The 72,089-nt window shown below is 39.6% G+C and overlaps 1 protein-coding gene across 3 annotated transcripts; it reads left to right on the forward strand.

The window, feature by feature from the left end:
• Nucleotides 1-25,510: 25,510 nt before the first annotated feature.
• SLC38A4 (solute carrier family 38 member 4) lies at nt 25,511-45,841 on the forward strand. 3 transcript variants are annotated; one of them, XM_027664962.1, is made up of 16 exons: nt 25,511-25,623; nt 28,869-29,096; nt 29,867-29,945; nt 30,819-30,934; nt 33,947-34,020; nt 34,145-34,237; nt 35,650-35,731; nt 35,823-35,905; nt 36,017-36,075; nt 36,460-36,738; nt 36,863-36,942; nt 38,043-38,143; nt 39,113-39,237; nt 41,813-41,957; nt 42,777-42,874; nt 44,227-45,841. In XM_027664962.1, exons 2-16 carry the CDS (start codon nt 28,978-28,980, stop codon nt 44,326-44,328), a joined length of 1,635 nt encoding a protein of 544 aa, XP_027520763.1. In that variant the 5' UTR covers nt 25,511-25,623; nt 28,869-28,977; the 3' UTR covers nt 44,329-45,841. The 3 variants fall into 3 exon arrangements, with proteins under 3 accessions (XP_027520763.1, XP_027520782.1, XP_027520772.1); XM_027664981.1 differs by having other exon boundaries at nt 29,872-29,945; XM_027664971.1 differs by having other exon boundaries at nt 28,874-29,096.
• Nucleotides 45,842-72,089: the final 26,248 nt, after the last annotated feature.

A 72,089-nucleotide genomic window follows, 5' to 3' on the forward strand; every position in this document is an offset into this window, starting at 1 on the left:
CAGGCTTGATTTTATTTTGTGATTTATTTCTAAGTTTCTGCCTGTTTTCGTTGCCTAATTTAAATACATATATATATGTGTATACACGCATGTAATAAGGCATTGTAGATGGTGAGATAAGTAGCTGAGATAGATGAGAAAAGCAGACATATCTTTGGTTCTAAATTCTTGCCAGAACATTTGCAATTTATTTTCAAAATCTGCATAATGTTACAGTGTTGGGATGGGGGCTTGGTGGTTGAGCTTGGGGTTCCGGACATTTTAAAATGTTGGCCACCAGAATTTTTTTTAGGTGACATTGCCTAATTTTCCTCTGATTTGTTTCCCATGCTCATACAGAAAGTAAGAACTGCTTCATTCTCTTCAGATTGATATTTTTTGGATTGTCACTATAATTGTCCTCCCTTGATTTGTAACACCAATAACCTTGTGACATCAATAACCTTGTCCACCTTCCAATTGAGGCAAATGTTAGTAATTATGGTAGAGATTTTAGCATAGGTGCAGTAGACCTGACTCCCTATACCAGGGTCCCCTCAGCAGCATCTTGCTCACTGGCTGGAACATCTCCCATGAACACACCAGTGTATTGCAAGGACCAAAAAATCTGCTTTTAAATGGTAAGAAAACACCACAGGCTGCAGCTCAGACCACTTTAGGTGCTTGAGCCAGTCTCCTGGTAGTGCGTGAAGGGAATTTTGCCATCTATAGACCTTTGGCAAGGGCTGCCTGAGACATTCAGGGGTCTGAGTGTTGACACAGTGGTGGGATTTTTGCTATCCAATGTCCGTCCTTTAATAATGTTTTATATTACTTCTCAATGAATCTGGGGTTCAGAACAGGTCACATTTTGTTTAACGAGCACTGAAACTAGAATAAATTAACAAAGATACTTCTTACTCTATTCTAGACTAAGATCTCCCACTCTTAAATTACGGTCATCAGTCTTTTGATATGATACTTTCAAGACCATTTAGTACGCATAGTTCCTTCAGAAAGCAATATTTCTCAGTGCTTAACAAAACATTCCTGAAACAAGAAGTCATTCTGCATTTCACCCTTCCAGCCTCAGCAATCAACTGTGCTTGTTGCACATGGGTTTTATTTTATTTGGCTCAGTTTTTCTCTTAGTTTAGAGATCAAAAAAGTGCTGTACTGTAAAAATAAGGCCTCTATGGGTTGAAAGGAAAAAAAGAAAGGGAAGAGAATGGGGAACATTTCTTTCCATATGGGTTGCATCTAACATCTGAATTAAAGGTATGCTTCAGATACTTTGCATTAAAACTTAATATAAAGAATGCTGAATGAGTACCAAAATCAAGGGCATTGTTGGATAAATGCTATCACTGTGCCCAAGTTCTGATTTATTTTGACATAAAATTGCTTACCTGCAATTAAAGGTTTATTATTCAACCCTAAGACATAAGTAAATACTGGTAATAAGGATTTAAATTATCATAACGGTTTGTATAAATTTTATCCATTTTTATTATCTTAGTTTTATGCTTTTAACAGCCATTATATAGTCATATTAATATTGATAATTGCCACAGGCACACATGAAATACTCTGGTTTAGTTTCATCCCAGTGTCAGCCTGTACAGGTTGACTGTCTTACACAATTGGATCAACCATTTTCTTATTGTACATTTTTTCTTTTTGTTCTAGACACCTGTCTCTCTTACTTTTCCTCTTAAGTCATGCTACACTCTCACTTATCATATAGCTAACATATATTCTTACAGGGTAAAACACTAGTGGGCTGAAAGGAAGGGCTGAGGAAGCAAATAAGAGGGAGCTAAGAGACTCCTGGAGAAAAAGGCACTCTGATTTCCCAAGTGCAAGGATGGTAATGTAGCTGCTGGAATACATTGGCTTAGAACATTTTGACAGTGCCTTATCTAATTTTGCTGTAACACATCAGTAACCTCAAAAGTTTTTCATCTTTCTAAAAATTTCCATTTTGTCTCTGGCTGAAGGTAAAATGCCCTGGAAGGTCTGAGCTAAAGAAAGTGGTAGCTTTTTATGCAGACTACGTGTAATGAAGCCAGGCTTTCCCAAAAACTAATTAAAGTGCCAAAAGAATTAGAGTCTTGTTATTTTTGTGATTTTATATTTTAAAGAGAGAAACAATCACAAAAGTAAACCTGGAAATACTATTTAATCAAATGAGCAAAGTATAATAGCTATTTATCCAATCAAGAGGCTGAGAATGCCAAAGGTTGCATAACCTTAATTCAGTGAATATTTTTCTAGCCATAGCTATTAGTTGTTTGGTGAAAATAAGTGATGCTATTCCCTACCCCATGTTTACTGAGCTACCTGTGCAGCTCAAGCAGAAGCCATATGGAACTGCTATTCCACTCCCAGTGAGCTGCCTGGAGCAATAGCCCAGCCCTCTCCATGAGACAGGTTAACATTTTGTGTACCAAAATGCCAGTCTCTTACTGAAACAACATAATATAGGATTTTATGGATTTTAATATGTCTATATGTATAAAATTTAGAGTTGAATATATACTATAGGATTTTACCTGGTCTTTGTTAACTATTAATCATCACAATGTGATTGCTAGTAGGGATTGTCACAACATTCGTTCTTGTAGGTGCAATCCTTGCTAAAAATGTTCTTCAGTGGGGACACATCAGCATTTGTTTGATGCAGTTTTCTACACACAATATATATTCATACAAACAAAAAATACTTATCTCCAATCAATTATATATCCATAAAATACAGAGCAGTAATTGAGTGTATATTGCCTGTCTTCCCAAAGTGTATTTCTCTTGTGTGATGGACTTAGTGTTTCAATTGCCAGCTCAAGAGTTAAGAAGACAAGAAGTTCCATAATCAGTTTGTCTATGTGCCCTTTAATCCATTGTTCTGCATATTCTCATGTATGTAATAGCATGCGTTGTTTATTAAATGAGCACAAACATATTTGTCCTCAGAAAAAGTTTAAATTGCAAATAATTTTTCAGTTTTGCTCTGCCGTACTTATCAGATTCTCCAGAAGGATTGCTTCAGCACTGCATAATGAGTCAGTGCTCTCAGTGAGGCTGGTGTCATGTGGGCTTGTGGGGGACTGCCACTGGGACTGGTAGATAGTACTGGGCATCTGACAATCCAGACGTCAGCAGGTCACCATGAACTTTACATGGTCATTTCCCTAAGAACCAACTGAACCTTAGCCAATTATTTCCCAGAGTTTGAATCTGGGATTTTGTGGTCCACAGCCTGAAAGAGTTCCAGGGGCAGCCATCTTTGTTGTCTATCATTACCTTTTCTCTATCCTCTATAATAAATAAGAAATAAAACACAGTTAATTACAAGATTAGGCAGCTGAACTCTGTTCTGCTGAGAGTACTAAGACCCACTGCAGATGTGGAAGGGGGTTTCACATGTGCCTTTGGAAACAATCCTGTCTTTGCCTGGCTTCACCTGTTGCCATTTTCCTAAGAGAGTATTTCTAACCCATCATGTGCCCCAGTACTCCTGCTCGGTAGCAGGAATAATCATAGCTCTAAAAAATCACTGGAGCAATCCCTGTTGGAATTTTTCTTGACTGCTGTGAGGCCCTGCACCCTCTCTGCTAGGCCCATATTTCTCTGTCCTGTGTAAACTCCTATCCTTGCAAGGAGTGAACCCTTATCCCATGTCAGGAGTGGGCTTGATCCCTATGTTTGAGTGCATGTGGGTGCCTGAGCTCCACAGAGAAACACAGTTCCCAAAAGAAGTTGGTCATCTCAAAGTTAAGTCTTCATGATCTATTCAAAAGGATTTTACATCCATCAGACTCTCACTGTAAGGATATATTTGCCAACTATTTTATGGAATATTGACTTCCAAAAAATTATGGAAGATTTTATAGCTAAGTGCAAAGGCCTGGCTAAATGTCCATCTTTAACCAGCATTGGAAAAAAAATAATTAGGAAACTGACTTCCTAGATTTCATCTGATACCCCAAAAATATAGACACAGAAGGGTGAGCATATATCTGTGACAGCCCAACTGTTTGCAGAGTTGTATTGGGACCTGACTCCAAAGAGATAAACATGGGACCTCCTCAGAAGTCCACGCTGTTCAATGCACTGAGCAGTCCCAGTATCAACACAAGCATAGGGGCACAAACAATTAGAAGAGGGCAGAAACACCTGAGTCCAGCACTGCTGACAGGAAAAAGGCTGTACAACCACAGCCACAAGCACCTCAGGTTGGCCAATCTACGGGCTGAACTGGAAAGATCAAAGGAAAAAGGTTGCACAGGAACATCGAGTAATGAGATGTCCCACCCCACTACTATGAGCATTCGTTTCAAAGGACAGCTGTTTTCTATAAAGCTGACTTGGAAATTGGTATCTTCCTTCTTCTGAGAGAATTCTTTCACTTCATCTTTTTACTGGCAAAAGTACTGTTATTGCTTTACATTCCTGCCAGCCCTGCAGAGCCAGCTCAGCGCTAAGGAGGTGAACCGGAGTCTATTTTGGCATAAAGCAGAAAGGACACAGCTTGATCTCAGATCCCAGGGTGGATTTTCAGTGCTGGCAGTCAAGAAAGTCAAGGTTTTATTTGTAAATTAAAAGAGAGGTCATCAGGAAAGTCATTGGAGAAAAAAAAGAAAAAAGAGAGTATGGAACCCTGCCATGTCATTTATAGTCTCTTTATACATGAGAGCATAGTTTATGGAATGTAATGTGAGTTATAAATAATATTATTGTTTATTTCAGCCAAAAAACTGTAGTTCATTCAATTAATAGAACGGATGTGTTTCTGTTGTGTTGCTCATTACTTTATTGTAAAATATACCTGTAACAACAATCTATGGAAAAAGTACTGCAGTGGTGGGGAAAAGAATAGTAAAAGAACTTACACAGAATATTTCCAGTAAGCAAAATACCACAAGATTATTTAATCTCTTTGTTCTCTTAAATCGAATAACTGGGAAAAAAAAAATCCAACCGCAAACTAAAAACAATACCAAAAACCCCAAACAACAAATAAATTTTAAACATAAATAAGGGAAGAAAGGTGAATTGGTAGATTTGACTTGTAATTCAATGTTAAAAAAGGAAATGGGTAGTGCTGGAATCTGCTTAGGGCTTTGATATGTTGGCATCCCACATCAACCAGGTGAAAATAAGTTTTAGCCATGTATGATATTGAAGTTATATTTCTTGATATTGTGGATTTTTGTCCCGTATTAAGACCTTAAACCATCTTGTTCTAGAAAAAGCAGCAATCACAAGTATTGAGGCCATGTTGCTGAGAACACTGCTGTGTTGGGCAGGACACGTCTCCAGGATGAAGGACCACCGCCTCCCTAAGATCCTGCTTTATGGTGAACTTGCCACTGGCTGCCGCATGAGAGGAGCCCCGAAGAGAAGATACAAGGACTCCCTGAAACAACATCTCAGCCTTGGCTATATTGACCAACATAACTGGTCTACTCTGGCCTCCAGTTGGGAGGTCTGGAGACACACCATCTATAACGCTGCTGATGCTTTTGAGAAAGCATGCAGGATCACTCTGGAGGAGAAAAGACAAGGCAGGAAGATTCGTGCCTTGCAGAATATATCACCTAAGGAGTCTTTCTGCTGTGCCTTTTGCAACCAAACATGCCTGTCTCATATTAGCCTTTTTAGCCACCAGCGCGCTTGTAACAAACGTGGGTAGAACCCTTTCCCAAATCTTTGTTAGCAAAGCCCAGTCATGATGATGATGATGATGATGGATTTTTGTTCTCAAAATTCAGCCAGGTAGGTCTGTAAATTCACAGAAGTCTGTACATTTTCAGGGTTGAAAGAACATCACTTTTTGTGAATCAAAAAAGAAATGGCATTATTTAAGCAAAAAAGTCAATGTACATCTGAAGACAGAAATTTCAACAATTTGAGGATGGTACTATTTTAATCCTCATCTGTCTGTTGGGAGTACATCTTATTCCTGTTAATTTGTTCCACCTCACCTCTGACAAACCAGAAGCCATAGAGAATAATTTGTCTGAGCCTGTTCCAAACAAATCTTTTCATGTCTTCTCTACTTTTGAAAATCCTGAGTTCTTTAAAGCACATCTATATGTTTTGAAGATATTACAAAAAATAAGTTATACTACTTACTAGAATTCATTTTAATAATCATCAGCATAGAAAATAGATATTTTTGCATTTTAATAACTGCATTAATTCTTCTGATATTTCTTTTTTTAGATATATGCTATTAGTTGTTGTAAGCACAGTAGTTGCTTGATTTCACATTCTTCATCTGGAAAAAACACAGGCATTTTTACAATTCTCAGTTATATTTTAGCATATTAATTTGTTTTCATATAGGTCAGGATTTTTCACTCTTCGTACCTAAGATGTATAATATTTCTAACACATAATTCAGAATACTGAATTGAAGGATATCAATATGAAATACAACTGAACAACAACTTTTGGATCTTGTTTCTCCTTCTCTGCTGGGTTTCAGCATTTCAGAGGCATTTCATACATTGGCGATACCTAAATGTTTTGCAGTAGCATCTTCTTTTCTCTCCTTACTAGTCCCAAGAACATGGATTTCCTTCCTTAATTGTTTTGTTCAGTTGTTTGCATTCTCCATGCCATTTATTCTACTGAAGCTTGGAGGGCTTGAAATATGATTAAAATGCAAATTCAAATGGTAGGTGAACCCCAAGGGTTCCCCTTTGATTAAAAATAATGCTTTTCATTATTTTCCAAAAAATATATCAATATTAAATTATTTGAACATAGCTGTGAGCATAGGTCTTTTGGGCTATCCAAGATTCAGTGTCTATTCTCTCATAAAAACGGATAGGAGTGAGAGGATAACAAAGTCTTCTTGAGGGAAACATCTCCCGGCTGGCCTGACATTAATGTTGTGGGGGAGGCGATGCTGAGGTGTAAAAGAATGACCAAGTGTTGCTCATGTTTCCTGCAAAATCCAGAGCTTTCTGCTGTGAAGTGTAGAAAGTAATTGCAATGGATGATTAAACTGGACAACACTTCACAGGTTTTGCAGGCAATTATAGGATAAACACATAATGACATTAAGTTTTATCGTTTTTGTGATATTCTGTATAAGAAATCTGAAGGTCTAAAGCCTCACTGTTTCCATAGACATTGAGTATAAGGATGCATTGAGGCCCATTGTAGTATACCAGCTCTATACAATCACAAATGTATATCAGTTTGCATCCACGTGAGTCTCTATATTGCACACCCAGTGCAATCTCTTCCTTTCTTCAGAAAATAGTGGAGAACTTAAAACATAGAGTTCACTGATGAATCAGGTAGTTGCTCAGTCCAAGCAGGCTAAAGTAGACTGGGAAGAAAGAGCAAGAAGTCAACCCTATTGCATACTAGCAATTTAGTAGAGCTAGCAACCTCCGTGTTTTCATCTCCCACATAGTCCCAATGGACTAAATATGGAGAGGAGGGAAGCTTGTAGCCTGGAGTTGTGAGCAGTTCCTGAGTTGCTCACATGATGCTTCTACACTCAAGTTACAGCACGTAACAAGTAGATAAAAGATTTTTGACGTATGTCTCCCAAGGAAGCTGGTGAACAATGATGAAAGAATGTATGGAGACAACTTTATATGGCAAAACAGAATACTTGTTCTCTATCAGTCTTCTCAGGTAATGTGAGAAAATGGGGCTTCCCCCTCTACAAGTGACATCTGGGAAGAGACAATATGGTTGCTTAATATCAAGAAAAAAACAAAGCAATGTGACCACTTAGTTCTCCTTCCAGGAGTAAATTCTGCCTTTAATTTTTGGGTAAAGTATAAGAAATATATAGCAGCAAAAACTTCACTGCTGGAGGTATAGCAACCCACTGGATATTGTCAGGAACTCACTCTAGGCACTGCATAAAGAGATTTGAAGTTGAAAGTGAAAACAGTTACGAAAAAAAAATCAGTAACTTTGTAAATACACTGATGTTTTCTTCATGCAAAAGAAGAAAAGCTTATCTGAATAAAGATAAATTGAAGGGACACATTTACTTGATAAAATTCAAGATGCAGAGGGATAATGAAGAAGAAACTGTAAAATGTCTAAAAGTGGGATAAAAGAACTGTTTAGAAGAAAACCTACTTTCAACCTTAACTGTATTCACATAACTCTACTGAATATCTTACGGTGAAATGTAGTAATTTTTGCCAGATCTTAGACCATTAGGCCCAAAAAGGACAGGTGAGTTTCCTGGCTTAATAGGGAATGTAAGGATTCAGAGTGTCATTTAGGAGGAGTTCAATAGTGGGTTTGTCACTATTTTTGCTATAGTGAATCGGGGAGTTAATCAAACTTACATTTTGAGGCAATAATCATAACACAATGAAAACACCTTCCAGTAATACATTAATGTACATAACATCAAGTTATGCTGCTTTTTGTCATACTGTATGACAGATTTTTGAAATACAATTTGGAATGGATAGATGTTTACCTAATATTCATGTGTATTTCTTCAGAAACATTTACCGTATCTTAGAAGCAGCATATCTCAATGTGGTGCAGGGGTTGCTATGGTGAGTTCACACCTCTTATTTAATCCTGTACCTGAGTAAATACACATTGTAACAATCTCCATTAAAGATGTTATTAGTAAAGTTAGGTCAGCATTTCTATGAAAAATACTTGTTTTCCTGTTATGATTTGGTAAAAAAAATCAAAGAAAACTATTCTAAACCCAAGCCAGAGAAGCCTTTGTACTCTTCTAGTGTATTTTTATTGCAGCATCAATAACTTTCTGAAGTCTTTTGTCATAAAAATCAAACTAAAAAAATCAGTACATTTGTTTCTATTCTTTAGTAGTTAATGACTTTGATTACTTATGAGACTTTTAATTTAGAAAACTCTTTAGGAAAATTTGTGTGTTAGTTTTCATTTCACTGTTCCAGTTGGTGCCAGGGGGCATTCAGTCATGCATTAATTGCAGTACTTGTTTTACAGCCTTTCTGTACAGCCCTTCTGTACTGCCGGAGTCACATAAAGCCACTTCTGTACAAAAGAGAACCAGGTCCTTAGTACTGGTATTTAATGATTCAATTTCACTAAATGGCATCAGAAAGGTAACTTGAAGACTCCAGTGCATTCTTTTTGAGGAATTATTTGAGTTGAAAGTAGTTGATACTTTTATCTTTTTGACATCTATTTAGTTTTCTAATCATTTACTTTGGAAAAGATTGAGCAACTTTCTGAGTATGTTTTTCTCTATAAGCTCTCCTGGGTATATCAGGATAATTCTTGCATTGTGAATTTGTAAAAATTTGTAGATTTACCTGATGAAATATTTTGCTTTCATCGGCCTTTTTTAACAAATTTTGTGGGAAACATCTATATTTGACAAAATCCCTTACAACAGATAATAGTATTTCTGAAGCAAAACTGCTGCAAAAGTATTTGTAAATACATATATGTTTACTCAAACTCTAAGTTTTAAGGACCTGGGTGGAAAAGTCAGAATATACCGCAAAAAAAAAATTAAGTTTATCCAACTTTCCCGCAAGGTCTGATTATTACACTCGGACTTACTGGGGCTTGCATGTATGCTTACATGTTGACCTTGTGAAGACTTTCTTCTGTGCTTCATGTCACCCAGTAAGAGTGGATGGTCATTACTGAATTGTCTGAACAATGTGGCTGAACAAACATATCTTCTCATAAGTTTGATGGTTGGGTGGAGAAATTCAAACAAATTATAAACGTACATCAGTAGCTGGTAATGAGAAGGGAAGGCTATTTTTTAAGAATTTACTCCAGTAGTCAGAAAGAGAGAAATGTGATATGTTTCATATATTGCCCTGACATAAAACATTGAAACTGGGTTTTTTACGAAAAGGCCTTTAAACCAAGGCCCTTCATGTTGAATGGAATCATAGAGATCCTTGAAACAATTTTGATGATGTTTTGGGGATGTCTCCAAGTTTTAAGTGCTACAGTATTTGGATGTTACTGTCCAAACTGTTGCTCTACAAAATTGAGCATTACAGCACTAGAAGATGTGAAATGCCCTTTCAATCTTCTGCTTTATGGCCTCCATTCCAAATACAAGCAATATCTGACATTGCACTATTAGGGTCAAATGCTGCAATACTAAAAATTTTAGAAAATACCATCCAGTAACATAAAGAAGGAATAGTAGAACATATTGAATTTTACTTGTCTTCTGGCACTTTCCTGTGAGTAGAACATGCCTAAAGTACTAGCCTACCCACTTTTCAAAAGAATTACCAGTATTAAGACTAGTAGTTAATCTTTTTTCTTCTATTAGGATCCTGTATTCATATTTTCCCTACCAGTTATCTTCAATTGTACTAATCAATGTGCACAGAAATCCTACTAAGACAGCAAGTCAGCATAGTCTTTCTTTCTCCTTCTATTTCCTTCATTTCTGCATAAAAGAACTGGAGCAAGGACAACTGGAAGGAAAGGTCTAAGTTCAACATTTAAGGATCTTCACTGGAAAATTTTTCAGACCCCAAGGCTGAATACCCATGTAATATCAGCAGGGTAAAGCATGGCATCTCATGCATGATAAGACACAAATGAGTTTTTCAAATAAATGGAACCCAGAAAACAGTATCTGAGCTGTCTTGAAAAAAAACCAAAACAACAGAAAATAATGTGACACACCAGAGCAACATGCTAAGAGCAACTACTCACCATCCCTAAGAAGTCAGTGTGTACATGTTGAAACAGTTGACACATCTCTAGTTTCCTTACTGGCGTTACCACCAGAGTGCATGCAAATTACTCCCTTGAGATGGCAAATGTATAGAATAAAATACCTAGAAGAGATTGAAAAAGCCTTGGTCCATGCCTAAAAATTTGTACCAGCATGATGCCATTTATCGTATGTATCACTTTTCTGAGGCACAATAGCTTGTTTTGAAGTTATTTATATATATATATCGCTTTTGGTTTATGGTAAATCCAACATTTCTTAGTGAAACTCATTGGTGGCTAAGACTTCATGATGTTACCTTCTCTATTCTTATAATAGAAAATTTATCAGGAAAAGCTAGAAATGTGATCTTGTGTGTTACATCTTTACCAAAAGTCTTATGGACCACCAGTGAACCACAGATTCTAGGTCTTGAAAGGCGTGTAAAAGACACCCTTGGTGCATAATTTTACACGATTTTAATCTACTCCTATAAACTACTAGTATCAGAAAGCAAAAATGCAGAACCATAGTATGATAATTTTCATCATTATCCAAGTGTGTAAAGTTCAGAAAAGGGAAAAATTCACCATCTTGTCAATATTTTGAATTTCACTTTCAAATCATGGAAAGCGCAACCTTGTGTAAAATATCATAGACTATCATACTAAAGAGTTCAGAGTTTGAAGGAAGCAATAAATTTTAAGAATTATGTTATTAAGGAACACAGAAAGAATGTTTAAAAATATTGCTTTAAGGTCAGATGACCAAGTAAAAGATGAAAGCTCATGCAGTATATTAGCCAATCAAAAAATTCTATGAAAACTAACTGATATTCATAAAATCATTTTGAAATAAGGTGGAAATTATTATCATACTTTCCTTCTCTTCAGAACTGAATATTACGGCTTGAAAAACCTGTCACATATTACTACCACTGATGAGTTTTGCAAGTAGTAGTAGTAGTAGTCAAGATTACCACCTGGCCTTGGTGATTCATTTGATGATTCAGATTTCATAACCAGCATGGACAGTTTCTCTATATACAACTAAACCACCATTTTGCTTCAAGGCAATTTTTTTTTCAAAATAAATAGAAAATTGCAAAACATCGCAAAAATAAGAAAAGTATAACATCTTCTTTTTCTTGCTATCTAGAAATTACCTTAATTTACAAAGCACCTGTGATTCTTAGTATGCTCATTTTCTCCTTTTTCCCTCTAATTTATCTCGCAATTAGATCTGGAAATTGATAAGTATTTTTCAGACATTAGTGTTAAAATCATTGCAGAGGACAAAAAAAGACAGAATAAGTTAACAAGAATCAGAAAATTCCACTATGAAGCCAAAAGCTGAAATTTAAGGAGTAAACCTTTGCTCCTCAAGTTCATCACAGGTCTTGTTAGGAGGCACAGTTTTACTCTTCTACTTTTAAATCAGATTAGTGGTAAATGTTCTGATTATTGAAACTGAAAGAAGCAAACTTACTGGATGCTGAATGTATATGATTTTTTAGTATTTTTCCTTTTTACGCTGAAAAAATTAGGGGGTGACAAGGCTACTCAGACAGATCTTCCTTTGCCAGTAATAAGACCTTAGTCTGAATAAGTATCTCAGGATTCAGCCCATGTTTCAACTTTATGGTTTATTGCCTACAAACTCCAAAGCAAGTGAAAACATGGTCATTCCTGATTCCTTTGGTTTTGGAGCTATAATGGTTGCAGAAACAGCTCCAAGAGAGAAGGAGCACTATAGAAATTTCTTCAGCTAATTAAAGTTAGATGTTGACAGGCTGAAGTGATTCCCATCCAGATACTGGCAGAAGAAAAGCTAAAACAGAGTCCAGAAAGAAAGTGTAAAGTGTGATTGGCTCAGGAGATACAAACTGTTCCCTCTGGGTCAAAGCCTCAAACTTAGCCCAGAATGGAGGCAACTGAAAAATCTCTGTTATCACTGTTGGAGTTCAGAATGTTGCATGAAATTTAGTGGTAGCTAGTCCAGCTGCACACATCATAAAACCCTTGCCATCATTCTCAGTTGTTTATGGTTTAGCATAAATCAGAACCAGATCTGAAACACATCATACAGGTTGAATTGGAGTCACAGTCTTAATACAAGTAATACTTGTTTCCTCTTGCCAAAGTGGTGAAGGCAGAGTAGCAGATCTTTAACGTCAAGCCAAATATGGACAAGAAGCCGCTTTACACACAAACACTTCTAGAAATAGAAGTATATTCATTTCCAAATAGAAATATCACTGAGCAGTACACATAGATATTGCATCTGTACAGGAAATGGATGTTTTCCACTTTCAGAATTAAATAGGACTATAGAAAGTAAATTTCTCACTTACCACATAGCACTACTTGCAATAACAAAACAAGCTTTATCTTCTGAGTCTCCTTGTTTTGCTGGAATGGAGGTAGGGAAAAAATCCAGCTCTGTTCATCAACATGTTTAAATACTCTCTTTGAGAAAAGATTCAGAAGCAAATATGTACCATTGCACTGGGCAGCTGCTCTTGTGGATTTCCAGTTAAACAAACATCTATTGCAAGGTATGTCTCGTAATGAGGTTGTTTTCTCTAGGCTTTTTCTCGGGTCATGGTCATCACCTGGGAATTGTGGTTTTCAGATTTACGAAATTACTAGTCGATATTTGTGCAAATTTACATAGTAGTATAATAAACAATAGTGGTGTATGAATGTGAAGCAGATAAAAGTAGAACACTAATTTCCTGTGAGAGTCAATGTATTCCAGATTTCACTTCAAACTACACTTAACAGAGTCAAGCAGAGTAAGCAATGAAACTTATACCATGTTGAAAAACTTTTAATATTTGAGGGGGAAAAAAGACATGTAAACTAATGGTGACAAAATAAATATATAAATCCAGCTCTGTTTTAACAATATCTGTATAGGTAATTTCTGATTACTTTGAACAGGTAAGAGCACTTATAGTACTTAGGATATGAAAAGATTCTTTATGCTATTTTCTGATAAACAGTTACTTTTTTATCCCTGGTTTTGATACTAACTGTTATTGTTCCTGAATAGACACAGCTGCAATTTTTTTTAAATTAAACAAATACTAGGTGCTTGTGGCTGGCATGATGCCTTAGCGTCCAGTAAAGTTACTTCTTGGATTTGCTTATTTTGATGAAGTTTTAGCAAAGGTAAAATACAAAATCAAATTTTCTCCAAGAATTCTACTGAGAAAGGACTCTGATAAACTCTGTTAATTTAGGATTAAAGAGAGAATGAAAATCCAGGAATAAAGGCCCTTTGATAGCAGCGGGGGATGAGAAATGGAAAATGTTCTTGCTGCAGACTAATCAGAGTGCAATTGCTAAAGGAACCAATCTTTCATTAATTGCAAAGGCAGTAAACTCAATCAGCTACAGTGCCAAAATATTGCAGTTCAGCCGAAGAATTTTATTGAACTAATTGATTTCATTGTTTTAAGTAATGCTGTTATAAGTCATTATTAAGAAACATTATTCTCAATATAATTTTCTGAAACATAAAAACTTTTTATGAGGCAAGTGATTTTCTTTTCCAAAAAAGATGAGACAATGGTTTTGATTTAAAAGGGCATCTTTACTAGGTTATGTTTCATTAGAAATTGCGAGTACTTGATTTCGGATGTCATCATGGATAATGTGAAGCACTTTGTAAGTAAAAGGTACTTTAGCTATGTCTAGACTAGCTTAAACATTTTTCATGGCATTTTCTCTGGGTCAAAAAGTTGGTTTCATCCAATCTACCTAATCTGGATATAAAGGACCAGGGAAGTCTGCCTCCTGCCTTTGCACACTCTCCCTCCACTCCTCTTTAGCTCTGAGGGATCATTGTATAAGTGCTGTAGGTTACTTGCTACTTCCAGAATTTACTTAAACTGTAATAAACAGTCCTGGCTTACCTTCCAGTCCTCTGCCTGATTATTGTCATTTGCATTTCTCTCTCCTTTCTGCCAGATGTTCATGCAGTCACATGGTGAGTGGGAACAGGACAACACTCTGGGATAAATTCTTTTTTTTCCCCTCCCATATGTATTTATGACTAGTTGCAATCACTGGGGAAGCAAGGAGGGTGAAAACAGTGATTTGGTCAGTGTGAAGTTGGCACTGCCTCTTTTAGCATCAGCATTTGCTTATGTTGACTTAAGGGAGTTGCGGGAGTACAGAGTTAATATTGCTCCTATGGGGCTCAAACCCAGCCAGGGTCTGTGGAGCAAGAAGCAGGAATCCAGATACATCAGCCACTGGTTCCCTTCCTTCCCTAACAGTGTTTGGGCTGAATGAAAAATTCTTTTCATTGACACCAGTTGTGATGCAATGTCTCTTAAATTCAAAACCAGAGGAAAAGTACTGTATGTAACGCTATATAAACTGCAAGTGCAGCATCCTGGCCATGACCATGTGATCTTTCTGCGTCTGTGACAGAGACAATAAACATTGACATCACTGCAACATCAAGCAAACTGTTTGGGAGGTTTTTGTGCCACCTATATTTCTAGTAATATCCCATTAGTTACTGAATCACAGACAATCTGATAATGTAAGGTTTGTAGGGAAAGGTAATTCATTAGATCCAACTGCAGAATTCAGGAGGGAACAATCACATTTCCAGATGTCAAGAGGTAAAGCTTGTTAGTCTTTCAGATATGGTACACAATCAAGGAGATAGTGACAGTGACTGAGTTCCCATAAGATGACTTTCTCTGAATGCTATTTGTGTTCAGAAAGTCACTTGACTTCCTACCATCAAGCTGCGGAGTCAGTGTGGCTCAAGGGTCTAAAAGGCCGAATGGCCAAAATGCCTCGAAAGCCTCTTGGACAATGTTATGCTGAAACTCATTGCAGCTGCAACATGAGAATAGGTTTGCCATCACTGTTACTGTTATTTTTAGCTATTACATATATATATACACATTACATATATATCTTGTGTGGCTTTTCCTCTCAATCAAACACCGTTACACTAGCAACCATACAGGCAGGCAGTACATGGCGTTTTCTAACGCACATTTTTCAGGAAGGAATAGAGCTTAAAATTCAGGAAATCTCATGAATTAGGACTGAAATTCATGAAGGTATCCTCTCCATGGAAGGTCTCTCAAGATTAGGTGTGGTACTGAGAGGTGAAGGACAAACTGCTGGGTCAGATACAGGCTACCATCACATGAGGCTGCTAAACTTGCTGGATCAATGGCTTGATCAGAAAGAGCAAAGTCTTGCAGAATTTTCAGTTTGGTCAGTGCAAAAGTATGTTTTGCACATGGTAGCAGGAGGGATATAAAAACATGCCAGTGTAATAAACATGTTTCAGCTAGTATAATAAACAGAACTTGGAGTCTTCAGAGCTGAGCCAGATTTCTCTTTCAAAAGGGTAAAAATGCAAAGCCAGGCATTGTCTCATATGACAAATGATAATAATGAGTAATAACGATAACATGAACCATTGTTATAAGTCATCTGGTGATTTTAAAAATTTTTTTTAGAAACTGTAAAGCATTACAGAAAGTCACTCCCATGGGGTAAGGAACAGTATCAAGCAAATTACATGAAACTGATAGAGACAAAGCTTTTCAACAGAAAAAAAAGTAAGAACAACAATGTGTCACATAGAGTATGTCTTCAATAATTTTAACCCTTTTTGCATTTTGTCTTTTGTTTTATGTGGCTTTTCTATATTAATCAATCATTAAATAGATGATAAATGGCAGCCAACTTTCCTTGAGGAACTTTGCTAGTTAGCCTTGAATGTACTTATCCCTGTGATGTCCAAGTGAAATAGGGATGAACTACATTCTCAGTTTTGCAGGTTAAAGACCGGGGGAGCAAAGATTCACTAAGGACATTGCAACATTTTATTCTGAACTGTCGTGAGTTTGTCTACAAGGTATGTTCTGGGTAGGCATGCACTGGCACTGCCCATGCTCAAAGTCAGTCCAGCCCACGGAACCTTTAGGAGTGCAACAGAGGAGAATTGAAGCTTTGTTAGGCTGTCACATTTCATATCAGTAGTTGTATGCCTGGTATATTTTGAATAGATGAGGCAGATTGTACAGTGAAGAAACTTTGACTTTATAGACCCTGAGTTGCCCAGGTCCTGAGACGCTTAGCTCAGGTAGTAACCATACCAGACAGGACCCTTTCTCCCCAGGGAAAGTGTCAGTGCCTAACACACTGGTGTCTGAGCACTGATAGCCACTCTAGCGCCTAAGCTCTCCATAAATGTTGCCTTAGAGGTGTGTTCAATAAGGAGGAAAAGTCTGCAACAGAACCAGGAATTAATTTTTCTGCCCTGGACTAACAGCAGAGCATCTGGGTAGAGCCTGGCTAGGTGTATGGGATCTGCCCCTCACTGCCAGAAGAGTGTAATGGGCTCAGACTCTACTGAGCCAGAAACGTATCAATTTCACCTTTATTTCATTGATTTTAATAATTGGGAAATTTTTGTAAGATGCATGCTTTTACTCTTGTGTGAAGATAAACCTTTTGAAGAATGGTACCTCATCATGATTCCTTCTAAAGAGATGACTCTGCTCTTAGGGTCTAAGAAACATTGTTAAGTGGTGCAAAGTATTATACGCTGCTCAGACAGCACAAATAGCAGTATCGGTCTCCCACAGAGTCTGATAATGAAGGGGAATCTAATTATTTTCTCAGGTTGATTTTAATCACATCTAGTTTATATGAACATCTTGTTACTTTTATAAACTGAAAGGCAGCCATGGGGCCCTAAAGATTACTGTTGAAATGAAGTTATCGGCGGCTTTCCTTGCTTATTTCATAAAAACTTGTGCCTCTCTGCCTCCAAGGAGAATCTGTTTCTCTCTTCTCGTATTCCCATTAGGTTGCTGAAGACAGTAATCATATCTCTACTTATCCTTGTTTTCTGCAGACTAACCAAGCCTAGCTCCCTCAGTCTCTCCTTGTATGCCTTGTACTCCACCACCATCTTGTTGTACTCCTTTCTGGGGGAACAAAACTCAAAAGTGCCCGATGGAGGAGAATAATCTTTTCCGCACCTTTGACCCACTGACTACACTCCAGATAATGCAATCCAGATGGTTTCATGAGAACTCTTCGATGCCTTCACTCTGTGAACCTCGGGTGAGGAACAGTGATGGTACGCCTTCTATCCCAGAACATCATGCCGGCACATATGAAGGCATTTGAGAATTGTACACTACTAAACAAATATAGGCTCATCTGTTTTACTAAAAGTGAACAAAAATGTGTGTATGTGTCCCATGTGTTCCCTATTACATTATGAATGGTGAGCTCTCCTCAGCCTGTGTGACTGGAAGTGTGTTTATCTCACAGTAGATAACTGCAGATACGTGCTGTAGTGAACATATGTCTGTTCATGCAATGGGACAGGCATTGTGACCCAGGGAAGGGGGATCCATAAGCAGGGTAGCCCAGCCTAATCCTGCTGGAAATCCTGCTATAATCCTGCTGGAAACCTTTCCTTATCTACAGCTGAAGGACCTCCATGAGAAGTGGCTGCAGAGATGCAAACCACCTGAATTAAATGTTTCAGCAGATTGGATCTGAGTTGGTCTGCTTCTGATGGATTTCTCAGGATGCAAGGGGTCATTGCAGCTTCTACAAAAATTAGCCTCCTGAAATGAGGATGGGGATCAAAATATCAAACTAAGTTTAACTTCTTTTCTTCCTGGACCTGTAGATTTTCCAGAACTTAAAAGACACAGAGGTTCTAGACACATGCCTCATATGCAGCTCTGGATGCTCCCATTGCCCCTGAGTTTCAGCACCACTCACTGCCCAAGTCAGGGGTGTCAAAGCAGTGGTAAATTTGAGAGCCTGAGTCATATGGGCAGAACATAGCAGCAGGTGTGAGGAAACCCCAAGCACTCTGTTAGTCACCTGAAAGGGCAGCTGTCTACCCTTAGCAAAAGGCACAATGAAAAGAGACTGGATGAATTGCAATACATAGTTCCATACAATCAGGGGTGTTAAGACTTCTCATATATATCAGTACAGAAAGGGACTAGGCTAAAGGGATATAATAGCTCAATATTCTTCAGTGAGCTATTACATTTAAAAACATATAAGATCATGGTATTATATTCCATGTTATCCAGCTGTGGCTATTCATGACCTAGTGAATTCATCATTCCTTTGCCACACAGCTTTGTTTGCTCAGCCTCATTCCACATAGAGCATGGACAATACGTTCTTTCTAGCACACGTGGGCTTTTTCAGAGCAAACAACAGATACAGGCTTGCAGTGAAAATCTCCAGATAGCCCCTGCCTTTGCTCAGACAAAGCTTGAAGCCAGGAATAATTGTCCTGATGGTGCAAGACATTCCCAAATGTGTTCAGAAAATAACAGAAAATAACAGAAGGAGAAATGGTACCAAAACTCAGCTGTCATCAGGAAGAAGATTGATGGGCTTAAGCAGCAAGCCTTGAACAAGAGGGGCTGAGGGAAATTCCATCATCTAAGGACCAGACAAGACCCACTGATATTCAGCCATGTGGATTGTCCTATCTCCTGCAGCAGGATATGGAAAGACTTTGTGATGATGCTATCAGTCTTTGCAGAAGCCCCTCTGTTTTCTCTCCTCCCTTGTAATCCTTGTTTCAGGAAATGTTAACCATCCTCCCTCCAGTGTAATCCTGGTTACTGGAAATATTAATCCTCTTCCCCCCACGTGTAATCCTGGATACAGGAAATATTAGCCATTTTCCCCCCATATGTAATCCTTGTTACTGGAAATGCTAATCAATTGGGTAGTCCCCTAGTTGGCATAACCCAGCCTCCTCATTAGCATGTTCTGCCCTGAGGCCCTTAAATAACATTTCACATGTTCAATAAAGATTCCAGTTTCTACCTCCAAAATTGAGATTGTTTAGTTTTTGGACCTTTACAGGTACCACTGAAGTATTTTTTTTTATGTGAGGGTTTAGAACAACAGAAGGCATGGGGTAAAAATCTAGAGGATGTTTTTGTCCGCTCCTGGCATTGTTCAGATGTAAAGAAGGCAAAAAAATTTTCATGGTATGTCCTTCTTCAAAATAGTATAAGTAGTACTGTTATACCTTACACCATTCCCAAAGCCTAAACTCATACCATAAGCCTTTAAGCAGCAGACTGAAGTGTATTAAACAAACTGGCTGGTGACCATAAGCCCCTTCTAGGTGGCTTGAATAATTTTCAGAAATGTTCTTTTCTCTCTCTATTGAGATTATACAGACACCGAGGCACGTTTTCTCCATTCTTAGTCATTGCAGTGAAGTGTCTTTTTTCAGGTGTTACAAACCTCAAGTTTTCCTTTTTATTTAAAAATATTGGGCAGCAATAAATACTTACATTCTGCAATGCAGGAATCATTACAACAGGGAGATATTGTAACGTCACAAAGGAAATACCCTGTGCCATCCATAGTCGTACTTAATGTTATAAGCACACTAAGTCAAAAAGCACAGTAGTAAAGCAGTTAATATATTGTAAATTATAGTCATGATTCTGAAACTTGTGTTAATTATAAGGAATTCTGTTTCATAAAATTAATCACACAAGTTTTATTTAATACTTTCTTTTAGCTCTTCCTCAGTTCACTGTAGCAAATTGCAAATGAAGCTTTTCATGCTTGCCCTGTGAAGCTCATTATTGCCAGAGAGACTGGAATAAACCTGGGGATGAGAAAAAATTCTGGTTTTGGAAAGGAAACACAGGATATTGCAGCCTTTTTAAGAACATACAAGTTATTCTGCTGCACAGAATTTAATACATTTACCAACTGTCATCAGTTTTGTTTTGCAAAACTTGTGAATATTAATATTGTAAAAGAACACTCTGAGCTCTTTTGTGGGTAGTTATGTATTTACAGTGTATGTGTGAAGACGGAAAGGTTTTTAAAGCCAAAACCTTCTCCACTTTCTGCAGCAAATCTCTTCAAGAAATCAATGGACTATTGAATTCCTCCCTAAGTCCTTTTTTTGACTTGTTTCTAATGCATGGAGTGTTGTTTGCCTAATGTCTGGCCATGTCTCACCTAATTGCATATCTGTCATCAGTATTTTTGAGAGCATCTTTAATATCACAGAATCACAGAATCACAGAATATGACAAGTTGGAAGGGACCCACAAGGATCATCAAGTCCAGCTCATGGCCCTGCACATGACCATCTGCAAGAGTCATACCATAGGCATAAGAATATTGTCCAAAAGCTTCTTGAACTTCTGTCAGGGTTGGTGACCACTTATCTGGGCAGCCTGCTTCAGTGCTCAAACCCCCTCTGGGTGAAGAACCTTTTCCTAGTATCCACCCTAAACCTCCCCTAACACAAATTCAGGCCATTCCTTCAGGTCCTGTCATTGGTCATCACAGAAAAGAGATCAGTGTCCGCCCCTCCTCTTCCCCTCATAAGGAAGCTGTAGACTGCAATGAGGTATCCTTGTATTCCTGTCTGTGTCACTAAGCAGTTTCACAAACTCAACAAAACACTGGTTGGAAGAGACCAGTGGAGGGCAGCTGGTCCAGCATCCTCCACAAAGAGGGGCTGACACAAACATCAGGTCATCTCAGACATGACTTTGGCTTACAAAGTCTCAGAAACCTTCAAGAGCAGTGACTCTGTAGCCTCTGCTCCCTTAGTAACCTGTTCCTGAATTGTACTACCATTCTTCTCATGTCCAATGTGAACCTTTCACACTCTGGTGGCTCCCACCTCATGTCTGTGCGGTCTGGCCCTACTGAGAAGAGTCTGCCCCTGTCATTTTTGTAAATACCTTTCCAGTAGCTATAGCTTGCTCTCTACCCTCACTTTAGCTTCCCCTTCCCCAGCTTAAACAAACCCTGCTTTCCCAAACTTTTCTATTTTGAAAAATTCAAGTGATTTTTTCCAGTTGAAATCATGCAGCACCTTACATTTGCAGGATCTGGGTGAGAATTCAGGCAAGTTGTTTGAGATGCAAGAGTTGACATTGCCCATCTTGGTCTTAAACTTTAAAAAAATGTGAAATAAAAAATTATTTTTAACGGGTATTTCTGAGGGTAAAACATAGTAAGAGTCTGATAATACTGAAATGATGCCCACAAAAATCTTCCTAACCCTTTTAAAGTGTGGATTTGGACCTGTGTATAGATGTACGTGTAAGGTCAGGTGCTTTGAATGCAGTTCATTTATCATCACCAGGACTCCTTTGACTTCTAGTGTACTGGTGTAGAGCAGGCAACCAAAAAAAAAATTGCAAAATACACTTTACTTTGCTCTACAGACTGTCTCGGTGACAGTGACAATGAGTACAGAGAGAAAACTAAACTAAGAGCTCCAAAAAAATCTCCTTCAACTTCAGAAGATAGTATTTGAGCAAGAAGCAAACACAGAGAGACATGAGGCTCTTGTATCAGGAGGAAGGTAGTATGAGAGCAGCAATTACCACAAAACAGGTATATTCCCTTTTTTTCTTTTTTTAGCTTATAGGTGAGAATGGTATTTCCTTTGTATAAAACAGGAAAATGTTAATGGAACATTTAACATTACCTCACATTCAAAAAAACAAGGACAAAATGCAGGAAAAAAAGTGCACTTAGCGTTTTGGTAAAAGATCACCAGTATTTTCAGTGTGCTCTATGCATAGCAATGTAAGCAGCTACAGGGACAGCAGCACAGCCCTGACTTGCCTTGCCCAAGCCCAGATCCCAGAGGGTGACCACCAGCTCAAGTGTGGGGGACAGCAGCTGTGACAGAGGCAGGTAGCAGAACATGCTGGACTTCGCCTAACAGTGCCCCAGTGATCCCCATGTTTGGGGAACCTGAAGTACCAATCTCTGGACCAGCACCTCCAGTTCACACAAGCAGACCAGCCCTTTATTGCTCTTTGCCTCAGACAAGGGCTCTGAGCAATGGCTGGTAGATTTTGCTCACTAAAGAGCATTATAGCATTCAGAAAACAGGACCTGTTCATGTAGCAAATGTAGAAGGTGGTACCTGGAATGCAAGGATCACTGAGCCCTTTCTGATGGCACTGCCACCACTGACAGCTTCAGGTTTTGCCAAAAAACATCTTCTCTGAAAACACTCTTCCAACTTTAGAAGACTGGAAACACACTTATAGCTACAGAAGATGGTTTCTGCCTTCTCTGTGCGGGAAACGTGACCTAAGTCCTCAGGTGCACCACATCTGGAAATTTCTCCTGTAAACGGTGGCACGTATTACTGCAACAGGTGTTGCCTCTATAGAATGATAGGTAGCCAAAAGGCACCAGATGAGAAATGGTAGATAATATGATATCTACTAAATACCATAGTTCTAACTGCAATTGACTTGGCTTCCCCAGAGAAGGGGTAAACAGGTTCTAAGCTGAGAAAACATTCCTTGGTGAGCTTCAGGTTGTTCCATAGGCACTGAGAGTGAGTATTGTAGCTTATAGCATGATCCCACAAACTAACACAGAAGAGCCCTATTTAGTAGCTTTAGGGGGAAAGGTGGCCAAGAGCACACTTGGCCATTCTTTGAATGTAAGAGAAGCTATTCTGACTGCAGTGTGTCTGTGGCAGAGATATGTTACACAGAAAGCTAGTTCCAGCTACAAAGAGGCATGGATGTGATGGATATCACAACGTTGTGTTTTCTTTTGTTCACTGTTTCCAACATTCTAATCAAGAATTTAATTCTGTTCTTTTCAGAAAACAAAGAAATTTATTTTTTTTCTGTGAACTCTGACATGATTTCAAGCAATCCTAGTATATACAAAGTTTTCTTTACAAATAGTGAAATCAAACACAGGCAAGCTGAAGACAAGACAGAAAGGACTGCAGTCCTAAGGTTACCATGTACGAAGATTGGACACTGACATTTGCTCTGCTGAAAGAAGTCTTTCTTGATGAAAATTAAGAGGTGCTTTTCTAGTTAGGGATAGACAGAAAGAACTGTCAGTGTCAAGAAACTCCATGTTAATACAGCTGGTTCCTCTGCAGTAAAAATTGCCTACCACCACGTGGATGATTCCTGCCAGCCCCATCTGCCTGTACACCTTATGGTGCCTGGCATCTTTGGGGCAACAAGTGCTGGTAAAGGGGAACTGCTGAGCATCATTGACCCTGATGACTCCATCTCCCCATGCAGTGAGGAAAGACCCACCTAAGTATCCTGATGTGGCTGCAGAGATAATTGTGCCACACTGCTGAGGTTTGATGGGTATCAGACATAGACATTGATATCTGTGGTATTTGAGAAGGAAATTAACTATAATCTTGATTATTATTTATTTAATCAGGTTAAAAAAATGCATGAGAAGTAATTTTCACAGCTGTTGCTGATTTGTTAGTACATCTGTCCCCAACTCTCCCTGCTGTTTTCTTTATAGTTTGCAATCTTATTTTCCTTTGTTTAAAGAAATGTTTTTCTGTCCCCTGTTGTTACATGAAACATCCTCATGAGCAACAGTGCAATAAGGAGGCTGTCCATACCCACAGCACTCTCAAGTGTGCAAAGTAAACAGGTTCAAGCAGGGCGGGGCTACCTCCCCCAGCCCCTGCCGTAGCTCTGCTCCCTCACCCTAGCAATGGTATAGGACAATTTGGGGCTAAACTGCTGCTGAGAACTACTTTAATACCTTAAGGATGCCTATTCTTTGTCATATGCCTTAGAAGGAAAGCCTGTTTCTCTCATTAAACTGGGTGATGCACTGGAAAACAGGGAGCTTTCAGATTCAAAGTGCCTTCAACCAATCCAAGCCCAAAATTTATTCATTTTTCCAGCTATATGCTAGGTTTAAAGCAAGATAGGGCCTCTGGCTCCAAACCTTACACCTCTTAATCTTTGGACTGTACTACTTTTGGCATCATATGGCATGATGGATCTTACAATGTCATCTTTCCATGGGAATGCAGAATTGAGGGAGTCAGAGCTTATTTTTGTTAAACAATTTGTCTGAGTCTATCTTGGAACTCAGATTTTTTTGGAAGGGGGGAACTCTGAAACTGGCACACCACAACCAGCAAGCAAGCAAAAGCCCTGGTCACAGTGGATCAGGGTTGAGTTCACACAGGTTGTCATTCAACCCGAGCTAAAGCAGTCTGAGTGCTCCACAGGAAACTCTAAGAATTAAAAATCACATCCCCTCACTTGCCCTCTAGCCTTCACAGTCAAGCCAGTCTGAGGACTTTAATCACAAAGACTACATGCGAGGGAGGGCTGGAGGGTTTGTTGTGGTTTTTAATTATGGTCATTAAGCAACTGGATAAAAGGTGGTAAATTCTACAGTATTACAGGCATGTCATAGGTAATGAAATACTTCTCCACAGCCCTATATTGCCATTAAATGAATAACATTTGTTACTCGACATATACCTCTATAATTCCAATTACAGTAAATATTTCAACTGACAAACTAAGACACAGGTCAGTTAGCCCATTTGAAAGCACACGTTTCTGATCAAACCCAGACAGACGGTGCAATGTGTATCTCTGTAGTCAAAGAGGTAGAGCTGTGTGGAGCCCATAGGTATTTTTCCCAGATCTTATTTTCCAAGCTTATTACTATTGTGCTACTGCAAGTTTAATGCATGTGCATTATTCAAAAATCAAGACTGTGAAATGAAAGTGTGATCAAGTCTGGGTGAAGCACTCTGTGGACAAGAGTTTTGTAATAGTGCTACACTCAGAGAGCAAATAGCTCCGGTAACCGAGATGTTTGCCCTCAGTGTGCTCCAATAAACTGATTTACCTTTCTTCTTTTTTTTTCTCCCCTCTTTTTTAAAAAGAGCTGACGCAAGTTTGTCAAAGGGAGTTGTTGGGGTGTAGCAGCTGTTGATTGGTTCATCTCATACACTCCCATTTGTCTTTAAATCACTGTTCAACTGCTCTAGGTTGCACATGAGCAAACTTTTCCTTACAGGTGCAATTCTTAGAAGATATAACCTGCCTAGCAAGCAAGGAAGAGAACCTGCTTGACTCAGAGGTAAACTTTCTTTCTTTACAATGTTTGATCAATGTACTTCAGAGATTGGCTACGTCTTCCAAAACCGGGAATTAGAAATTTAATTAACCTCTACATATAAGTGCAATGTGAAGGATGGGCTCCTTAAGATTTACTGACATGGTAATTTACACTGGCAAATATCTTTGGTATTTCTCCAGAAATGAAATTTAGCCTTCTCTTTCGTACAGAAAATCAAAACCTAAAAAACCAAAGAAGAAGCAAAAGTGTTCAAAATTGCCTTGTCAATTAAGAAATGAATTATTGCTTTCCTTTGCAACCCTTGGCTAACTCCTGAGAATTTTTTTCAAGGCTTTTGATTTACTCAGCTAACATTTCTTTAAACAAAAGAATTTGTGAAAGCTTTACATTTTAATTGTGTGTTTCACAGTGACAACACTTATCTCACTTTGAAATAGCCACATAGAAAATAATATTATAAAGTCACTGTCACGAAGACAAAGAATCTGGCAAAATCTGCTAAATCGGATGCCATGGATACATGATACAAATACTGATACTGCAAAACTCATGAAAGTGTTAGTCATATCTGTGGCCCAGCATTATTTGCCCATTCTCTTAATGTCCTAACTGCAGACTGGACAGGAATCAATAACATTCTGAAATCAGATGGCAAAAATTTCATCATTTTCTGAATCATTGCTGAAAACCATTACTTAATTAATGATGCAGAACAGTACCTTATACTTGAATAGGAAAATCAGTCTTACAGAGATAAATAACTTCCCTCTAATAATAGGTGAATGTCTTTTGCAATAAGTATTTCCATTTTAATATTAAACTCCAAGAAAAAATTTTTTGTTCAGGAAAATGCCCCAGGAGGCAGCAAAACCATCACCATACTGAAGCCGAGTTTGAGAAACATTGTAAATCTAAGAGATTTTTCTTATATGTTTAGGCACCAACTTCAGAACTCAGAAGAAGAAAGCATGAAATCCCAGGGAAGTTAAAACATATGAACTTTGGTGTTTCTCCTCCACTATTACATGCTAAGCTTCTCGCAAGGCCAGTTTGTAGACTCCTTGAGCTCTACGAACCTCTCTCTAAAAAGTTATGACTTCAATAAAACAGGTTCTCAACAGATTTAATTTTGCCACCAGAGGAATTTGTACTTTCACCAGACTTTTGGAAATTCACATATTAAAAAATAAAAATAAAAAAAAATAGAAAATCACTGCTTTATGCAGTAATTCCAGAGCCTCTTGAGATGACATCCATAAATCAGATGACTTGTGCAAATGTTTGACAGGACAATGTCCACATGATTCTTATGCAGTAACATGTATTTCCGGTCAATTTTTCCTCTCCTTTCCAAATTGTGTTCACTGTGTTGCACAGACTTTCATCCTCAGCTTAATCTTTGTGTAGTTTAAGTCCTGACAACTTTTTTGCTTACTTTTACCTCTGTTTCTCACCTGAAGACCTGTATTTTTTGGACTACCACTTCTGGAAAAGACATTTCTCCAATAAGAGTTAGGCAGTGGTCACAGAGCAGATTTTACACTTTACCAGAACAGGGTTAAGCACAGTTAGATTTGTTTGCCTGACTTTTACACCACAGATTAAAAATAAGCATCAAGAATCAGAATGACTGTGTTTCTCAGACAGGACAGCGTCTGCTTTTGAAGATAGTTCTATGAATGGAACTATGGTTCTTAGGGTTCCATCAGAGGTTTGGGGGAGGGGGCAAAGAGGGTCTTATTGTTTTTCTAACTCATGGAGTTATTCATATCCTGAGTGGGCAGAATCCCCCAGCCACTGCAATGCAAGTGCCAGCAGCTCTGCCTTGATCCCTGAGTCACTCATCCCCTCACGCATACTCTCTGTGAGACAGCCACTCTCTCTGGTAGGAAATCTCCTAGTGCTTTGTGATATTGCTTTCCATTTTCAGTTGTCTTGTCTAGGTGAATGCTTTTAGTAAGAAGCAATGAATTTCACTTTAATTTCTGGCCTGGGGTCAGTATTAACCTCCAGGACTGGATTTAAAGTTTACATTTACATTTTAAAAACATGCACTGCAATATCTTGCCACTACAAATATGCTTGTAGATGTTCTTAAGAACAGCATGTGATCAGTAACAGAGGATAGAGACGATCTGGTCATCAAGCAGGACTTATACACCCATAAATGCAAAACCAGGAAAAGGCTATTAAATAATTGCAGATTTAGTGTTGCAAAGGGCCAGACATGGAAATTACTTGTTGCGGTGTTTTATGATATTGTTATTGTGCAATGCTGAGCTGCATTTATCATGTAATATTTATGAAAAATGTCATGGATCTGGCCAGTGTGCCTGATTGCAAGGCAGTAGGTAGAGGATCAGGAACCTGTAACTCTGGCCATGAGCTTGCCAGCAATGTGCTCTCTGGTCTGTGCTCACTCCCTTCACTGGTGTCCCCTCAGCTGCGAAATGGACATATAAAATACCTCGAGGAATATCTTTGAGAAGGCAGAAGTATTGCAAAACTGCAAAATTTCTTGCACAGTCTTTTCCTCTTGAATCTGGTTATGAGCAAATGAATCCACATGTGTATCTACAGAAGAGTCTGTAACATGCAGCTGCTGAAATCCCAGAGGTGAAGTTCCCTTTGTAAATTTGGTTTGTACAGTTTTATTTGGCCCATACAGAAATAAAGAGTTGAGCATCATATGATTTTTAAAAGACAGGAATTTTTCTAACAGTGTCAAGTAAGAATTAAACACGTGTACACTGAAAACCAGAAACTGATCTATCAGAACTACACCTCCCAGTCATCAAAAAGTGATCATACAGAAATGCTCACATCTGTCAGATCCTGGTGAAAGGGGCAAGTTTACAATACATTTAAACCTGTGACAACATTAATCTTACGAGACTGGGAAAGCCTGCTATACTCCTTTTTTACAGCAAGCATTTCTGCATCACCCTTCCCTAGAAATTCAAAAGAAGCAGTTCAGGAAATTATTTTCTGCTGGCTTTGTATTTTTGCCAGGTGCTGGACACCCACTGTGCATCTGTTGGCCTGGCACTTTACCATTTTAAGGGAGACAGGAGGGCCAAGTGCTGGCATATAAAGGAACTTCTATGCTTGCCCAGAATTTTCCCAGTCGGTAACAGTTTCTCATCTTAATGCTATTATCAAGATCAAACCAACACCAAACAATTCACACTGGTTTACCTAATTTGAAGAAAATTCTAATGAGTTCTATTGTGTTTTGTTTGCAGAACAGAGTGTTCTGGCAGTCCCTGCATGACAGAGAGGTGCAAGCAGACAGCAGGGTGCTGTTTACCTTGAAGAAGCAAGTGTGTGTGCTGGAAAGCACTGACCTCTCTAATGGATCGTATGGAGCTGCAAAAAGTCAATATTGAGCTTGATGACCAGAGCAACAGTGGGGAAAGCCTGGAAGACAACTACACAGAGCTGGTTGATTCAGAAAAGGCTGCAATTAGGAGGTAAGCATTTAACTGTTCTGTTAAGGCTAGAAAGCAGTAATCAAAAAACAAGCTTCACTAATGGCATCTGGGACAGTTTTCCCACAGTGATGACCCTCCCCATTCTATGCTCTGGAGGACAGTGCACCCAGCACAGCCAAGGTAGCCCAGGTCCCTCCTTGCCACCACCTGAAGTGACCTCTGCAGGCTCCCAGCCCCTTGGCAATTTCCAACCACTCTGGTCAGATAGTACACGCGTAAATTAATACACTCTCAGAGTAGTGCAACTTGAACAGCTCAGTTCTCCCACAAGGACAGTCCACCTTCAGGTGATCCAGCAGAACCCACCATAGCAGTAGCACCTGCATGATCCGAGAAAGACATCTCAAAACCAGCCACTGGCTTCCAGCCCTCAGCTCGCTGCACCTCCCAGCACATCTCTCCAACAGGGCAGTTGCAAGGTGCTTCATTACTCCCATGTGAAGCACATGCTCAGCTTTAGCACACTGCTGTATGGAATTCTACTTTCCAACATCTACAGTCAGATGTAATTTGAAGATTACTGGGTTTAAAACTAAATTCCAAGGTAAAGTAAAGATCTATTAAACATGCCATTGGACATGAGAATCTTACAGGAGAACAGAGTGTTTTTCTGAAGGATTTTTAAATATTTATTGCAATGTCAAAAGAAAGTTTCCACTAATGACAAAAGGCACTACTAGAATAAAATATGTATCATTAGCTTTATCTAATATTTTCTTATTTTTCTTTGTGTTCAATCCATTTGCTAGTGAAGATGAAGAAAGTCAGAAGTTCCTTACAAATGGATATCTGGGTAAAAAGAAACTGGAAGACTATAATGAAGAATATGTAAGTTTTATTCATTTTTAGTGAATTAATGAATAATTACAAAATAAATCTTATCGACCTGAATCTTTTTTCCAAAACTTCCAGTAAACAAAATTACTCTGGAGCTCAATCAGCATAATTTTGTCTTTAAAATAAAAGCATTTTTTAACAGTTAGTGCAACAAAGCCTTTCTGTTGCCTTACAAGTAAAACTGGGTCTTTCTTTCACAAGTAATCAGAAAAATCATTGAGATCACACTTGAACTTCAGTAGAACCCATGTAATCTCACCTATGTTCAAGCAGTGTGGATCTGCATCCATTTTTCTAAAAAGACATTTGGTTCAGAGGGACTTTGTTGCTCCAAAAGCCAGATAGATCTGGGCCTCAGTGCGTGCATGCTTGTGTTGTTTGTTTGCAGCATCAGTGTAAATGAATACACATCCAGCTGCATTGCTTTAAGGAAAGGACATTCTTGTTTTGGCTTTTTGATGCTGAGCATTACATGCTTAGCGCACCTCTCACTCCTTAAACAACTTCATGTGAAAGTGGAAGCACAGCACCAGTTCCTGGGGTGTGCACAAGGGTACCTGTCTGCTCAGGATTTAACTTTATTCAGTGTTCATGACTTTGGTGAAAAGAAAGACATTATTTTATTGGTTGTGTTACAGGTTTTATTAGGACTGATCATATAAAACCAAAAAACACTACCAGCGTAGCTGTCTTTGGGGGTAAAGAGACTTCTTATGATGACAAGCATCTGTTGAGGAACCTTGAAAAACTCCACCTCTAAAGATCAAGAGAGCAGTACAGGGAAATCCAGCAATGAGGATGATTAGTCTGTTGTGCTCAGTAAAATACAAATTAATTGCCATTTTCTGGTTTTGCACCCAACAGCACGCAGGTAGAATCTCCTTTGGAATGTCCTCGTTCAATCTCAGCAATGCTATTATGGGCAGCGGCATCTTAGGGCTCTCCTATGCTATGGCCAACACAGGAATTATCTTTTTCATGTAAGTACATAGAAAGAAAAGCAAATAGAATATAAGAACAGAGCTGGCACTGAAGCTTTTATGGTTAGAGAGGTATGTTAAGCTTGTTTTGTTAGCTGAAAGGTTTCATAAAATCATTTGTAATTAAACCATTTTAGCTTTACCACAAGGAACCACTGCTGAAAAGCCTTTTTTTCCCTGTGTTTTAGACTTCTTCTATATCAGGAACACAACTGTGAATTGATACTGTGCAGTCAAAAAACAGAAGGAAAGAACAGTATAGTAGTCCTAAAATAAAGATAACAATCTTGCTGGTTCATTATGGGAGTCCAAAAAGGGAATTAAATCACCCATAAATATATTTACACCGTTCCAACAATCTAATCACTATGAGGAAGAATATTCAATATAATCTGAAATAGCAACATGCTTTGAATGTAAATGCATTCACAGATTTATCCAGATTTAATGTTGCTCCCTCAAGTCTATTTGTACACAATGTGCACAGATGAAAGCAATGGTATGTGGCTGGCAGTATCTATACAGAAAGGGTTTTGATAGACAGTGACAGATAGCCATGGCAAATTTTTTAATTGATGGCTAACCTCTGGCTCATTTTAATGAGACAGACTAAAAAAAAAAATGTTGCTTTTCTTTTTTTAATAAGTGGTTTTAATTTTAACTGAAGCCTTAATTTTAACCTCCCATGAAACTGGAATAAAGCATGATAGTGTTAGGCCATTTTTTGACATTAGTGAAATCTAGCAAGCCTTTAAACCAGGTTGCTTGGCTGTTTTTATATCACTTCCTGCTTGTGAAGACTGTGTAGCTACAAGAGAAACAGCATTTGAAATACCACATGTAGATTCCAGTTGCTAAGAAACATCTCCTGTTTTACCAGTAGAATTTTTAACTGAAAATTATTTGTATATTCAAACACTGTTCTGGGTAAGTGCTTCATAACACCTGTACTCTACTGTCTTAGACACAGTATTTACAGATCAAAAATGGAAGCTGGTTCTAAAATTGACTGCATCAGGGTTAGAAAAATGTAGGATTCTTTTTTTATCCAGCTTTCTCTGAGCACTTGTACTAACTAGTATGTCCATGAATTATCACTGGAAAGAAACCTATGATATGTTAAGCCTCACTAGTTGGGGAAAAAACATTACCTTAGTAATATCGCTATTTTTAAGCTCTGTTCATTCACCTAGGTGGCTAAAAAAAAATCTGATATGAGCCTAACGACATTAGCTCTGTTAGCAGTGCTAGAGCAGGGAGTAATGCTAAAGCACTACATGGAGACTTAGACAAAAAAGGGGCATCTCCACCCAGAACTTGCTTTCTTTTCTGTCCTATTTCCATATTTCCTGCATGAAAACGTTCTCCCTTCTGGTAGACGAAAGAGTTTTATTTAAAAGCATAAACTTTTTGTGGATTTTTTTTCCCCCGTGACATGTATCCACTTGCTGGAAGTTCCTCTGTTTTCGCAGATCACATTAGTGTTACTGGGACAGAAAAATACCATCTACCTAAATGGAAACTGCTGGACATTAATTCTAATTTGGTGATACTGGCAACATTGTCTAAATTTTTTGTAATTTACTGTTCTCATGTTGCTCAAGCGCTCTCGTGATGGAAGATGTCCTACAGGGTGAAGCTAAAAGGAGGGTTCCTAAAATTCAGAAGCTCTCCAGAAGTTCCCATTACATTCCTCCTGTGGAGGAGGTTTACAATGGCACAGATTTTGCACGGGAGCATCACTTCTGTCTGGCATGATTTAGCAAGTGAAACCAGGAGGACTTTGTTTTACCCTACCTCATGTGTTCGGACATGGAAATATGAACAGCATGCTCCATGGGTTCCCCTTATCAAGAAGGTTGCTGTCTCAGCAGGATATGCTGTGATCTCAGGCATGATTTCCCCCTTACCACATTGCGTGAGCCCACATCATGACAGGCAACCCTGCTCACACGAAGGCTGTAACACTGTCTGTCTCTCTCAAAGAGAGAAACTTCAGAAAAAATTGTGATGGTCTGGGGGCCATCACCTTGCCCCAGGTCCTGGGTCTGCTCTTAGATTGTAACTCATTTATGAACTTGGCTGTGTCTCCCATATCTGTACCAAACTGCATGTTCAGTGGGGTAGAAGGTGTGGGTTCAGCCATAGAGTAAGGCACATCTATATTTCCTAGCTCTGTCACATTATCATCACATTCCCTTCTGCACCAGCACTTGTGCAGGCTGCTGACAAGACGATTATGGTAATAAGATGTAGTGCCCACGATGCTGTGCCCTGAATATGTCATACAAAGCTACATTTTTCACCAGCACTTTGTGAGAGGCTGAAATCACATAGGATGCAAATGTTGTGTGGAAGGAACATGGCAGTAATCAGAACTAATGAATTCAGGCAGACTAGACTGGAAGACTTAGATACAAGTGCTCCAAGAGCAGGCTTTCCAGTATCATGCCATGCTTTAACATTATGTAAAGTTTTTAATATACTTGCACAACAGGCAACTAAACTCTGCTTCACAATGATATGGCAGAAGCCAAAAGCAGTGACCACCCAGGAGGCAGCAGTGAAGTGTTCACAATCATGTTTTGGCTTGGGTTTGGGTTTGGGGTTTGGGGTTTTTTTTTTGGGTGACAGCTCTGAGTAAGGAGAGATATGAAACTGAGAGGTCAAGGAGCGGGTAAGAGTCCAAAGACCAGATTCTCACACAGAAATTCTGTTTACTTTAGTAGGATATTGTTAAGATACAAGATTCTGTCCTTGTGGAACAGCACAGAAGTGGCACTTACTGGATTTAAACAAGCCTTCAGGGGCTTTTGGAGTGCATAAGGTGCAACTGTACTCATAAGTAAGCTACAGTTGACACTTATCTCTGCATTTAGCACCTGGAGACCAAAGAACAAACATGCTGAAAACTGTTTATATGTTTAACCTCATGAAAATGAGCAAGTGTAAGTTCAAATCCACTGCCTCTGATGTCCTGCTTAGGATTTTAATTTCTGCTTTGCCTTACAGAGTTTTGCTGCTCAGCGTAGCAGTACTGTCACTCTACTCGGTCCACCTCTTACTGAAGATATCAAAAGAAGGAGGTATGATGAGCAGGCTGTGGCTGATAGAGAGTCCCTGCTGCATGTATTTTACCTTGAAATGCAGTTCATCAAATATGCAGTAGCTCATGGGGGTTTTTTGTTTTTAATTTTGTTTTTTTTTCAGGATCATTAATATATGAAAAACTGGGAGAAAAGGCATTTGGCTGGCCTGGGAAGTGTGGTGTTTTCATTTCAGTTACAATGCAGAATGTTGGAGGTAAGGGAAAGAATTTTCTAGCTTTTAATTCTTTTCTACAAAACACAAGTGCTTTCTCCCCTCTGCCTAGCTAAATGGCATTAGAGTTGAGCCAGATACAGCATACACCATATTACAAAAAGGAAGGACATGGGAGATTTGTGTCACTGATTCAGCTACCTGACACTTCAGTGTCTGGTGAAAGACAGTTACCTGGGATCTCTCCATGGCCAGTGAAAAGGCTTCAATCATGGTTAAAGTGGCCTGGCTGACTGTCCTCCAGGAATTGACCATTTCTCTTTATTGAGCACAGCTCAGACTGTTCTTCTTAGCATCTAGTTGAATCATCCGCTTTAACTTAGAAAAGATTAGTCCAATGTAAAAGGAACAGCACATGGTTCTGTCTTCTCTATAAAAGACTCTTCAGTAGTTCATTTTTCAGCTTAATTCTCTCCTTGAAATAACAGTTGGGTTGTGTTCTCCTGAAAATGCTGTGTGTTTAAAGTATGTTTTTAATGTATTCACCTACAAAGATACCTCCTGTGAAACATCTATCAAGTAATCTGTTGTCTGAGAACAGGAGGCTGTTTACTTACCAATATAAATAGTAGGGATAGGACTGCATACTCATGCAACAAACTTGTTTCGTTTTACTATCCTGGAAGAAACCTTTTAGGAGATGTAGTTCACGTCTCTCTACTGCAGAAGACTTTTGGATTTTGTTCATAAAAGCTGCTATTCTATGGTCTTCCTTTCCTTCCTCAAGCCTAAATATCAAATTGGTTGAATTCAGGAATGAAGTACGCTTCCCTATTAAAGAAGAGTAGCTGTTTCTCTAGTCCTTGTCTAGATTGATTTATAGGTCTCCAGAGATCTCTCTGTGGCAAACATAAAATAACTGAAAAAAGCATTCCTTTTGGAAGTGCATTTAAATAAGGTGTATAGAAGTCCACTCTTCCATCAAGAATCTTGACAACTAGTTGTTTTCTTTATATATGGAGATTATCAGAAGAAAGGAGTTGAAAATAGGGAGGATAAGATAGCTGAAGAGATCTGGAGGCACTAACATCTTAAGTTACTACAGAATGGGGATGGACAGCATCTACTGGAAAAACAACATTTACAACAAGAAAAGTAGAAGGAAAAGTTAAGAGTGGCTTGAGTATGCTGTTAATTCAGTAGTAACTGTATTGTATTCTAATACAATAATGTCATTCTAATGTCATTCTGATGTCATTCTGATGTCATTCTAATGTCATTCAGGACATGTTCATAACAAGTTGAAGGGCACACCATTTATTTAGTCGCACTTTCATTTGAACAAAACTCATTTCTCTACTTTTGCAAAAATCTTTTTCTTTTTTTCTTTTTTTGGAACTACAGTTTTCCCTGAAGGTGTTTAGTTTTTTAGCTTGTTTGTTGTTTTTTTTCAGCAATGTCAAGCTACCTCTTTATTATTAAATATGAACTTCCAGAAGTCATCAGAGCATTTATGAAACTTGAGGAGAATTCTGGGTAGGTACCTTTTCCCACCCTGAACCTCAGATGAAAATTTTTCACTTTGATGTCAATGATGTTTGTTGTTATTTTTATTCCTCCTCTTTAGAGAATGGTACCTGAATGGGAATTACCTCGTCATACTTGTAACAGTTTTGGTTATTCTTCCCCTCTCCCTTCTAAAATCCTTAGGTAAGCTTAATGTACTGCTTAAGCTCCTTTCTTATTTCTATTAGGATTGTGAATTTATATGTAGCTGAACTGGTTTCTTTTCTGTTTTGTTTTGTTTTTCTTACTGCACAGGTTATCTTGGTTATACGAGTGGATTTTCGCTGACCTGTATGGTTTTCTTTGTCAGTGTGGTAGGTGACTGTTTGGGTATTGTCTCTAAGCAAATACAGAACCTGCAAACCCTTAAACACTGTTATATTTCTTACCATGACAATTTAATGTGGATGTTAGAATAGCATCTGCAAGTGAATCAAATCAACAAGCCTATTGCTGAATGAAGTCAGAATTAAGAAATTCAGTTTAAAAAACACTTGAGAATAAAAAAATAAAACAGGACAACAGCAAAGGCAAATTAACAAATATTTGCAAGAGAAGCAGAAGTGGTAACACTTGATTTCTTGCTCTCTCTATTTCCCCTCTCTTCTGTGTGCCTGTTTATACTTCTGTTGGAATACCCCAGGTGTGTAATCACCTACAGTGGTACTCTTCTGATAACATAGTCTACTCTTTTGTAGGTAATCTTCAAGAAATCCCAAATACCCTGTCCTCTCCCCATCATGGACCATGGGGTTGAAAACTGGACCACCACCAATAACACAGTGCTAATGCACCTGGTCATGTTACCAAATGAGTCACTTGGTTCTGGTGTGAATTTCATGATGGACAACACAGCTGGGCACTTGCCAGGCCTTGAGGAACCAAAAGATACCTCCCCCAAAAGCAGCGTAGAATATGAAGCGCACAGCGACAATAGTGACAAGTGTCAGCCAAAATACTTTGTGTTCAACTCACGGGTAAGGGAGATTCTTTGTCTTTAACCATTTAACCACTTTAACTGTACTACAGCTAAATTGCTGGCTGCCAAAAGTCAGAGGTACAGCCATGACCGTTCTTACTAATGGGAGCTTTATTTTACAGACTGCCTATGCAATACCCATCCTGGCATTTGCATTCGTATGCCACCCTGAGGTGCTACCAATATACAGTGAACTAAAAGAGTAAGGTTCTTAAATTTTGTCCAATACTACCAGTTAACCACAGCTAGAAATCATTTTCTACGTGTTGCCTCTTGAATGCAGGTATATAAACACCCACATGATAATGATTTATTGCTTGCCATAGAAAGCAGACATTGGCTTTGCTTTGACCTTATAGTCAGATATTGGTGACAGAGAACCATTGCATTGATCAATATTTACTTAGGAAAGGAGGAATCTGGACAGTTCTTTAAAGGATGTGAAATAAACTGGGGAACTTGGTTGCACTGAAGGAGATAATTCTTGTTTCTAATAATATTTTAATGAGTTCTGGGTCAATTGCTACTTACTCTTAAAGTTTCTTGGGGTGCCTTACATAGTTTGGGTGTTACATTGGTTTGGGTGTCTTACATAGTCTCTTCACCCAGCCTAATTTGCTTAAGAAATATCAAAAATCAAATACACTTGCTTAAATCAGCACAGAGTTGATAGGTGGGAAGCAATAATCAAAGGTATTTGTTGAACAGCAAAACTACATTACAGGAGGGTGTGCTGCAAAACCCAAGGAGGCTATGAATCGTTACCTCCCATTTCAGCAGGTTTAACCTCAGAAGCAATAAAAATTCACAGATAACTTGAAACATGCTTCCAGGTCCTATAAGATGAAGATTGTCTTTAACCAAAGGATTTATGAAGAAAAGATTTGACCTGCAAGGGGTTCTTGAACCTGCAGAACAGCCCTATGTAGATATAAGGGTATGTTCATATAGACCTGGCTAAGAGCTCTTGTCTATTCTTACTATCAGTCCTGTAATTTTAGCCCCTCCATTTTTTTTATTTAAAATGCACCATTTGAGATTGATAGTTAATAAATAATTATATACAAAATAATGTGGCACGTATTATGTTGTGAGTGAGAAAGCAATAGAAATGGAGTTTCAACACACTTTTTATAAGTCTATGATGCTCTACACAGAGCTGTAAAGTATCTGTGTAACCAATATAGTTGCTATGAACTTACTAGCCAGGGAGGATATGTCAGAGAGCTAAGATACTTCTGAGTACTTCTTGTACAAATAGAGGCTTTATAGGACTGTTACTCTCTTTCTTTTGTACTTCAGTCGCTCCCGAAAGCGGATGCAGAATATCTCAAATATCTCCATCACTGGCATGCTTATCATGTATCTTCTGGCTGCCCTCTTTGGATACCTTACCTTCTATGGTAGGTCAAAATCTTGTTCTCTACAGAATTTTCCCTGTCATTTTAAAGCAGGTGAGCTGGTTCTATCTCAGAGGTCCAAGTATTAATGTATTTTTATGGGCCCAAATCCAAGTGTAAGCAACATTCAATTATAATATGCAGTGTGTAATCTCTTGAATGATCTGTGGCACTTCTCCAGCTGTCAGACCACCTCACCTGTGAGAGACTCAGAGGCATCTACTAGGGGGACCAGTTGCATATCTCTTGGCTTTGTGAACTCAGACAAGAAGCTGCTGTAAACTTGGCTCTCGGCAAAGGCCAAGAGTGACTGTACTAAAAATACTCTAGAGCTCAACAGTTTTACATGACACTATTAAGTGCTACCCAGTCTGGCTCTGACACCACTAGTTCAGCTTCATCTATGCTGAAAACAGGTGCAAATCATTCTAGTGTAAAAAAATATGGACGAGCTAGACTAACCGATAGGCAAACAGAGAAGTCCCTCTATTAGCACACCATTTTATGCAAACGCCACTTCTTTTTAGTTTGTTAGTTCCCCCATGCAGCAAAGAAATGAATGATACAGCACAATCTTCTCCCTCTCGCTGGGCCAAGAGAGCTCTGTCTGAGAGCTGGGACATGTGGGTGGAGGTCAAAGGGAGCTGTCACCAGTTCAGTTGTTTCATATTTCATATCACAGAAATTATTTTTACTTCAGGTTCTACATCCACTTAATGTCTTTCTCAAAGTCATCCCAAAGATACTAGAGTACAAAGCATCACCTCAGAGCTGTATTACCCTCATCATCTGTGAATGATGGACTTGTATCAGTCACAGTGGGAAAATTCCTCTTTCGTGTCTAGCCCATAACATGTATCTAATGACAGCAGCTGGGCTAAAGCTAATCTTATCTGGCTGCAGTACAAAGATCCTTTTGCGTGTTCAGCTATTGCTTAAGTGACTTAGCTCCTTTCTGTTTCCTTTTTGCAGGAGAAGTTGAAGATGAACTACTTCATACATACACTAAAGTGTACACCTTCGACACACTCTTGCTGTCAGTTCGTCTGGCAGTGCTGGTGGCTGTAACCCTGACTGTACCCCTTGTCCTTTTCCCTGTAAGTAACACAGTTGCTTAAGCTGAAATCAGGGCTAGCCCATATACACTGATTGTATGTGCTCAGCACAGGCAAATTTTAACATTGAAGAAAAATAAGCCTGAGTTTTTACTTAGAATGGTCTTAGGCATGGACCTTAGGCAGTTTGAGTTGCAAAATTTGAAAGACTGAAATAAATCAGTCTTTATAAGTAAATCAGGAATGACTTCTCTGGCTCTCTGGCTCTTTCTGTACTATATTTATCAGAGCAGCGCTAAGTACCAAAGACAGAGATATACTGAAACCACTTACGAGATTTCCTAATAGAGACATAGGCACCTACTATAGCATCCAAACTCAGGACAGACATGTGAATCTCAGGTCACACACTGTGCAGGACTCCCAGATCCAGCTGCCAAAGCAGAGGGACAGAGGCCTCTGTTCACCTTACATGCTTCAGTCTATGGACAGGGGAGGAAGCTAAATACCAGAACATAGAGGCATACAAAACTCAGCCATATAGTCAGTTGTCTGAGCAAAGTTTGGAGCTTCTGTGTTCTCTTCACAAAATATCCACAGTAGCAGGGACAGAAAGACACAGGTAAACAAACTGCTCTGAAGAGGGTCTGAGCCTCCTCAGGGATCAATCTCCCCTGAAGAGCAGACCTCTAGGCTCCTGAATACATAAGACTGTCTGCCATGCCTTCTCTGAAAATAGCTGATCCTGGTGATTAGGTTTTGGGAGGCTGGCGTGTCGTTTGTATGGCACATACAAGCCCAGCATCATGCTACCAGAGGGCTCCCAGCAATCCACGTCACGCCATAGGGTTCCCATCTGATGAGAGCAGTAACCCTGGGGTCCTGTTGCTCTGTTGTCCTGGATGCAATGCATGCTCTGTGTAGATAATCTTTCCAGGCTTGCTGACAAATGCCTTAGAGCGGTGATCACTGTTCAATGTTGTCAATCAAAAAGAAAGGTCTGATATAAAGGACCCAGAGCGATCGGTTCTTGTAGCTTGGAGAACGCCAGTGCTCTGCCTTAAATGTCATGTTTAAACCAGTGGCTAACTGTTTAAATTAGTCTTAACAAACTGGTTGCTCTTCATGGGAAAACAAGCTAAGGGCATTGCAAAAGCCTCTGTCTGTCAGATGTAGCATTTTTCCTTTTAACTTTCTGTAAAATCATTTTTATATCTGAATAGTGAGTGAAGTCCTAACATTTACATACCACAGCACTAATTTTTCTATTAAGAGGACTTCTGAGAAAATATCATTTTCTTGTAAGCCAGAATATCAAAGAGATTTACACAGCTTATTTGGACAGCCATCACAGCAGATATTATTACTCCAAATAAGCAATATAATTGTAACAACTATTTTTTTAATGAATTACTGCATTTGTATTTTCTCAAAGTAGTCAGAGTTTTTTCTTTAAAAAAAATTCATTTCATTTAAAAAAAAATAATTAACTATAGAGCTATGTACCATTAGTCACTGTAAAACTTACAGTTGATAAATCCTCTTTAAGGACTATGTCACAGAAGGTATAATGGACAAGATGCTAAGAGTAAGTGCACAGAAATGCAGGCAGCAGTTTTTTGCTGCAATAAAACTGTTTTACACCAACTCAGGGGCTGGAAAAATTATTTGCAATCTGCTTCCCTCTTCCTAATATTGGCTCACATCAACCTGAAAAACATAAAATACAAAATTCATGCTGTGTTTTCAAGCGATGGACTTCAAGTCTGATAGAACCCCATACATTTATTCAGCTGCCAAACTCACCCAGATACAGTTGTACAGTTGTATGTTATTTTAAAAGAATGAAACAGAAGTGGGTTTAGAGCTTTTTTACAGTGTAAAAATATTGTTGTTCAATTTCTACATTTCGAATTTTAGGTTAATCACAGTACTTGAGAGTAACACTATCTCCAACCACCAAATGGATTTGCTTTTGACCTTTTTCCTACTTACCACCTTTTATGATGAAAAAGCAAAAAAATTCTGTGTTGTCTGAGAAAGTCAGTGGAGCAAAAAGGATCCTCTGCAACAGCTTTTAGGTTTATAATTACCAAGTGGCATTGAAAAATATGCTTTTATTTTCAGACATGTATATGTATATATTTGATGAAAGTAAAAAAACAGCTTCCTCTTTCTCTCAGAAAAGTAAATGATAGAACTCCTGTGGGATTTTCAGAGGGATCTGGTACAAGAATACAGCAACTCCTATTTCACACATGCATTTTTTGCCTACTGATCAGTATTCATAGTGGAGGGTTCTTTGGGGTTTTTTTTGCTGATATTAGCATCTTTCAGTTGAACAGATTTCATGTCCCTGATTTTACACCCTATTTACTTGATTTTCTTCTACACTGCAAATATTTGATTTTCTGCATTAAACCATGAACCCAGTTCTCAAAAACCTACATCAGAGTGAGACTACATTACGGGAATCAAAGACCGAAAACACATTTTTTCGGTCAGAATTTCTCACCACAAAAGTACTTAATATAGATCATTTTTAAAAGTGAAAAGCAAAGAAAATTGTTTTACAAAATTAATTGTTTTACTTCTCCTGGTGGTTTTCATCTTGCAGATCCGTTCATCTATCAGTGCGTTGCTGTTTCCCAGAAGGCCATTCAGCTGGATAAGACATTTCCTGGTTGCAACAGTAATTCTGGCTTTTAATAACCTGCTTGTAATTTTTGTTCCAACTATTAAAGACATCTTTGGATTTATTGGTAGGTTTCATAAACATTTTGTTAATTCTTTTTACATATTTACATTCATGGACTGAGTGACAGTCTCAGTTTGGGTCTTACAGTATACTACTATAAACACAGATTAAAGTTAAAAGGGATATAATTCCCAAACACAAAGCTAAAGGCTACCCAATTTTGTTGCTACCTTGCATGAGGCACAAGGAATCCAATAATCCTAGTATGAAAGTGGGTAAGGAATCCCCATTTTGACAACAAGGTCGTTCAATATATATGGAGGAGTGGGAAATCACCTTTGGTTTTCAAGCACCTGTAGGCTGAATAAAATGTATTGACTTCCAAACTGTGACATAAGAACAAGGAGAAAAGTGACACATTTATTTTGACATTCACAGTTCTCTCCCTACCTCTTTCTTTTGGTCAGTTTTGGCCTCTGACCAAAGAAGAGCATGAAGAGCCTCTGTGCTCTGAGCTGCTTGAAGACTCATGGATGCAGATGTCCTTGAGAAAGACACCTCCATGGGCTTTCTGCAGCTGGTTTGCTCCTCCCAGCCTGCTGTGCCTGGGCCACCATACTGGGCTCTGCTGAGCAGAGAGGACTAGGCACTTCCTAGGCACAGTTTGAAAAAATCCTCTCAGTAACAAGTGTCTCTTCAGGCCCCGAGCACTCAAATAAGTGTTTAGACATCTACAGCTCTCCATGAATGCTGTCTACAGAGCGAACATTTTGTGCAGTTGGGCTTGGAAGAGCAGCTACCTTCCCACATGCTCTCTTTTACAGGTGCACCACAATGCTTTTCTGACAGATGGTGCAGTACTCAGCTCTTCTCTCTCTTCCAGGAGCCTCTTCTGCTACGATGTTGATTTTCATCCTTCCTGGTGCCTTCTACCTGCGTCTTGTTGAGAAGGAACCCTTGAGGTCTCCCCAGAAGATCGGGGTAAGAAACCTGGCAGCAATTGCAAAAAGAAGTGTGGGAGGGTGTGTGCTTTCCACTAGTCACAAATACACAGACCTTTGACTTGCAACATGTGGCAATTGCTCATAAATGCTAGCATTTATGCTAGCATATAGGTTGGACAGTGTGATTCACCACAGATTTCAGGAGCTGAAACCTTTTGTGCCCTACTACACCTGATACACAACACTAAGTGTTTAGGATAAAGTGTCTCTTAACAACTATAAAAATGCATTCATTTAATCCGATCTAAGGTCTAGTTAACACCTGCATTTGCATAAATAGCACCAAGACTAAGTAAGTGTATAAGGAGCTGTTGGTTCATGTTAGAAGGCCAGCTGCGGATTAACAGGAAGATTTGAGGTCAAGGTTAAGAGGGAAATTGTACTGCAGAGATAAATAAGTAATAATGATTTCCTCTCTGAGACAGATCCATACACCTACAGAAGACATATATGAAGGTCTATCATTTATGCAGAGAATGTGTCTATATGTCATACTGGACTACCACAGCAGTACCTTTCATCCTGAACATCAATAACTGTCTGCACAGGAACATAATGTAAACAGATGAGCATATATATGTCTATATACATGTTCACAAAAAATATGAAAGTTAACCAATACATACTGCAAGTATAAAAGAAGAGGTTTTTTATGGTGAAATTATTTCTACCATGACTTTTGGAGCTGTTATTATAGAGTGACTGTGAATATTTTTTCATGTCTCCTTGTTTACTCTTCATGTTGCTGTGTGTTAGGCACATCTAGAATTTCACACCCTACACTGAGATTACATACAATATTCATCTTTGTGCTGCAAGGCAGAGTAACATGAAGTGTGGACAGATTATGATAAACTAAAGCCCCAATAAAGCAGAGAGTGACTACAAGCACCTAAATCAGTTGCATATGTACAGAAATACCTTTAGGTAAGAGATATGGACTTACCTGATTAGCTAATAAGGATAAAATGGATTAATTCTGAAGCTGTTCTTATTGTCAGAGACTATGATCATTTATTGAAAATTCATCAATTTTTAAAGAAAAAAAAAAGCTGTTCCTGTGTTATGTTCTGTATTATCGTTCACAGTAGCAAAATGGGTTGTCTTCAGATCTAACCTTGTAAAGCCTAAGTCTCTTGGACTGAAATTCACACAGGACTAACTCTGATTCATGTAGCCCTGTACGACATTATTTGGGTTTTATTCACAGAGAATGACCCAAACTCAGGCCCTGGGTGTTATATAAATGTGGCTCCAGTGGGACAGTCTGTGAGCTACAGCCTACTCGGTCACTTGTTTTATTAATAAAATTTTATTTTCAAATTGCAGGCTCTGATCTTTCTCATAGTTGGCATAATCTTCATGGTTGTGAGTATGACTCTTATTGTAATGGACTGGATTTACAATCCCCCAAGTTCCAGACATCACTAACCTGTGGAGACAACCAAGTGCTTTTTACAACATAAATATTTGTATTGTGTGCTCTGAAAAACATCTAAATGGGATTGTTATTCCTGGCTAGTAACTGCAGTACTTTGAAAACAGTTTCTGGTAAGGTCACAAGAACCCAATGGAGTCTTTGTCATCCTTTTCAATAAGGATCATTATTTATGCATTAGAAACCTGAGCTTAGCATTTCTGGCCAGGTGAAATGAAATGTGTGGTGTGAATGCTTCCTATTTTCAGTACCAAAATAACTTTGTACATAGTCCTCAAAAATAGCTTGGTGTCACCCCTTTCAAAATCTCATATCATGATCATAACCACAGTTCCTAGAGCCTTGGAAAGGTAATGGCCAGAAAACCAGATAGTGCCTTGTTCTCAATCTGAAGCTCATGGGAGTGGCTGCCCAAGTCCAAGAGAAAGGGTATAGTTTCTGTAGGGGATCTGAAAAGTGACTCCTCACTGCCTGATAGACCAATCTACCTATCAGAAACATGATGGCTTTGACAAGCTAGTGAACAAGGCTGAGCATTAGATTTGTTGTCCAAATGCATTGCCGTTGACAGGTGATGTCTCGTCGTACGGAATAAAGCTCTCTGACACAGATTCTGTGTTGGAACATGTGCTTGAAGAACAGTTGAACATTTTCATTTTGTTGTTAAAGATGCCTGTGCTGGGAACATCAGACATTTCTGCTGTAGGTTTTTCTTTTCTTTACTTTTTTAATTGTTGTGTGAGCTTGCATCACTGAACAAGTTGTATCCTCTGTAGAAACATGTCTTCCACTCTCACAGGAATTTAAAGAGACCACAAGGTGTGGCAAAGCACCCTCTCCAGTATTGTTCAGTACTTGTATATTTGATAAATGTTCAGTGCAGGAAACTGTAATTTGCTATACATAAAAATATATGTATTTATGTACATAATTTTTTGTTTTCCTCCAGTCATAAAAATATTACCCTATGGTAAATGATTTTTGAAATTTTTTTATGTGTCACTTTGTTTTCATAGCCACACACTTAATATTGTTTTGAAGAAAACATATTTAATTGGTGGGTTTGTAAAAGATTCATTTTTATTCACCATTGTATAAAATATACCTGTAGCAAGTCACCTAACTGTTACCTGTGTAAAAACGCATTCAGGTGTATGCTACTTATGTTACAATAAATTGCAAGATGTTTTCCTCTGGAGAATTTTTAATATGTTACTTAAAGTTCTGTATTGCCATTGTACACCAAAAATTTGGATAACTTGCTAGATTGCTGTACCTTAGCTTGCCTATGCATACACTAGCATTCAGCAACATCATATGTAATTAAGGTATGCAAAAGAAACCACATTGCTGACAATCTCAAGTGTATCATGCTAGGCAGCTGCGCAAGACAGAAAAAAAAGGTTATGTTCTGTGTTATATGGATGCTTAATTAACACTCGGACCATGTTTTGGGCTATGCTGTGGAGTACTCACTACATATGCTCTCTGTACAGACCAGGGAAAAGTAGTCGGAGGGGTCACATTAACTCCTTACTACAGGGAATGAGGGGGAAGGCGAGACTTGGTTTTATCATGCTTACATAAGTCCAAGCTCATGTAGTTGGAGTTTTCATTTTCCAACTTCAAAATCTGTTGAGTACACACCTGTGAACTCAGAAGGCTATGAGGCACTTGGAAGTTGTCTCTGCTCTCTCTCTTTGGCTTCGCACAAAAATCTGTTTGTGTGTGTACGTATAAATGTGTGTATACTCACAGATTAACTGAAAAAACATATCCATACCAAATGCTACCTTTCTGGGCAGTATTGTATGCTCACTTGAGTACTGTATCCTTAATATACTGGGAAACACTTCCTTGTGAATGCTAAGTCTGGCTTTGCATTTTTAAAGAAAAACGTGCCAATAATATTTACCTCTGTTTTAAGCAAACTAGTAAAATAATGCTGCTTTACTACTGAAGAGGCCTTTAACATGGACTGGAGTTAATAGTAACACAACACCACACCTCTCTTCCTGATACCATTACTGAGAGTTATATGTATGAAATTGTAACTGCATCTGTGTATCAGAGTAAAAGCACGGATCATGACTGCAACTGCATGTAGAGACTTAGGAATTCATGTAGCCCACCGAAAACACAGATGACCTCAAGAAAAATAACAGAAGAACTATGGAACAATGGCATAACTCACTGTGTTTTTATGGCACAAAACTGTCACTGTCCAAAACAGAGGTAGAGAGGTTGTAAAATGTCAAGTTTTCAAGTTAAAATACGTTGGTCACAGTGATATGCAGCCACAGTGCCCACTGAAAGTAAGGGCACTATTGCTCACTAACTTATTAGCACTTCTGCAAATGGTGGATATTGGAGTTTCTTATTCGTTTTGTATTGTTGACAATAGGCCTGGTGAGGATTTTTATTACAAAACCATCTGTGGATGTATAATAAATTAATTTTTCAAATACTGTAGTTTTTTTTTATTCTGTTTTAGGCTACGAGGAGAAGGAATTTTTTTTGAAAATCAAGAAGAGTCGAGGTGGTAGCCTTAACACAGGCATCACTATAACTGCATTCCCTTTTAAGAGAGAAATTTATGTATCCATGTATCTGCAGATGAGCAGGATGGCAGCTCCTTCATATAATAACCCTTTCACATTCCCTATTCTGTATCTATTCATGGAGCTGCATAGACATCACCGAATAAAGAATGGCTGCTCTTGAAAATGGGGTTATCTATGAGAAAATGTTTTTGGATTAACTGGGATACACAGTATAGCAACTAAGTATAGTCACAAAGTGTACTATAGGAGTAAATATAGTATATCACTAAGTATAGTATAGGAGCACGCACCAGATGGTACTGCTCTGTATAAATACTTCCTATATTTTAGCTGTGGGTTTTCCTGCTGTTACATACTTGTCTGCTGTATAATCACAGCTCAGAATACACTGGTCTACACATACCTCCATCACCGATGAGCTCATGGGAGAAACATGGGGCCAGCCAGCATTTGCAACCTGCCAACTAATAAGGGAGGCACTGCAGACTCAGATGCATGATCGACAACTACGACAGAAACATCTGCCCTGATTTTCTCCTTCCCTTGTAGTTAGGCATCCTTAATTCCTTGCAGCATCAGCTTTGCTCTGTCTTGATGGTGCTTGAGGTATAAATTTCTAGTGGCAGGAGGCTGTTTTAATTAAACAATTAAAATTGTTGCAAGTGAATGAGTGGAGTTAAAAGTAAAAGGTATGTCTTCAAGGACAAGAAAAAAACAATGAAAATGTATTAGAAATTTCAGTGGTCAAAGAGGTGTGTTATTAAATGAATGTGACAAGAATGCCAGAAGTGAATATACAGGGGTTAAAAAAAACCAAACCAGAAGTAATTTCAGCTCTGGAAAGGGGCAGAACAAGGGACACTCACTAGAGGGCAAAGTCCTCTCTAGTCCATAAATAATCAAAGATTATATTCAATAACATCTGCCTAAAAAAGGGGCAGCAGGCCTAAGTAAGTCAGAACAGCTGGCTTTGGTGTTAATTTTCAGTAAACCCTGACGTGCTTGGCTGGTCCTCAATGGCTGACATAATAGTAATTAAAGCTAGTCAGCAATTACTTATAAAGAGGTCTAGTTGGTGCTATAGGTGGAAAATTTCCATTTATTTGACTTCAAATTTCAATGTAAGTTTTACCGAAAATATTTTATTGCAACAAAATTCTGGCAGAGCCCAGTCAAACCTGAGAGGAAACCTGCCTGGTTTTCCATTACTCTGCCTGGTAAGGTGCTGTGGGCTCGGGGGGCTTACAGTTCCCAGCCTCCACCTGGCAATGGGGAAGGGCCAGCCCACTGACACCTAGCCTAGACAGCCCTAGGGTGAGCTCGGGGTCACAGAGTTTCCTACTGCAAAGCTTGGTCTCTGTTCTGCAGTGGCAAGTCTGTCAATATTTCCATGGTATATTGTGCTGTCTAGTAGAATCCTGGGGAAAAAAAAATTGCTTTTAGTTAATTAAATCATCACATACTGCAAACACATAAAAGCTTGTGTTGAACCTGGGTAATAAAGACAGTTTCCTTAAGAGTGTGAGATATGTGAAGCTGGAAGAGATCTCAAGTAACCTATTCCATACCCTTGTTAGATAGCAGTCTTAGGCTAGTGTTCAAAAGTAACAACGTCGGCTTGAGCTGCTTATTTCAGACATCTAGTGAAGTCAAAATAAAAAAAAATTATGTGCTGACTGGTCTCACAACCATCAAAGTGTGGAAAAGACATTTCCAGCTATGCAGAATACATCACTGATACCTCAGTACCCTCTGCACAAAAAGGTGCTGGGGGCATTCACTGTGCTGCAGAGCTGCTGCCTTCATCAGCAAAGCATGAACATTGAAAGGACATACATCATGTGGAGCCTACTCCCCTTGCCCACCACTTGAGCCAAGTTCTAAACCCAGTGCATTCCATAATGATAAATAGCTTTTGAAATCAATACATAGTCCTAATTTTGCTACATAAAAAGAGAAGGAGGCCTTGTGCTGTTATTAACAGTGAAACAAAAGGTGTTTATCACCAAGCAAAAGCAAAACTAAAAATGAAAGGATGCCTGCTTGGTTACAGCTCTGCAGAACACTTTGAAGTGGATGTTTCAAGTTCCACACACTCAAACGGAAAGTATTCAGAGCATTCATTCAGCTTTACAGGTATCACACACCTCTCCTGGCTCATTTATCTTAAGGCTTTGAAAAGTTACCCTCTCCTCAGTACCAGATTGTCTACACATAAATTATTACCTAGCTGTTTATTCCCAAAAGGAGGGTCTGTACCTCCTCTCAGGGGGAAGCTTGCCGATGGCAGGAAGCAACGGATGCATGCCATCAGCATCAGCCTCCTTTTTACTCTCTGACTGAGGTGAAACTTCTACCTCTTCCACCACAGACCAGCCAACCTTTCCCACCCTTTCTTTCTAAGATAGTTGGGTTTAGCTTCTTCACTAGCAGTGCAAGCAATTGACCCAGTTTCCGGATTGCCACAGTCAGACTAACCCAACAAACAGCTCCAAGTGCATGAATTAATACAATGCTCTCACTAAGACTGACATTTCTTCTTTGAATCCCCACCTTTAACTTGGTCCATCCTGAGCAAAGTTGGAGGGCCTGGCACAAAACATTCCTGAACTTCCCCAGGAAGAAGCAGCTGCTGAGGCAGACACCTTTTTTATACCCTACCTTATTTACTGTTTCCTACAGGTTGCTTGGTAGTATCCCCTTGACTTGTAACACCTCTTCACCATTCAGAGATACTTCAGCCTAATACATCACTAGTGTACAGAAATAGATGCTTTATTTATGTCTCAAAGCCCCATTGCAGGGGTTAGAAGCCACCTGTTTCCCTCCTTCAGCTACAGAGTGATAAAACTTACATCTATCTGAAACCCCCAACTAACTGATATAAATCTTCTGATAGTGCCTGAGCTCTCTTAATACACTCCTTTGCTATTAATAATGCTTTTGCACTCTACAGTTCTTCTTATAAGCCTTCTGCAAAATGTCATTTAGCCCTTTTTTCAATCCAGCCTCAAAGAAAACAAACATTTTAATTACCCCTGCTTTTACAGCATTAGTAACTGGACAAATACAAGCTCAACAGAAAATTATTTACCCATTATTTTCTCCAGGAAATCTGATGTCAGATTAGGCTGTTGCAGGAAATGTGGTTGTTCCTGATATTGCTTATTAAGAATGCAAGACATGGAATACTGCTACTAGCCTCACCCTTAACGAGCTGGGCAAACATCTGCATGATGCATGGCTAAAACAGCTGGCAATTAAAGCAGCTGTGCTCCTAGAAGCTATTGGGAAATCAAAGACAAGATTACTCAGAAAGCAAGTTTCCCTGAAATTGTCTCCAATGCCCAAGGCCTCATAGTACTATGTGAAATACATCGAATTGCATTCAGACTAACAGCATTCATGGTGGGGTGACTCAGGCAATCTAGTCAGGAATAACTCATTTTCTTATATACAGTCATATACACTGTCAGAGCCATGAACTGACATTTTGATTAAACGGGAATATTTTACCTGGCTTCAGGTACAAAAGAAAGACAAGGACAAGTTCAGTATTTCTGTAAAATAAAAAAAAGGTATCACCAATATCCTCTGGATGGGACTAAAGCCATTTCCTTCCCATAGACACTGTGCCACCAGCAGCAAAAGAATCACATCCTTAACTTCAGAAGTTGGGAGTGTGCAGTTAACACTACTTCAATCTGTACTCCAGGCACTCTGAAGTACAACCACCACAAGGGACAGGTTATTTTTGCTAAAACACTGGAGTCAACTAAGTGCCAAAGTCCTTAGCCAGCATCTTCCAGATTCAATGCCAAATCAGAGAAAAACTTCACAGCTCTGTGCACATGTGAACAAGTTTTTTACAATACCTACTAGAGCCTGATAGAATATTGTGATTGGTTACCCTGTAAACACTAGGAAGAAAACTGCTAGAATGAGAATAAGAAAAGTCTCCTACAGTCACACTGGAGACCTTTTTTTTTTTATTTCACTTTTGTTTTTTCTATTAACCATTATGCCTCACAATCATTGAATAGTATGAACTAAGCAGTGTATGGGTAATAAATTTTATATAGCAATAAAATGCGAATCCTAGGGGCAGAGGGCCCACAGGGCTTGCTGAGCATTGCCTTCTGGCACTATAGAGCCAGGCACAGCACTTTCTGTTCTTTAATCAGCAGTCAGTGAGTCAGGCTACTTTTTTGCCCTGTGGAACACAGGAAAATTGAGTTGCACATAAGCATTTGAAAGCAGTAGCAGGTGTACCAGGTTTGCATGCCCAGGTTTTTGTAGTGGGGGGAGCTGCAGGGGTGGCTTCTGTGATGTCTCTACGTGCTGTGACTTCATCTGAGCACTAGAAACTACTTCTTCATCTTCTTTGATTCTTATATTCTGTATAACTTCATCCCTCGATATTTGCTAATGTCCACATTGGAGGCCTATGACAGTTACCACTGCTATCTAAACACTGTAGTTCAGCATGTATTGCAAAAGTCACCAGGGATTAAAAAAACACTAGTTATATCTATCCCCTTAAGGAATAGTGAAGAAAAACTTTTTTTTTTATTTACTCTAGTATATTTACCAGAACATCCAATGTTGTTACATAGCCATGTCGAAAGTGGTGAAGAGAAGACAAGGGACAAACATTCACCAGAATGATGGGTTCCACTATCAGACCCTCACTTCAGACTGGAGATATGAAAACCTCTCTCCTTCAGTTGGAGTGAAGAAGGTGAGGAAGTAGGAAAATACTAACTTTTCTACAACATCTGCTTAAGTATCACCCATGTGTTTTACTCTCTTCATTTCTGAACACAGAAGAACTTTGCTCATGACAATTCTCGTGCAAGGAGATGACCTGAAAAGCATAAATTCATCAAAATGATTGCTGCTGCTCTGCGGACACATACAATCTGTGACAGATAATACCCAAACACACATCGCTATAGCAACACTTACATATGTTTGCTGAAAGGTCCAATCCTCGAGGGACTCGTTCAAGCCTTCATGGAAAGTTTCAGATCCCCAGCGAAAGACACCATCCCATGAGATGGAGCTGGCCAACACACCATCTATTGGATGAATTACTGGTCACTTGGGGCTGAAACAAGTGATGAGAAATAGTTTGTGAGAAACCCAACATCCAACCAAAACCCTCCAGAACTAAGTAAATAACAAAAATATTCATAAAAATACAGTGTCTTCCTGTGAGAATGCACAGCAATCAGTAAATATGAAGGTAACTGTTTGCCCTGAAGAGTTAGATCATCTCTTCTAAGATATGCAGTTTTGATACAACATATATCTAGTACTGGCTGGCATGAAGTTACTCCAATAAAAGCAAGTAGAAAGATTCGCATGTACCCAAAGACAAGTGGCAATTAAAACACGAGAAGAAACATATTCAGCATGTTCCTGAAACAATTTCCCTTCTTCTGTTTTAAGGATCTTCATATATTACATATATTATTACATATGTATTACATACATACATTATGCAAGCACTAATACAGGTTAACTCTAAGCTTGCAGTTTATTCCATCACAGCTGTCATCTCTGTATAAAATATCAATTACAGCATAATCTGCTAGGCTTTTTTCTGGTGTGTCACTCTTTTCTGATTTTCACTGAAACTAGGAACACAAAATGTGATATGCCAAGCACCTTACATACTGAAAAAATGTACAATATTTCTAACATCTGCATTAAAATCACTTATATTTACATTTATTCTCCACACGGAGAGTTGAGTTGAATGTGAAATGATATATTTGGATTCAGTTTCCACTGATATACTGATAATATTAACATGTCCTTTGAAAGAATTCTGTTTGGTTGCATCCAAAGTTCAAATAGATTTTAACCTCAATGAGGTAAATCCCAATCAGAAACCAAATATGTAAAGTTGAAGTAGCAGTAGTGGTAAGAGTTGAAATTTTGTCCCTCTATCATATCTGTCCATAGTTACATCCTTATGTAGGATTGGCAGAAGGAAGGCAGGGGTGCAACCTGACAGCAAAAAAATCAAGAATCCAGTCCTGAGATTTATGCAACATAAGGAGCTGTATTTTGCATTTTCTTTTCCAGTGTCTGTCATCACACTGATGAGCCTCAGCCTAGAACAATGCCACTTTCAAAACAACCAGACTATGTGGGTGGCTATTTTAAACACTGTTGGACAAAGTTGCATATCACAGAGGTCACAAGGTTGGAGGAAGTTGTAGCCATGTGCCCAGCATATTGTTGACACAAGGCAAGATGTCTTTGTTTATTAAACACTGATTAGATCTTCTTTTCGTGTTAAATGCCCTTTACTGATTGGCACTGCTCACTGGCAAGAACTGTGAGAGTTCCACATGAACTGCTAGCCCCAGCAGCAGCTCTTAGTCAAAGGAATCAGAAACAGCCAGACACTTGCCCTGACCAGTGCCTGTGAATAATCCTGCTGATACTTCTGCCTGGAGGAAGCATCCAGCCACATATCTCTGACAAGAGTTTTCAGCATTAGCAAAAACTTATAAACTGCTAATTGTCAGACATTAAATCTTACCATAAGAGGTGAGAGAAGTGAACCTAGTAGCACAGCTGCTTGCTGGCCATCAGCATCACCTGCCCCAGTGCTGCACCCAGAAGTGCCCAGACATCCTTTCCAGAGCTCAACCAAGTGACTTCAACTCAGCAGGCAGACTCTTCTCTGAAATTCTGGATGAGCACTCACATGTCCCTTCCAGTGGCTCTGCCATGGGGGCTGCATTTCCAGCAAAGGACAGTAATATCACAGAGGGTGAGTGATATTTCAAATGCTGAAGTCCTTTCTCCATTGAACACATGCCCATCCATCATCATATGAAGGGTCACTGAAGGCAGCCACCTGATACCCTTTAACTTTCAGGTTATGAGTAAAGGTGATGCTAAAACAAATTGACTGGTACCTGTTCTCTGAGTTAAACCGTCTATTGTAACCAACAAAATTGCTTCTGCTTGCACTTGAGGTTTATATCAGGAAAGAAAATTTCTGTTTGACATTTCTGGCAATGTCAAACAGTTCTGCAAGCAGTAACTCACAATGTGCACAAGAAAAATCTGCATTTTGGAATAATCTCCATACTGCTGTTTCCTGATTGCTTATGCCTATGTAAAGAGTGTAACAAGTTCTTGAGTTTCTGCAGAGCATGACATACTAATCCTTACAACTACCACTAACAAGCTGAGGAGAAACTTCTGCCACACCCACTCCCATTTCTTAAAACATCACCCTCAAACTGGTTGAATAAGAGCCGAGTATGGTGACAGATTATACACAATCACTGCTGCTCTGTGCCACCTTGCAGAGGGTAGTTGGGTGTTCTCTGTCCAACCCTTTGACTCATGTTCTGAGGAAGTCTCTATGAGCTGTTGCATCCAGAATAAAAAAGTGTTTTCCCCAATTATAACTGAGGAAATGCCAGGCCAGTTCCTAGGCTAATATACCTTTGAACTTGGAGGGAGCAGGTTCATCTGTCTTGGCTCGGTAGGGAGAAGAAAACTTTTGTCTGATTGATTTTAAGAAAAAGGAAAAAAAGTAGAAAAACTTTAGATGGTGTCTATAGGTAGAAAAAAAACATAGTTGTGATGGTCTATAACTACAAAATTTCATTCATTATAGATTTAATTACTTGTGCCATCACTACTAAGAAAGATAGCAGAGCATGAAGCAACCATATCAAGTGCACTAAAATCCTATCTCTGCCTTCACTGGGAAAATTACAGCACTGAATTTTCCAGAAAAAAAAAAAAACCATTGCAAATGTCACTGAATTGCTAAGGAACTCAGGCTAAGCTCATCACAGTACCCATAATGCTAGGAGAAGTTATTCAGAACCAAAGCAGGATCATCCCATTTGTTTCACAAGAGAGAGGGTTCAGTCTCAAAGGCACCTCTGAGAATTTCCATGGGCTGCATCTCAGGGCAAGTTTGGAGAGGATACTAGGTGGCAAGCAGATGGGGTAGCAGAATAAGGGATCCCTGAGGAATTCAGCCCCTGTGCTGCTGGGGCTCACATTGATACCAGCACCTGAAAAGGCTCTGCAACCAGGCTTACCCTCAGCAGCACAGTCTGTTCAGTCAGTTCTTGCTCACCAGCCAGCAGTTTACTTCCTCCGCAGATAACACCTCACAGGACAGAAATAACAAAGCTGTCTCGACTTGGGCAGTGTGTCTGTTGCAATACCATATAGATCATGTCCATATTGACAAATTTGCTTTCAACTCAAACTGTGATGACGATGTTCGTGCTGCCTCCAGCTCTCCAAATTGTCCCTGTCTACCTTGATCTGCAGGAGAATTAATTGGCACAGGGGAAAATCACACCAAGGAGTGTGTGAACAATTAAAGACCACCGTCTGAGTCTATACCCTGGTCCTAATATTTTTAGTATGGCTGAGGTACCCAAATCAGTTTTATTTGGGTCAGGCACAGCACTGCTTCCACTGAGCCAGCTGGAAGCAACACATCCGCAGCCCCAGGGCATAGCATCAGGAGCTGGTACCCCTGAGCAGGTTCTGCACCCCCGTGCCTGGCTCCCTCCTGCTTCCTACTTTGGGATCTTAGGACCAATGACTCCGATCCCACCTGATAGTTTCCAGTACCCACGGGACAGCACACAATAACTGGGAAACCCTCACTGAATGAGTTCACCTAGCAGCATCATGCAGAAATCCAAGCTGGCTTTATGTAGAGGTGCCTTAGGAAGCCGTAGAACCTGTATTACTCAGGTCTTCCAGCCCCACTTTATCTTGGATAATTAAAGCTGACAGGACACAAAAGCAGTGACGAAACAAGCAAAAGCTTAGGCTATTAACTATTAACCAGGAAAGCCCTTATAATAGCACAAACAAAACTTTAGTTTGCACTTTTAACTTCCATTGTACGATTTTGGGAGAGTTTCTGTGTCCTTCACATGCATATTAAGTGATGTAGAGACTGATCCTGCAGCTTTTATGTATTCTTTTATTTTGAGTGCCTGCTCCTGAAGGACTAAGGTCTAAGTGATCATTTCCATCTCCTTCTTTGTATGTTATTGATCTCTCTGTACCTTTGTCTTATTTCCCCTGGCAAAGCTTTTCAAAGCCAAAGGAAATGAAACAATACTTCCCTCTACTGGAAGATCCAGAAATTCTGGAAATTAGTGCCAAGTATTAAATTTTTCTGAGCAACTTTTGCTAGGTTGAGAGACAGGCCAGAGCAGCAGGGGACAAAGAAAACAAAGGGGAGTTAGAATTTTTTTGTTTGGTTCTTAGCCCTAGATTAAAGCTTTGGGGAGTTCCTATATAACTCACTCTTTTTCCTCCAAATTTTAGTCAATATAGTGTGGTTTTTACTTTATTTTTATTTTATTTTATTTATTATTTTTATTTTATTATATTATGATTTTAATAATCTATTATTTTAATTATTGATGCTCCTCTGAAAACTCTCGTGCCAGTCAGGCAATATACTGAGATTTTTAAGTCTCACTGTGTGTGTAATTTTCTGGATCTGTTGCATGGTTATTAGCTAGATTTTCTCAGGCTGCAATTACATGGCCTATTCTAGGACTCCAACGACAGTTTTGAAAAAAAAATCAATGACCACCAATGAACATCTCTGAAACTCCCACTGGGGGTATGATTCAATGGCTAGCCAGGAGAAGGCTCCAGGGGACATGGAAAATTTTACTTGTGGTTTATAGATCTCTTTGAGAAGGCTGTTCCACAGGGCTGGAAAGGGTGATTCCCAACGGAGTCATAGGAGCCCAGAGATTTCCAGCTCTTTTTATAAATCAGGATCATGTAAAGAAAGGTCAAGCACCAGTTGTCCCATTCCTGATTTCCAGGCATCATCTACTGGCAGCTATCCATAAGCTTTTCTATAGATAGAGAGATTTCTAGTGGTTGTGAAGGCCACAGGGAAATTTGATAATAGGGGAGATTTATACCAACTATTTCCCAGATACCTGTGTTCTCAGTTTTGCCTCTGTCAGGTTTCCTCCCAGGGTTCTGCACAATGCTTACATTAGCTTCCATACCTTCTGATTATTCATAACTTACTTCTGTAATCAAATTAGGCCCACAAAAGTAAGTTTGTTCAACAGGCTTAATGTCTAAAAATTTGTCTTCATATGAAATCTGAAGTGTCCTGAATTGCTCTTTAACTGACAAAGTATCATTATCTAACACCTCTTTAAGCAATGAGGTAACAAATGAGATATTTCAGACCCTAATAAATGTTACCATTTCTGGACTGAAACACAGAACTACGCAACAGCAAAACTACAGGCATGAAAACAGTCACAAAACAATATTTTCAGCGGAAAACAGAAAAAATTATAGGTAAGATCTCCATGTTCATATCCTGAGACCATCTTTGGTATGCATGCAACTCTTACTGAAGCAAAGCTTTTATCAATTCAGTAGTAGTTGTTCAAGGATGCCACCTCTAATCCAGGGTTTGCATTTTGCCAGGGCTCTGGAATAAACCCCTGTTGCTTTGGAAAAATCACAGTGGCATCCCTTAGGAGCTACAAGAGGTCAGACTGCCCTCTCCTGCCTCCTAAGATCCACTGGAATGACAGGATTAGCAAGCTAGCTAAAAGCCAAAACGTAATAACACTATTCATGGGTTTGACATGCTCTGCTGAGGACTCCTCCCCCCAGTTTTTGTTGAGTGAGTCAGTTCCTCTGTTTCACAAGGAATTTCAGATACTGTTTCTTTCCTGTGTCCAGGAACACATTTGCTCAAAGTCTGAAAAGGAAGGAAAATGTGCTATTGCTAAAAATGACCATATCGTCACTTCAGGCAGGTCATGAGCTCTTTACGCCAGCAGCTAAGCGGTCATGCTCAGCTAGCTCCATTCAATGAAATCAGGTTGCATGTATGAGTAACTACTTATTCAGCCTCATATTGAATTCAAAACCTGGTCACTTAAAGTCAGAATCAGAAATCAGAAGACCATAACAGATCACAAGGCCTTAAGTCACATTGTAGGAAAGGACTTTCCGTTCTTAATTATTCAGAGCAAGACCTCAAGACTTGGCATCTTGAATTGAGCAGGAAAAAAAGGGCCTTTTTTGTAGGAAAACAGCACAGCAATCTCCTAGAAACAACATAGATGAAAAGAATAGAGCTGGAGAGATTTCCTTGTAGGGCAAATCTCTCAACCATTTACTGATTTATTATTAACATTTGTACTGCCTCTGTGCTAAAAGGTCCTGGCTAACTTGGGCCCCACTAGGCTAAGTACAACACTGATGACTTTATCTGCAACTTGAGGCTCCAATTCAGCCTGCAGCCCAAAGACCAAGATCACTTATACTTATCACAGCTGAAAGGTGACCTGCTTGTCCTTTAAGACAAAAAACTGTGGCAGAGAAAGAGAGGTTCCCAAGTGAGGTATTGCCCCTACAGGTAGTGTGGTCACTACTGTCTCAACATCTTTCATTCTGAAATTGGGACCAAATTTGAGAAAAAATAAGTGAAAGCCTAAGCCTCTGCAGACTTTCACATCTGATCCTTCAGAACTTTATGCCTTGTTGCTGAACACAGAGATCTATCATTCTGCATTATAAATAGGCATTTGCAAAATTGGGAGAAATCTCGACCAGGCTTATGAGATACACCTGAATGTGGCAGCAACTGCTTTTAAAAAGCCTGATAATAGCCCACTGTATTTGTGGCATTGGTCCCACACTGGCTTTTCTTAATGTAATAAAGTTTTGCATTCAATCAGTGCAACATGTTGGATTCATTGATCTTATAGGTTTTTTCCAACCTTAATGATTCTGTTGTGCCCTTTTTTTGTTGTTTTGCTGGGGTTTTTAGGTGACTGTTGCCCTTATCTGGAACTTGTTCAATCACGTTCCTCAGATGCTTAGACTGACACATCCCCATTCTGACTGGAAAAAATTTGTGCATCCTCTTCATGGTACCACCTATGACTTATGACCATGTTTTATCCCTCAAAAGGCACATCTGAGGCAAGAAAACTCTTCAGCCTCACAGAAAGCCATCTGAGTGCACACTGTTCCCCACTGCATTTGTATTTGGCTGGGTAGATGGGCTTTATTCTTTCAGACTGTAGAGCAGTGGAAACCATGGCTTACAGCAGCTGGGAACTACTAAAATAAGCCTTCTCCTGTTTGTGTACTTGAAAACAAAGATGTAGAGCCCCAGGACTTGGAGGAGATGCTGCAGCACCTGGGAGTTAGCACTGTATGTTGTGAGTGTCAAGCTTCAGCCTTACAGGTTCCTGCACAGTAGCATGAAACAGTCATGGAGAGACTAGTCGTGGATGCCTTAATCTTCTAGTTCTGCCTGAGGGTAACTATAGCTGATGAGTTTGCAGGATTTTTCAGATATATACAAATTACTGTATATAATAATGAAGTCACACATACTTATTGGTATGCTTAAAAAAAGATTTGAAGAAAGCAAAGATTAAGCAAAAGGTTTGCTCATAAAATACATGAAATAATTAAGATCCATTGTCCTCTAATGAGGACAAGTTCTGGTTTCTGGCTCCCAGACCATGAATTGTTGGCCACTCCAGAGCAGGCTATTGCTAAACAGTCTTCAAACAGCATATAATTGCCAAAACAATCCCTTTAGATTTTACATGACTTTTGTTTGGTTTGTGCTTCATTATAGCCCTAGATCTCTATTTTTTTGCTTTGTTTCTGCATAAATACTTGCATATTGTTTGTAATTGTACATCCAATTTTGCCTCACTAGACAAGGAACTTTTTACTTGATCTTAGAGTTCTTTTTCAACCTTAATGAGCCCATGACCCTATAAATCAATCAGCTGAAGTTTAGTAATGATATTTCCCCAATGGATTTAACTTGGAGTTCTCCTGCTCTCCACAGCAATGCCCATCCATCTTAGATTGGTTAGATCTTGCATTTCTCCACTACCTCAAGATAAAGTTCATCAGTCCCTGCTAAAACGAACTAATTTATCAAAATGTTTGCTGTTCTAGTCCATGTGCTGAGCCCCTCATGGGTAAAATTGTGTCAGAACCAGAAGTCTAGAAAAGAAAACAACACATGGAATATTTCACCTGCTCCCTATTCTTTACAAACTGGTTAAAGGAAAAAAACAGGTGGTGTTTTGGCACATGGGACGTATTTCTTCCTAGGACAAGGGAAAGTTTTCAGACATGGTCAAGAGATTTTAGATTTGTGGATTTTAAACCTGAATAATCTGGCTACATAAGTGTGGATGAACTAGGAACACAGCTATTCTTTTTGGGTCTGTTACAGTTCAGTGGTCTGCCTCAGTAAGAAATTAATTGACATGCTTCTTCCTCCACTTCAAAGGTTTTTCTAGAATTTTTATGCAATCTCTAAACTTGTACTCATTTTCTCCTTATCTTCTCTTTCCCTTCTTATTCCTCCCAACTGATACATTTTAAGGCTAAGGACTGCTCACCTGATGCCAGCACAAACCAGAAGGTTCCCTGAACTCTTGTGAAAGGAAAAAAATCAAGCCCTGAGGTAAAGATTTCTAGTGCTGGAGTATCTACCTCTGCCATAATTAAGCAATTCCAATGATGCCTGCCCTATGGTAAATAAGTAAATGGTGCCTTGACATAAGTGTCCCACAATCCAACAATTGTATCAGGAGGCAAGCCCAGCCACGTTGTTTGCCCCGTATCCAACTCTCTCATCAGTGCAATCACCTCTAAAAATCTAGTCCTTTCTAATGTACTTCTTTGGCTGTACCTCTACATTTGAAACTGAACACAACCTACCAAACTCTATTGACTGAAACATTATGTTATCATATTACTTTCAATAGCACTCTACTCCAACCCAAAATAGCATTTGCCTTTGATCCTCTGTACCAGATGTTTTCACTGAGATATCCACAATGACATCTGATTTCCTGAGTGACTACAAATCATTTCTAACTCATATTACTCTTCCCACATGCATATACAGTATTTAATATGATGTTGTATCATTGTGTTGGGTAGCTTGGTTTGGTCCCTCTGACTAGCAAGTCACACAGTATTCTTATTAAACTAGATAAATCATTATTTGCAAGATTTATGCCTGATCTTCTTCACTTCCTCTTTCACCAGCTTACAAAGACAAATATTTTTAAACCATCAGTCAAGACAGATACATGTCTTATCAAGTCAGATCCTTCTGTTTTCTAACCAGTTATGCAGTCAGGCCTGACTTTTATCCATTTGCTTACTGAACAGCTAATTGTGGGAACTTTTGTCAAAACCCCTATTCAGAAGGCTGCATATGCACTATCAGTACATCACCTTGTGTCTCTAAGAAGAAAGGTGACACCACACTGGCAGAACAGTGTAGAAACTTTCCATTTCTTCCTGTGTATCAAATTATTTATTGTTCATCTCCTCTAGGGAAAAATAAAAATAATAAAAATAAAAATGAGGTGGTTGAAAGGGTAAAACAATAAGGGATTATGTAAGTTGTTTTACATAATAATCTTTTAGCACATAAATGTAAACCTTTCTGGTAGTCTGAAGCAAAAGATCAAATGAAAACCATGGTCCATCAGTACTATTAATGGAAGGTTGTCTCAATGAAGATCTCTCACATAGGATCCATTGGAAAGCTCCTTGACAGCTTTTGAAATCAGGTCCAACAACAAAACCATCTGGGCACATAAAAGTAGGATCTAGACCTCCAGTCACATACACATTTCTTCACATCCCTGTTGAGCTTCCACCTTTGAGCCATGCACAAAGTGAGTGGGAGTGAGAGCTGACCAGAGAACTGTTGCTCTGCAGGCTGGTCCCCTATGAGGGCATGGAAGCAGCATTGCTGGTACGGGAACAAGGGTTGGGTCAGGTGGTAACAAGCAGCAGATGGTGGAGAAGCTTGAGGGCATAAAGACATGCTGGAAGTCACAGCCTGCAGTTCCACAAATCATATTATCTGTTATCTATTTTCAATAGTCAGAGTGGACTCATAGGAAAAAGTTCTTCTTATTAGCTGGGTTCCCATGGAAATGAAGATTATGCAATTTCTGTTTCTCTGTCAGCTCTTCCTGCAGTTTTCTGGACCAATTTTTGGCCTGTTCTGGTGCAATGTGACAGGACCTTGCAATCCTCAATAAACTAATGTTTTTAAGAGTTGAATAAAAATCAGCATCTATAGAGAGAAGAAATTCAAATCTTCACCAGAGGAAAGGTTTCAAATCAAGCCTTCTTCCTCTGGACTGTTTGGCTATCTGACCATATCTCCAGCCAGAAACAAAATGTCTGGCCTCTTGCCCAGCCCATAGTTAGGTGAAAGGGCAGGGTGCTATAGATAGGTTTAAGGAACATGATGGGAAAAAGAAAAGGCTGCCAAGAGCTACAGGGAACATTATTTCTGCAGACACAGAGGAGCAACACAGTTCAGTTAGCACAGAGGCAGCTGCTTTCAGCTCCCCTGAGCTTCCATGTCCAGCAGCAAATAGGAGCATCTGAGGAAAAATACCTGCAGTGGAGCCCTAAACTAACCTTATTGTCTTCTTCCAGTGTGAGCCCTGCCTTTTCCATCCATTCCTTGAGCATAAGTAATGTAATGGATGCTATCTGAACCAGCTCTAGGCTTTTAGCTCCAGGGGCAAAGCTGGGGTTTGCCATGCTGTGTTTGAGAGGTTGGAACTGGATGTCCCTTGCATGGGAGGAAGACAAAGGGATGGTGCAGAAGGGCCAGGCTGTCCACTTCTACAGCCCATTGTGATGAGGAGGTGATGAGGTGACTGCTGCCAATGGCCAGACATGAGCTCAGCGTCTGCCCCAATAAACCTCTAAGTGGCAGCAAGCAGCAAACCTGGATTTCCACAGCTGTGGCTTGGTTCAAGCAGGTGATAAGACCAGGGGTGTTTTGCTGCCTTAGGCATCTGCCATCCTCAACAGATCCTCTGCCTGCCTCACCTGGGTATACAGTCAGATCTGGGTTTCTCCCAGTGGACAGCAGCTGCTGCTTCCCTTCTAGATGGATTCCAAGAGCAGCCTTTAACTTTGAAGTCCTTAAGCCTGTTTTCTGAAGTGGTTCCACTTTGAAAGGAAACTTCACTGAGACCAGAGAGGGAGGATGTCCTGGGTGAATTTGGTAGCTTCTCAACACTTAGTAAGGCTGGGGGATGTCTGGGCTCAAGTACAACCTCCAAGAACTGGCTCTGCATTTTATCCGAACAGTGTAGAATATTGAAGAAAAAAAACGTTGAAAATGTTCAAAACCAGTTTGTCTGATGCAAAACATGTGAACAGAAGTAAAAATAAGTAACTTTGCAGTCTCAACTTCTCCCAGTACAGTGTATAAAGCCAGCTAACCAGCATCATCTGGGAAGCCTCAGACATTTTAAACAATCTCCCTTGCTGTTCAAGGACAGCAAAAGAGGGGGGGGAGGAAAGAAAAAAAGAAAAAAGCTTTTCCACATCTGTTTAAGGAAAACACTAGACAGCGCTTGATTTCACATTTGAGGGAGACTGATTACAGACAAAGGCTTGATATGTGTTTTTGCAGCACAGAAAGATATTCTGGGGCATTTTACAGCCATTAAAAATGTTGTGTTCCAGTGTGGATAAACACTCCATTATCTGAGAAGCTGAATCATTATTCCTCAATGGTAGTGTCATGACATATTTTTAATTGGGAGTTTGTGGTGATAACAACTAAAAGTGCATCATCCTTTCCAGGAAGCTTGCCTAATGCAGAGATCCATTTGATCTTCTGATTTCTCTATCGACTTGTGCTGCATGCCAAAATAACAAGTCATGCCTTCATGTCACCACTAGAAATGAGCTTAGCCAGAGTCCATCTCCAGATGGAAAACACTCAGAGTCTAAAGGGATTTGAAATCACTAAATCATAGGTCAGGAAATAGCATCCAACAACAGATTTCAAAAGAATTTGGTAGGATGAGAGTAAAGGTTGGGGGAAAACAAAGAGCAAGAAATAACAAGTATACGAAGTTCAACAAGGGAAAGTGCTGGATTCTGCACCTGGGATGGGGCAACCCTGGATGTTCCAACAGAGAGGGCTAAGAGTTGGACTCATTGATTCTTGTGGGTCCCTTCCAACTCAGCATATTCTGTGATTCTGTGTAATTGCAACAGAACTTAGGAGATTTTCCAGAGCACTTTAAATACAGTTTTTTTATGGTACTTTAAGTGATTAAAGTCTAGTGAATGTGACAAGAAGAATTTAAGTTAACATGCTGAAAACATGAAGAATGAATGTGCTATTCCCAGCGATACTGAGGAAAGATTTTGGGGCAGTCTGTTAGCCTCCCTGAGCAGTGCTTTTAGGCCCCCTGTTGCTGCTGCACTAGGAACCTGGCTCCCAGCCAGAGACAGGCATGATGAGGGCTCCACCTCACTTTTGCTGCTTAGCGACTTTATCTTTCACCCAAATGAAGCTGTAAATTCTACCCTTAAGAAAGTATCTCAGTCATTCACAGTGAAGAACCCTGAAAAATTTTGGACAATTTGCTCACCTGCAGGAATATCTTGAAGTATTTCAATTGCAGTGCTCTCCAGAAGCCTCTTTGGCATGTCTAGCACCAAAGACCAGACCAGATGACAGTGACACCGTGACTTACTTGGTTAATACGTTGCCACACTTTATACCCATGGCTTGGACGACACATGCAATAGACTTCCTTCCCCCAAGATATTTACTTCAAGGCCATGTTCTCCTGATTCTTCTGAAGCCAAGCCCAAGCAGAGGGTCCCCATATCCCACTGCTCTCATGCCTGTGTTGCAGATTTGCCACTAGAGGACACTGAGTCAATATGAGACCTTGCTGAGGGTTAGAGAGGGGGTGCTGCTGGGGGGTGGGGCGGCAGGGAGCACGGCACTCTGCGGGCACACACCACTGCCTTCTCCCACTTATGAAAACTCTGGAAAAGCTGGAAACTGGATGGGGGGGGTCTCAGCTGCACCAGTGGTGGTTTGCCACTCGAGAGTACGATTTCTTGGATGCTTTCCATCCCTTTGGGATTCTTTCATTTCATATTTGGGGTGCATTTTTTATGCCACTGGGGAGGAAAACTGGGAAATCAATGTTATTTTGCATTGTGCAAAGCTCATGTGTTTGTTTTTGATGGGCTCTTTACTAGGGAGCCCATTCAAAAGGAATTGTGAAAGAAACCAAACAGGAAAGGGTGGAACAATGATCTCGATAAGAAGCATCACAGGCAATGCTCAAACACAATAGTCAGATTTACAGCCTGGAAGATGTGAGGGCTCTGCCCCAAACCCAGTGAAACTGTTGTTTTTCTAAGGCCACAGATCCGGAGATCAAAGGGTAAAGATAAAGCCTGCAGAAGAAGCAGGGGAGAGGGGGCTGCAAAAGTTCTTTTAGGTTCCTAAGGCTGACAGAGGCATGAATTCTGACTTGGTCTCCAAGAGAACAAAGTCTCCTTGACTTGTACAAAGTCACATCTACTCACAGGCATGAGGGTAGTGCTGGGAAAAGGATAGAAGCATCTAAATATGTTTCTTCTGTTTTACATCAGTATCTCCAAAGTTGAAGTACTTGGGACAAGTCATTCTTCGCCATGAAGAAGCTCTTTAGTGGTATGCAGCAACCTATAACTTTCCATGCCTGCTCCCAGGAGGGACTACCTACCTCACCACAGCTGTTGTACTGTGATGGGTATCACTCTTCATGAGTGAGGAGCTGAATCCGGGGAACTTCTTGGGGGTGGCTGTCTGGAAGGAGCTGCACCAAATGCCAACACAGCACCAGACTGTACCCAAAGCAGGGCTGGTTCCTGGTATAGGCAGAACAGGCAGCAGACTACTTGAATAGAGCAAAATGGACCAGGGTTCCTTGTTACTTGGCCTGTCTCAGGATATAGAAGTCGCTGATGCCAAATGAAGGAAAGTCAGACAGGTGAATCAGTAGCTCTCTCAACAAGCCAGCTCTGCCGCAGGAGACACCCTTGCTTTCCCCCACTGCAGTTCTCACAGGCACCCATGCAAGGGGCATCTGTGCCTTTCCAAGATCCTCTTCATGAGGTTGCCAACCTACTACACCTTTCCCAGTGGCTCTCCCTTCCCCATGCAGACAATCTAATTCTGCAAGGAATGGGTGCCCTCAAGGGCAGCCTAAAGCCAGCTCCAAGCAAAGCCTTGGCGAGTCATCCAAGGAGGAGCCTGCTGAGGAGCTGGTACGAAAATTAAGTCACCATGAAAATGACACCAAGGCACCACCCCCATCCTGGGAGAGATGAATAAATAGTTTCTCCAACATGAGCATGACATAGGCCCTGTGCCAGTGTAAAGGGACATGTACGTTTGCATGTAAGGGTGGACAGTCAACGCACCATGGTACAGTGCTATCAATAGGAGAGAAGATTGTCAGCCTTTCACGCCCCAGCATGGAAACCCATGCTGAGTCTGTGGGAGTATTCATAGTGCCATGGTGGGTACAGAGTGTCTCAGAGCTGATTTTGGAAATACAAGATCCTTTATGACACTTCTCTTTCTTTTTCTTCTTTGAACAAATACATTAGGACAGAGGCACTTTCTGTTCTTCACCATTAAGCACAGAAAAGTAGTCTTTGCAACAAATTATGCTACTGGTAAACATCTTCAGCTACTTTTAGTAGCTGAAGTAGAGAAGTAGCTGTAGTAGAGAAGGGAGGGGCATAGAAGCATGTGAACAGGGCTGTTGTCCCTAGAAGTTACCCAAAGAATCTCTCATGATAGGTGAGAGCTGTGGTACAATGAGAACAGGAGAATGGAAGAAGAGATTAATTTAATTTATTTTTAATTGTTAATAAATATTAACTGTGGAGGAACAAGAATCAGAATGGGAACGGTTTCAGGAGTGGAAAAAGATATACAGCAACTGAAAGGACTTTGTTATATGGACTAGACAGTTCTTATGTGTTTACAAATATATACGTTGTATGATTCTCCCTACAGTTGTAATTCCTGGTGAACTTGCCACGGGCTGCCGTATGAGAGGAGCCCCGAAGAAAAGATACAAGGACTCCCTGAAACAACATCTCAGCCTTGGCCCTATTGATCACCATAACTGGTCTACTCTGGCCTCAAATCGGGAGGCCTAGAGACACGTCATCTATAACGCAGCTGTCTCCTTCGAGAACACACGCAGGATCACTCTCGAGGAAAAAAGGCAACGCAGAAAGAACCGTGTCTTTCTGCTGTGCTTTTTGCAATCGGATATGTCTGTCACGTATTGGCCTCATAAGCCACTAGTGTGCCTGTAGCAAACATGGATAGTACCTTCCCAAATCTTCGTTCGCGAAGCCTAGCCATGATGTAATTCCTGGGCTTGCCCACACATGCCTGGTGCCTCTTCTCTGCTTCTCCCTCTGATTGGCTGAAGAAGCTGCAGAGAGGAGAGAGCTACCGTTCGTCCTTTTCTTCCCCTGTTCCTCCCCAGTTCCTCCCTCTTCGCCTGAGTCCCTATCCCCCCCCATTCGTTCCTCTGGTTGTCTGTCTCATGCTCCACCCCATTTTCTGGTGCATTTCACACCAGAGCTCATAAAACCCTTGCACACTCCCACTAAACCAGCATTGCAACCTCAGACCTCGCTTGAACCCATTTGTGCAGTACCGTGGCCCTTCGTCTCTTCTCCACGGACCGTGGCAATTAACCTTTATACAGTTACGGTATTTTCCATGCCACTAGACAATACAGTGTTACCGCGGAAGCTGCAGGAGACCTTCCGTCGAATTCCCTGTTTCCCAGCAAGTAGGACAAGCTTACAGAGGAGAAACAGGTCCAATTCAGAGGAGGGTTGCAAACCACCATCTCAGGAAGCATCCCAGCCAGGTTACTACAGGATGTTTGATGGGAGAATGAATTAAAAAGCTTGACTCCACCAGTTACCTCCTAAGGCTTTGGCTTCTTTTTTGTGTTGTTCTATGTAATAGATTTGGTTTACTTCTGAAACATCAAAGCAAACCATTTGTAGAATTATGAGACATTTTTCCCTGTTCTGTTCATCCATACTGTTGCCAAGCCTGTCCCCGATCCATAGGCAACCACTGCTAAGCCAAAGTTGCATTTGTCAGCACAAGCTATTTGATGAAAGAAAATAAAAATCCAACCTGTTTTAATATCCAGATGGGTTTCAAGACAAGCAAGAGTGATTTATTTTTTTCAAATAGAGACAAAGAGGGAAAATTTAAGAAATAGTTTCTGGAAAACTTGCCTGTGTCAAAATCCTCACAGTCACCAAGAGGCAAGAATACAGCTTTAAAACACAGCATGAGGCAGGAGGGGCTGCACATCCTTGTCATGCACAGCCAAAATCAAGAGCCTGAAAGGAACCTAGATAAATCCCATATTGATATAACTCACACTTTCTTTCACCTACTCCTCAGCATTATATCAAGATAGACTCTCACTGAGTTGTCCAAAGCCTGCATTACTCAATTCTAGGTGGGTGCATCCCCCATCTCACCTACCCCTCACCTCTGATCTCTGGCCCTGACCTGCATGGGAGCTCAAGGTGGAGCCTCTCACATACCTCCAGTCTCATTCCAGATACTCTAATGACAACATCCAATGCTTGTTTAACTTCAGGGATTGCCAGAAAGAGCTATATTTAGGAAAAAAAAAAATCTTTAAAGTTGCCCCTTTGACTTGTGCTCTCTGGTAGTTCCTGTACAAACCTTCTGGAGTTACATTAACACATAAAGGACATTTTGCTGTAATAAAACACTTTCACTTCTTAATTCTCTGCTGTTATTCACATACATGAAATGGGGATAATTAGCAGCCAAAAATAAGTTTCACAACTTCTAAAAGGTAACAGTTGTATCAACTATATAAGATGTCTTCCTGGAAGCATATGTGGACACATTTTTAGTATTCATTTCTGACTTATTTTAAAAAAATTAATTGTAATTAGGACACCTGCTGGTATTCACCTTCTATCTAATTTGAATTGTTTCAAGCACACAAAAGAAGAGCAAATACAGACAATTTCAAATAGCTCTACTATTTGCCATCATATTCCATCTCTTGTTTAAAAGTGTACTAGTTGGAATGGGCTATTTTGATGGAAGAATATTAATTTTATATTCTGATTTCACTTTTTTGTTGCAGAAGATAGAGATGTACAAGACTTCAAAGGTTTCCAAACTGAAGTTTTACAATGCTGCAGCACAATTACGATCTCTGTTACATGCATATTCAGAAGCAACAAGCAGCAGATTTTGAGAGATATTCAGAAGTATACAGTTATTTGTAATCAAAAACATCAGCTTGAAATTATGAGGATTTTCATTCATTGCTTACCCCAGTATTCATGTTAATGAAAAGAGCTGTGAAAATTCCTGTCCCAGCTGATTTATAGTCCAGCTTTCATACAGGAACATCAGACATAGGGTATATGTTCAAGATAGTGCAAAAGTCTCAAATATTTTTTTAATTCATTTTTGTTGGAGCATGTTGTGAAGAATAGACTTCAACTGTGGTGCTGGCTACAGATAAGTAATCCAACCTGTTAGTTACAAACTACTTGCAGTAGGCCACCTTACTAACTGGGTTGCACCATCTGGAAACACCAGTGGGTTGGAGCACAACAGCTGGTGTTGCTTGTCATAGGTCCTAAAACAAAGAACCAGAGAGCAACCTGGAAGAGCTCAGTTTTAGATGTTTAAAACCTTCTCAAACATGCCAAAACATTTAAATTCACAAAATAAACATGTTGTTGTTGTTATTATTATTATTTTTTTTTTTACAAGGGGAACTTATATGTGGACATTAAAGCTATGTGCCATTCTATTACAGGATGCACCATGAATTCAGTCACCAGCCATGTTTTTCTTCAGCTGTCCCAAATAATTTTGCAATTTTTTTCTAACAGATCAATAACTCCAAGTTTACAGCCCTTCTGATTCCCAAGGTACCATGTTCATCTGGAGACAGGATCAGTCTGAGCAGTATCTATTCAGGAGGCCCACAAATATATACTAACTTGAGGCTGAGATCAGCGTAGCTTGGAGACTACAAGACTGGAGCCCAATTTACTATGGGATAACAGAGTATGCTTAGTCTAATATCTATAAATATCTGAGCAGATTACACACTTCCTAACCTTGTGCTAAACAATGGAATGTGATCTAATATGTCCAAAATCCTGCCTTTGCAATCTATGCCACAAGCCTTTTCTTTTTCCCTTGTAAAGTAAGTTCAGGAGTGGAGGGAGAAAGCTGGGCCTCCTGGTGCTGATCTTCTCCAGACAGTCTCCAGCAGGACACAAGCCCCTGCTCCAGCACTGAGCTGTGTGACCAACAACAGCTGTCCAGGGACACCCTGGACCAAAGAGAGTTGATCTGGCTGTAGGAGACTACTAGCACCAGCAACGATCTGAACAGGGAAAGGAGAGGATAGTGGTTCATTAGCTAACAAGCTAATAACACATGAGAAGAGGACAGGCTGGTAACCCATTCTAGGTTTGCTCAGTGTATGGTTTGAATGAAAGGGCTCTGCAGAAAAAAAACACCCAGAAGCAGAAGAGCCTGTCTGGAAAATGATCCCAGCCGCATCCAAGCCCTACACTGTATCTCACCACTCTCATTTTTTTTAAATCTCTTCAAATTAAATATAAAATTTGATTGGAAGTGTTTCTAATCCATACATACATTTTCAGCAGCCATTTTTCTTCCTCTTTGTGGCATGACTGTTTAAGAGGGTATGTTAAATAAGTGCAGTTTTAAGGGACTGTACCTCTCACTTTCTAACAGCGCAGGTATCTACTGTTCTCAGGCTGCTGTGAAACGTTATTTTTTACCACGGAATCACAGAATATGCTGAGTTGAAAGGGACTCAGAAGGATCATCAAGTCCAACTTGAAGATGGAGCCCTGTGGAACCTCACTAATGACAGGTCACTAGTCAGTCTGTTGTTACTGCAATCACTGTTACCCTCCGTGCTTGAGCTGTGAACCATCTGCTCACTCGGACAGTATGAAAAGCTTTACTGAAATCCAAAAAGATTACATCAACTGGCTTCCCTGGATCAACTGGGTGGGTTACCTTGTCATAAAAGGAAATCAGGTTGGTTAAGCAGGACTTTCCTCTCATGAAGCTGTGCTGGCTGTAACCAATGACTGTGTTGGTTTTCAAGCGTTTTTCAATACTTCCCAGAATAATCCTCTCCATAACTTTACCAGGCACTGAAGTGAGATTGACAGACCTGTAGTTTTTGGGGTGCTCCTTCTTGCCTTTCTTGAAAATAGGAACAACATTCACCAGCTTTCAGTCCGCTGGGACCTCTCTGGATTCCCAAGACTGCTCAAAAATCATTGAGAGAGGTTTTGTGATGACATCAGCCAAGCTCTGTGAGGATTCTTGGACAAACCCCATCAGGTCCCATAGATTTGTAGGGATCCAGGTGGAGCAGCAGATCCCACACAGTTTTAGGGTCATCAGAGAGTGGATCATTTCCGCAGTCAAGGTCCTCCAGCTCGGGGCACTGAGACCCCCATGGTCCGTCATCTGTGTTGAAGACATAAAAATGTGCTTTATCTTTACGTCACTTTTTGTGGTGTGAGCAAGACCTCATTCATTCACCATTAGTAGGTGGCAGTGCAGCTCCAGACATGACTACACTGAAGCATCTCTTAAAGATTTATTGCAGCCCCAATGGGGTTTTGGGTTTGAAAGGGCTTAAGCCCTCTGAAGCAACCAGAAATAAAAATTCAGAGGGAGGCAAAAACATAGCTTTCTAACTATGGACTGTTTATATTTTCCCCAAACCAGCAAAACTAAGTTTTATAAAAAGCAATGGGAGGGGTCAGCTGCAGATGTACATTGGAAGACTCCAGGGTGTAGGTATGCAGCACCTCTCCAAATAAAACTGTGTTTCAAAGTACATCTGCAGTGAGACAGGCAGTCTATCAAAAAATGCCTGGGCCTTAAGCCTAAAAAGACAAGATGGTCAGTGAAATCCCTAAGGCCCTTTAAACTATTTTGAAAAATTACATATTAAGCAGAGGAAAGAATTTTAAGTAAGATTTTAAACCATTTATGAAAACAGTATAAACCTTCCAGATATAACCATCATCAAGACACGGAGGCCTGCATGCAAACTTAAAAGGTGGTAGGGGAGAAAATTACTTTGGAATTTTTTAACAGAAAAAGAATAAAAACTCCTACTTAATGTCAAAAAATTAATGGCAAATATGACAAACTT

Source organism: Corapipo altera, unplaced genomic scaffold, assembly GCF_003945725.1.
Source record: "Corapipo altera isolate COAL_440 unplaced genomic scaffold, ASM394572v1 1, whole genome shotgun sequence".
Classification (NCBI taxonomy): Eukaryota; Metazoa; Chordata; class Aves; order Passeriformes; family Pipridae; genus Corapipo; species Corapipo altera.

Coding starts and splice junctions, on each gene's coding strand:
- SLC38A4 (XM_027664962.1), top strand. CDS start 28,978: ATGGATCGTATGGAGCTGCAAAAAGTCAATATTGAGCTTGATGACCAG. Junction 29,946..30,818: donor AAGACTATAATGAAGAATAT/GTAAGTTTTATT, acceptor TGCACCCAACAG/CACGCAGGTAGAATCTCCTT. Junction 42,875..44,226: donor GGTCTCCCCAGAAGATCGGG/GTAAGAAACCTG, acceptor TTCAAATTGCAG/GCTCTGATCTTTCTCATAGT.